At 46.9% G+C, this 70,297-nt stretch overlaps 2 protein-coding genes across 6 annotated transcripts in view; both read left to right on the top strand.

Annotated features, from left to right (window-relative positions):
* SDK1 (sidekick cell adhesion molecule 1) overlaps window positions 1-22,989 on the top strand; it is a 411,416-nt gene extending 388,427 nt beyond the window's left edge. For both annotated transcript variants that reach the window (XM_014946238.1, XM_014946237.1), the window contains 5 exons: window positions 2,227-2,391; window positions 7,203-7,340; window positions 9,314-9,434; window positions 9,649-9,778; window positions 16,726-22,989. In XM_014946238.1, coding sequence (XP_014801724.1) covers window positions 2,227-2,391; window positions 7,203-7,340; window positions 9,314-9,434; window positions 9,649-9,778; window positions 16,726-16,998 — 827 coding nt within the window. In that variant the 3' untranslated portion in view covers window positions 16,999-22,989. The remainder of the gene's footprint in view (window positions 1-2,226; window positions 2,392-7,202; window positions 7,341-9,313; window positions 9,435-9,648; window positions 9,779-16,725) is intronic.
* Window positions 22,990-25,672: 2,683 nt separating this feature from the next.
* LOC106890439 (cytochrome P450 3A12-like) lies at window positions 25,673-46,029 on the top strand. Of its 4 annotated transcripts, none has more exons than XM_014946268.1 (13): window positions 25,673-25,903; window positions 33,685-33,778; window positions 35,416-35,468; window positions 36,772-36,871; window positions 37,285-37,398; window positions 37,968-38,056; window positions 38,638-38,786; window positions 39,256-39,383; window positions 39,724-39,808; window positions 40,539-40,699; window positions 40,908-41,134; window positions 42,593-42,755; window positions 44,862-46,029. In XM_014946268.1, the coding sequence occupies exons 3-13, from the start codon at window positions 35,422-35,424 to the stop codon at window positions 44,955-44,957; spliced, it is 1,359 nt and encodes a 452-aa protein (XP_014801754.1). In that variant the 5' UTR covers window positions 25,673-25,903; window positions 33,685-33,778; window positions 35,416-35,421; the 3' UTR covers window positions 44,958-46,029. The 4 variants fall into 4 exon arrangements, with proteins under 4 accessions (XP_014801754.1, XP_014801752.1, XP_014801753.1 ...); XM_014946266.1 differs by lacking the exon at window positions 25,673-25,903 and adding an exon at window positions 32,344-32,474; XM_014946267.1 differs by lacking the exon at window positions 25,673-25,903 and adding an exon at window positions 33,094-33,143.
* The last annotated feature ends 24,268 nt before the right edge of the window (window positions 46,030-70,297 follow it).

The following is a 70,297-nucleotide window of genomic DNA, read 5'->3' as shown; positions in this document are numbered from 1 at the left end:
GATAACTTCATTATGCTCTGATCATGCTGGTGAATAATGTATTGGTCTGAATTTTAAGCATGACAGAAAAATTACCTATTTTTATTGTTCTTCGGTACTTCTCAAATGTAGCTGAAACGATAACATTTCAGCCTGCTTTTTCCATCCGCTGAGGCTGCCAATCCTCATGATGGGAAGAGATGTAGTTTGGGGGCTGTTAGCCATTGTGTGTGCTGCTGGACGTGCAGCATGGTACAAATCACTGAGCCAATATTTACCCATGCCAAAGTTAAAATGTTCACGTGGCAAGGCACCTGCAGCGTTAATCAATCCATCCTTGCTGCTATTCCCTGTGGCACAGAAGCGGGCTGGGGGCCAGCTTTGGCTCTGTTACACCAGGACAATCCTGGCATCGCTGCGGCGACTCCAATTAGTTTTCACTCAGGTAAAGGCAAAGCAAACGAGAACAGATTCCTGCCTTACATTTTCAGCAGTGGAACAAGTCGCTGAGGGTGGTGCTGCCGGTTCCTGCTTTATTGTTACCTTGATAACACCTCAAGCTACAGAAGTCATGCTGATGGTGGAATCTCACAGCACAGAGGGCTTGCCTTCAAAGCAGGCAGCTCCCGTGCTGGAGTTGTACCCGTGCAGAGGTTCTCACCCTATTCCCATTGCTGTGGGACACGCAGAGAAAAGCAGACATCGCTGGAGAAGCTTTGATAACTAAAAGTAGAAGCCTGATGGGATGCTTGTGAGGTCAGATCTGTAAGAGCTGGGCTGGCTTAGGCTTGCTGAGAGTTTGGCCCCGCACATAGACAGTAACTCTGTTCTGTCAGAGAAAGAGCTGGGCCAGTGGGAAAACTACCCTTGAGAAGTAATACTGCATTTCCACCTCTCTCTGGTGGTGATGATGTGGGGCAGCAAAGGCTGCCATCAGATGTTTCTTCAGAGGGATTCCTGTAGTAATACTGCATTTCCACCTCTCTCTGGTGGTGATGATGTGGGGCAGCAAAGGCTGCCGTCGGATTTTTCTTCAGAGGGACTCAGAGATGCTCCAGCTGGTGGCCATATCTTCTCTGGCCCATTCCCCTTTCATTTATTGAAAGAATCTTTGCTCCATTTTTTTTCTTTCTAGGATAGAAAACAGGGCTCGGCCAAAATGGGACTTGGCATGTGATCCTTGGGATCCCAGAGAGGTGCTCATGGTCAGAAGTCTGCAGGGTGGCAGCCCAGAAGGGGGGAACATCCTTATGTCTGCCCCACTGCTGACTCCAAGCACACGGTGTGTGTGGTGTACCAGTTACTGAAAAGCAGTCCATTTAGATTAATGTTTGATTCCTGCGCTTAAAATTATTGACTGGTGTTTTTAATTATAGTAGGTTTTTGTTCTCGCTGGTAGCAGCATCCATCTTGTTGAAAGCTCTTTCTATTGTAGTCAAGTGAATATAAGATTGTGGGTATGGATCAGGGACCAGAACGGTGCCTGGTCAGGGATCAATGGCAGTGATTTCGGTGAGAACCGAAGTCACCCTGCTGCACCTCTCTCCTCAGAGCGGCGTTATGTTTCTAGAAGGTTTGAGAAGTTTAAAATGCAAAAAAACCCTCATTCCTGCTTAAAAATGCGTGGCACAGACGTGCGGTGCCTGCTGTCTCGCTCTGTGGCTGTGCCACGCTGAGGGCCAGCACCTGCGAAGGACGTATCACCGGTGATACTGTGGGACCAGTAGCACTCCAGTGACACGCGAGGCCACAGCACTTCCCTCCAAACCCTGAATTTTGCATTATTTTGCAAAGCTGAGCCTGCGTGCTTGGACAGCGAAGTCAGTTTTGCGATGGGAAAAATAAAGGCAAAATATGTGCAATTAGGGCTCATTAGTGTGGCGGGTTGCCCTGGGTTTGCTTGCCGTGTCAAATAACAGGCGTGCTGATGCGGTGACCTTACCTGGGCAGGAGGGACCCAGATGGTTGGCGGCTGCTCCAGCCAGCTCAGGTCACCGTGGGTGCTGCAGAGGAGACCTCTTCCATCTGGGCTATTATAAGACCCCCATCATGAATAAATGCCTTTACAGATGGGGTCTTGCAGGGCATTCAGATTTGTGCCTGTCACTGAGCAGCCTTCAGGTAAGCATGTCCACTCTCTGTGCTTGAAACATGTAATTAGTGCCAATTTTTATTTTTTTTTTAATGAGCAGAAGGAAGTGCAAAGTCTCACAGTTCATGCCATTTCTCTCCATGTTCCTTTCCTAGATGAAGGGCTGTGGGATATGTTTGTGAAGGACATCCCTCGCAGCGCTACCTCCTACACGGTTGGCCTGGACAAACTCAAACAGGGTGTGACCTACGAATTTCGGGTGGTGGCTGTCAATGAATTTGGCTACGGAGAACCAAGCGTTCCCTCTGTGGCAGTATCAGGTAATAATGGATTTTTAAAAAAATATCTTTTCCAATGGAATTTCTCGGGGTTGGGAGGGAGGAAGAAGAAAAACAAACCCAACCCAGATTCTCTAGTTGCAAAAAAACATCAAGGGCAATTTGTTTTCACTTGTTTTAAGGTAAAGCCAGAGTCTTATAGCAGTGAATCAAGGCTTGTTATTACCGTATACTTTACTCTCTAGAGGAAAATGGTGTATGTGCCATTTTAAAGTTTGACAAAGAACCTTCTCAGGAATTTCCTGAGTGTTATATGCAAGATCTCTTGCCCTAAAACTAATTTACACAGTCTACAATTCGTTTTCTCCTCTCCTAGTCTGTTGTTTTGTTTACTCTGCTTCCTCCTTTTTATTCCCAGGGTTCTCTGATAAACATTTTCTGTGCTATTTTGTATTTAGCTCTCAAAAATACAGCAGTACAGTTTCATAAAATTATTCCTCGTGTCCTCTGTGCTGGCAGTTCCAGTACAGTGTGATTCCTCCACTCCTCCTCCATCAGAACAGCTCGTTGATGATGCTCTCGGGCTCTTCCCACCCTCCCTGTTTATTCCTGGTGAGCAGGGCTATGGCTTAAACGTGCTCCCCAAATCCCTTTGAGCAGCCTGGCACTCGGGTTTTCTGAAATAACTTCAATGGCCTAAAAAGCCAATTCCACTCAGCTTGCCACGTCTGGGCAGCTCGAGTTCAGCGCCCTGTTGTGAAGATGCTCCAGCTGGTGGCCATATCTTCTCTGGCCCATTCCCCTTTCATTCATTGAAAGAATCTTTGCTCCATTTTTTTTTTTTTTCTGGGGTAGGAAACAGGTCTCGGCCAAGATGGGACTATGTGTGTGATCCTTGGGATCCCAGAGAGGTGCTGCATATCTTCTCTGGCCCATTCCCCTTTCATTTATTGAAAGAATCTTTGCTCCATTTTTTTTCTTTCTAGGATAGAAAACAGGGCTCGGCCAAAATGGGACTTGGCATGTGATCCTTGGGATCCCAGAGAGGTGCTCATGGTCAGAAGTCTGCAGGGTGGCAGCCCAGAAGGGGGGAACATCCTTATGTCTGCCCCACTGCTGACTCCAAGCACACGGTGTGTGTGGTGTACCAGTTACTGAAAAGCAGTCCATTTAGATTAATGTTTGATTCCTGCGCTTAAAATTATTGACTGGTGTTTTTAATTATAGTAGGTTTTTGTTCTCGCTGGTAGCAGCATCCATCTTGTTGAAAGCTCTTTCTATTGTAGTCAAGTGAATATAAGATTGTGGGTATGGATCAGGGACCAGAACGGTGCCTGGTCAGGAATCAATGGCAGTGATTTCGGTGAGAACCGAAGTCACCCTGCTGCACCTCTCTCCTCAGAGCGGCGTTATGTTTCTAGAAGGTTTGAGAAGTTTAAAATGCAAAAAAACCCTCATTCCTGCTTAAAAATGCGTGGCACAGACGTGCGGTGCCTGCTGTCTCGCTCTGTGGCTGTGCCACGCTGAGGGCCAGCACCTGCGAAGGACGTATCACCGGTGATACTGTGGGACCAGTAGCACTCCAGTGACACGCGAGGCCACAGCACTTCCCTCCAAACCCTGAATTTTGCATTATTTTGCAAAGCTGAGCCTGCGTGCTTGGACAGCGAAGTCAGTTTTGCGATGGGAAAAATAAAGGCAAAATATGTGCAATTAGGGCTCATTAGTGTGGCGGGTTGCCCTGGGTTTGCTTGCCGTGTCAAATAACAGGCGTGCTGATGCGGTGACCTTACCTGGGCAGGAGGGACCCAGATGGTTGGCGGCTGCTCCAGCCAGCTCAGGTCACCGTGGGTGCTGCAGAGGAGACCTCTTCCATCTGGGCTATTATAAGACCCCCATCATGAATAAATGCCTTTACAGATGGGGTCTTGCAGGGCATTCAGATTTGTGCCTGTCACTGAGCAGCCTTCAGGTAAGCATGTCCACTCTCTGTGCTTGAAACATGTAATTAGTGCCAATTTTTTTTTTTTTTTAATGAGCAGAAGGAAGTGCAAAGTCTCACAGTTCATGCCATTTCTCTCCATGTTCCTTTCCTAGATGAAGGGCTGTGGGATATGTTTGTGAAGGACATCCCTCGCAGCGCTACCTCCTACACGGTTGGCCTGGACAAACTCAAACAGGGTGTGACCTACGAATTTCGGGTGGTGGCTGTCAATGAATTTGGCTACGGAGAACCAAGCGTTCCCTCTGTGGCAGTATCAGGTAATAATGGATTTTTAAAAAAATATCTTTTCCAATGGAATTTCTCGGGGTTGGGAGGGAGGAAGAAGAAAAACAAACCCAACCCAGATTCTCTAGTTGCAAAAAAACATCAAGGGCAATTTGTTTTCACTTGTTTTAAGGTAAAGCCAGAGTCTTATAGCAGTGAATCAAGGCTTGTTATTACCGTATACTTTACTCTCTAGAGGAAAATGGTGTATGTGCCATTTTAAAGTTTGACAAAGAACCTTCTCAGGAATTTCCTGAGTGTTATATGCAAGATCTCTTGCCCTAAAACTAATTTACACAGTCTACAATTCGTTTTCTCCTCTCCTAGTCTGTTGTTTTGTTTACTCTGCTTCCTCCTTTTTATTCCCAGGGTTCTCTGATAAACATTTTCTGTGCTATTTTGTATTTAGCTCTCAAAAATACAGCAGTACAGTTTCATAAAATTATTCCTCGTGTCCTCTGTGCTGGCAGTTCCAGTACAGTGTGATTCCTCCACTCCTCCTCCATCAGAACAGCTCGTTGATGATGCTCTCGGGCTCTTCCCACCCTCCCTGTTTATTCCTGGTGAGCAGGGCTATGGCTTAAACGTGCTCCCCAAATCCCTTTGAGCAGCCTGGCACTCGGGTTTTCTGAAATAACTTCAATGGCCTAAAAAGCCAATTCCACTCAGCTTGCCACGTCTGGGCAGCTCGAGTTCAGCGCCCTGTTGTGAAGAGGGAGAGCTTGCCCTCCTGAGAGCTTCGTTCAGATCCCCTCTTCCCCTTGCAGAGACAGCCCCGCTCCGGGTTGCTTTGGAGCAATAGGTTTCATCCTTGCTGTGTCAGCAAAAAGAGACAAGAGGAATAAAAGAACCTGATAAAGCCGCTTTGTGATTCAAAATTCTGGAGAGTCCTGAGGACCTGGCAATGCTCCAGCATCTGGAGTGGCTTTTATCTCTTTGCTCCTCCAGTGAAAAGCATAAACACCGTTCAGCGGTTACCCAGCAGGCAGGAGTAGTAAATGCTGCTATCGCCATCTCGGCTGTGTTTGTCCTTACACAATTAACCACTTAGCCTGTGAGAGCTGTCTATGGATTTCAGTGAGTGCTACCCTTGCTTTTCTCCTTCAGGACAAGGGCACAGACATCCCACTTCAAACACCAAGTCAGTGTTTTCACTCTCTGTGGCTTCACAGAGGCTGTAACACAATGCAAAGGGTCAGTAATTGCTTCAGTCTTTCCTTTCCTGGAAGACATTATTCCTCTGAAGCTGGGCATGTAGCTTCTTGTGATGCTTTTTATAAATAAAACGTTTGTTTGTGAGTTCTCCACTTGAACAGAACTATTTAATTCACCTCCTTTTGATGCTTCTGTGTTCATCTCAAATTGCTGCATGAAAGTAAGAGGTTTCCGTTGAGACTTACAGTCATAAAAGTATAAAGCATTTTAGGCTGGCCACTTCAGCTAGCACAGGGAGGTATAAATTGCACTGAATCTGCTCAGCCCAGCATGGCTTGTGCAGTTTGCCTTTAGGACTTTATTGGCCTGGCCTGGCCTCCCAGCAAAGAAAGAGCGTGGCTGCTTTTCACTGCTGCAGAATACCCAGTGGTCTGGAACAAATTTGAGCTCCTACCGTCAGGCTCACAACAGACTTGTGTTTAGATCCAGAGCTCAGGGCAGTCTGGGAAGGAGCCTGGGTTGATGATAGTAAGGGGTTTGGTTGAAGTTGGTCTCCTGGCATCACCCGTTCCTACCAGGTGTTCTTCTACCTTAGGGATTAGATGGAACTGATATACAACTGTTGGCTTGTGCTCCAGTGGCAGTGTTTCTTCACAAAGCTGAGGGATGCTGAACAAAGGGAGTATCACTGCAAGAAAACAACAATACTTATTACTTTAAACCAAGACTGGCAAGGTAGTTCTAGAAAGGGGAAGTTAGTATCATTTTGCATCTCCAGTTGCAGTCAAATGGGGTGAAATGACTTGAAATCACAGAAAATCCAGGGAACAGAATTGATACCCATGTGCTGCACATCATGTTTGGCCAAGCTGATGGGGAAACGGTATAGAGTAGCAGTGAATGTTGGAAGTTGGAGTTACTGGAGGTACTGAAAGACACCAAACCAAGTTTACTTTGTTCCCTGGTAGCAGCTGTATTTATTTAAGAGCCATGGAGCATGATTTTGGTTGGGCACACCTCTTAAAGAATCATCGTGGGTCGTGACAGATATATGAGTGGTTCCTTTGGCCCAAGGAGTAGTAAGCACACAGCAGTAGTCAAGGAATGTAAGCGTGCAGAGCTGTGGGAAGAAACCTGCCTCTCTTCACTTGGTGATAACATCTTCTTAGCTAAGGGACCCTGGAGCACTGCTCTGGGTGTGGGAAAGATGCTTGTGGAGATGTTGGAGCCATGATATGCTCCTGTTCCGTTTGCCAACTTAGAAGTGTCAGTAGGCCCCTTGAAAGCCTCCCTGCAGACTAGACCGTGTTATCTCCTTTGAACACCTCTCTCCTGAACGCTGTTATAGATGCATCATTCCCCGTGGGGAAGAAGAGGAAATTTTGAAGGAGCATGAAGAGGAATTATTATTTGTTTTTTGCTCTCTCAGCACAAACAGAAGCCCCTTTCTACGAGGAGTGGTGGTTTCTACTGGTGATGGCACTCTCAAGCCTGATCCTCATCCTCCTGGTGGTGTTTGCATTGGTCCTGCATGGCCAGAGCAAGAAGTACAGGAACTGCAGCACAGGTAAGACATCAGCTCTGTGCTGTGCACACACTCTCAAGAGCTGTGGGAATTAGAAATGGTCTTCCCTTTGAACCCCTGGTTTCCTCAGCGTGGACTCTGTTTATAGGTATTTTGTTTGACAGAAGACTCAGATCTTTTTACTCTCGGGTTTGATAGAAATAGCCCAGTATGGCTATGAACAAAGAGAGCCTGATCTTACCAGGTTTTGGATGCTAACCAGCCATGGGCTTGGATGGGACAGCATCTGGATAGTCCCAGGGACTGTGGCACAAGCCGAGGAGTCTGGGTCAAATGCCTGGCAGAAGACCACAAAAAAAGAATGAGCTTCATTTAGCTTTGTCATCACACCCTGATAGATGGGAAGAAGGAGAAAGATTCTGCTTTGCCCTGGCTGTACCCGATGCAGATACTCTGGGTCTGTATGTGTGAGGACTCTATGACAACTCCTTTATATTAAATAAAGTGCCTGCATCTCGCATTCGTTCCAGACGCCCAGCTGCAGTTGCTGTGCTGGGGGCCAAGCAGCTAAGGGGTGTCTTGGTTATCTGGACCTGTTAGACTTTAGGGCATAATGAGCATGAAGCTCTGAATTTTCCTTTAGTTATGATTTTTACCAGTCTCCTTTCTGAAAGGAAAGAGGAGCTACCTGCTCTGTAACTATGAATGTTAAAACAGTTCCCTTTCAAAACGCCCAGTTCTTGAGCTCTGAATATTGTTTTTGCCTTTTCTTCTCCTGATATAATAGAGTCCTGGAGGGGTTGTTCACATGTGTATTTCTCTGATATTCTCCTCCACCTCCAGCAAGAAATTGCTCTGATGCCAGGAGGTGCCAAAAAAAGGCACATTAATGAGTAGGATCAGGTGGATAGGTCTTTGCGCTGCCCGTTCTTAGGGATTAATGTAATGAAGGAGTCTTCCAGGCAGTATTTAGTAATTCAGTCCCAAATTGAAGATCTTTTCTTTCTTTATAATTCACTTCTAACAAGTGTTAGAAAATCAGATTTCAGTCCCATGAGATAGAAGATGTATGAATACTGTGGCATTTTACCAAGTTAATACTCTTACGTATTTGTATGCGTAGCGCATAGGAAATCTCTCATCTTCTTAGTTTTGCTCTGTGTTTGGGGGACAGACATGAAAAGACAGGTCTGACCTGTGCTGTCAGATACCAGTGTTCACACTGAGTCTTAATGTAGCACTGAAATTGAAGCCGAGGATAAAGTACCTGTCTGCTGCAAAGTGGCAATATGCAACCAGTCCTTCTCCCTGGGACACGAGCTGAGCTCACACCTTTGGGATTACAAAGAATGAGCACGGGAGAGAATAAGCTCTTGCTATATTTGATCACAAGAAATAATATACTTTGCTGTATTTTCCCTCTTTTTCTAGTCCCCTGTCCTTTTCCCTGCCTTCCATTGTCCAGTGATTTCTCACATCTATATCTTATCCGCATTACAGCTCTGACATCTTTTCCCCATTTGCTATCCACTTACCCTACCTATCTATTGCTTTCTTTCCTGCCCTTTTTTTTTTTCTTCTCTTTTTTTGCCTTTCCTATTTTTACTTTCTGTTACTTTGCTTCAGTCAGCATGAATGGGATTCACAGCACCCAATTTAGAACATCTTCAGTGGCCAGCTGAATTAGTTACCTGCTTTCTATTTATAGTCAAAAGACAAAAATAAGCACTTTTGGAGCACAGTTCATCTGTACTGTTTTGATACTTACTTCTGAATGAAATGCATCCATCCATGACTCCTCCTTTCCCCTCTTTTGGCTCCTTCTGCCCATTCACACTCCTCATAAGCTCCACTCCTCCACTCTGATTGTTCTCATTTGCCAGTAAGAAAAGTAAAGAGATTTTCAAATAATTAATGAAGTCATATAACAGAAAGAAGGAAAAGTTAGGTCTTACAGTTATATTTGGGGGAAAAGTGCCTTTGCTTGAGCTGAATCTGTGATTGCCTGGCTCCAGGTAAAACCATCTCCAATGTGGAAGAGTCGGTCACCCTGGATAATGGAGGCTTCACTGCTCTGGAGCTCAACAGCAGACACCTGAACATCAAGAGCACCTTCTCAAAGAAGAATGGAACCAGGTGAGAACACCACACTCTTGGAAATGGCTTTTAATCTAGCTTCAAGCAATTATTACATAGGCAAAGGGGAGAGACTGTTGTCTGGAGGACCTAGGGAGGACTTCGATGCCCAAGTCACTGCCCCAGGTTGTGGTTCTGGCTTCTAAGTACGATTTAATTGTGTCAGTTCAGAGAAATAACAACATCCCCTGCACTCATCCTTTACATTTTCTAGGTCTCCTCCTCGCCCAAGCCCAGGGGGGCTGCACTACTCTGATGAGGATATCTGCAACAAGTACAACGGGGCCGTGCTGACCGAGGGCTTGGGCCTGAACGAGAAGCCCTTAGAAGTGTCGGAGTCAGAGGTAAGGGTTTCCCTTTGCCTTGCCAGATGTTGTCCAGCCACTGCAGATGTTGATTTCCCTGGCAAACCCTGGCAAGTTCTGAGGTTCTGATCCCATCCCTGCGTTGTACTGTGGTGTCATTGTCTGTCTGTCTTGGGGACTTTGAAATGGCTGGTTCTCCGGGCTATTCGTGTCATTGTCTGTCTGTCTTGGGGACTTTGCACCTGTCTTTCTACATAACACTGGAAAACCATGAATACCTGCCAGGCTATTCGCATGACATCTTAAAATTAAAATGTCAAAGGGAAATATGACAAGCAGGACCCAGGCAGGGCAGATTCCAGACCTGGCCTCGGCAGGTATTCATGGTTTTCCAGTGTTACGTAGAAAGACAAGTGCCTTTGACATTTTAATTTTAAGATGTCATGCAAATAGCCCGGTGAACCAGCCATTTCAATCAGTCAACCAGTGCGTGCTGACCTCTCTGGAAGGGGCTGCACGTCCCCTTCTGCCTGGGGGCTGCAGATTTAAAGCCCTTTTGGGAAAATAACCAGCAAAATAACTATCTGGCTGCAGCTCCCATCTGGATGAGGTGGGACACTCTTTGGATTGTTGCGTGACTGAAATATGGGGTGTGGTTTGAAGTTTTCATGGTGCCTTTTTGAGACAGCTCTGGCAAACACCGAGATTCAGAAGAGTGGTGGGAACTGCTGCCTCTCTTGCAGAGGGAGTAAGGGGGGCACAAGAAACCTGCCAGGGGGCACATGGTAATGGCTGTGAGAGCCCAGCAATTTGGGTTTCTGAACACCCCAGCCCTCAGCCCTTACTCTAGCTCAAGAGGAACCTCCTGCTGGGCTTGTCTCTAGACTCTGTTCTCCAAGGAAGGTGGGTGTTTGCCAGCATTATCCATCCTGTCTCGTATATCCCCTTTAAGAAGAAAGTGCTCGTGGTCTGTAAAAGCCCTGCAGTGGTCAGAGGTGAACAGACAGACATCCAGGCATATCCAGAAAGGTAAATCTGTCTCTAAAACCCTGTGTTGTCAGCTGAGATCCTGACGGATCTGAACTGACAGCGCAAGAAGCGAGCAGTGGGCCAAACCGCTCCAAAGCTGACCCCTTCCAGCAAGAATAAATCAAGAGCAGCAAGTAGGGAAAGAAGATGACAGTTTTCATCTGGAGCTTTTCTGCACCTGCAGCTACAGCTGCTTTTTCCTGGCTACCTAGCTCTCACCTCCTGCTAATTACCAGGGACAGCCTGCTGCTTTGTGCTGCCCCGTGGCCGACCCGCCGTGCCGGCAGTTTGCCGTGGTGTGTAGCCGGAGCTGCTGTCTCTGCCTCGTGCGAGCTTTCCTCTCCAGATTAAACCCATAGTGCTTTGGTCATGTCACTGTAACAACCCAGCATTAAACCTGTCATTAAAACAGTTTGCCGAGCATGATCATGAATTTAGCGCTGGCACCTTTTGACATTAATTTCAATGCCCCGTGTGGTATTTCCTGGTAATGCTCAAAAGTCTACTCGCAGGGTGTCATTACTGCCTTCTGTATGCGCTGTTTGTACAACACAGAAGAAAGCCATTTTTTTGTTTCTTTTTCTCAGGCTATTATTAATATTATTTATTTACCGAGTATTGCAGTCGAGCCTAAAGGTCTCAATTGAGATTCTGGTGTTTTTGTCAATCTGTGCGTGCATGTGAGTATGTGAACAAAATGTGCCTCCTGTTTTTCCTTGGGGCTTAGATATGCAGCCCTTCTGTATAATGTCTTTGATGCTTGTTTTTTTTCTTGTGGTGGGGAGTGCTTTTAGGCATGAAATGTTAATACGCTCCCAGTAGAGGTAGCAATAGGAGATGCTGCCTTTTGATCAGCCTGAAAATGCTGTTTATGTTGACTGGTACAGACAGGAGGGTGAGGGTGGGTTGGGGCAGAGGTGGGTATAGTTGTTTGACCACTCTCTTTTCAAGTGTTCCTTTACCTATTAGCTCTTCCTGTTTATCATTTCTGTTCTTTCCATTTCTATTCTCAAAGGAGATCTTAACAGACAAGATCTGTTTTCTGAGAATTTCCCTCTCTCTTAGCAGGCAGAATGTTTCCCATTACATGAAGAGTTAAATATATCTTTTTATATAAGAGCTTTACACAAGTTTGGTCCGTCTGCAGCAAAGGGAGTCCTGATGCTGTTTTTCTCTAATGCATCTTCACATGGGTCTCAAATTCCACATAATATGATGTACGTAAGAGCAGGCCAGGCCAAAAACTGTATTTTTTGCTTTCAACCCACACGTCATCTTGTTGCTGCTTAGTCTTACCCCTGTTGCCTGAGGTGTCAAGATTTTCTATGGAAAAGAAGGGAAGCTCACTGGCTTCGAGTCTCGTGGGGTTTACCGAGCACGAAGAAGTCTGCAAGAAACTCTCGGGCTGACTGACTGCACTTAGAACACAGCTGCCTGGGAGCCTTCCTCCCAGCTCCCTCCTGATGAGGAGAGCAAGAGAGAAACAAAGAGAGAATCAAGCAGACCGAGCAGTGCTCTTAATATTCATAAATCAAGTGGTTAACTTACTCCATGTCATGAAAGCCAAGCACCAGTCCTGTTAATGAGGTTAAAGTAGTTTAATTGGCAGGTATGGAGCAAGAGAGTGCGAAGAGTGTAATTTCTAAATGATTAATAATAATAGGCTCTTAGATAATGAGTCAAGTGGACGAGGCTCTGGACAGATGATCTGAAGAAATTTGGTGTTCACCATGTGCAGAAATTTGATGTTGTATCTGCGATGTCAGCCAGCCATGAAGGGGTGGTTTTACAGGAGGGGAAAGGAGGGTGATGAGTGTGTGTGTATTTGTTCTCACATGTCCTTGTGATCTCCCAAAAACTGTTTTCAGGAGATAATACTCTCCCAGATTGCCCGCGTTATCAGTCCGTGCTGAACACTGGCCACGCTCTGGTCTCCCCAGCTGCTCTCTGCAGTCTGACTGACTTCTGCTTTCTCAGCTCTGTGGGAAGATATTATAAATTTCCACTTAACACTTCATAGGGAATATGATTTAATTTGTTTCCGATAAAGTTCTTCAACAGTTTTGACAAGTAGGGCACCATGTGGAAACCAGCTGCAGGTAACACATTAAATAAGCAAGGGTTCCCATGTCCGGAGAAATCTGTTTGCTTACAAGGTTACCATGTCTCTCTTACAGCATATTCATTTAATGTCAACCAAAAGAAATTGCTGCCATCTACATTTTTAGAAAAAATCTCATACGGTTGTTTCTTATGCAGTCACTTTAAAGAACAAAAATATAATTGGAACTGTTTTCAAATTCCCCCTTGGCTAAGCCGGCCAACTCTGGTCCCTGAATTTCTTTCTGGGCAGCACCTGTGCATTTCGTGCTACCAATAAAATACTTAAATAGCCTCTCATTTCGTGTATTTGTTGTTTCATAGGCATCCATGCACCTTTGGTTGACAGTCTGTAATGTCACCGCACACCCAATCAGGCTCCAGCCTATGGAGGTTTCCAAGGTAACAAAGCCACAGATGCACGGAAGGGAGAAAACCAAAAACAAAGCAAAAAGCCCTGCAGCATTTCTATTTACTCAATAGTTTAAAAACCACTAAAAAGTAATCCTCTAGTATAAGCTGTCTGTATTGTCATGCAAAACAGGTTTATCTTGCTACTCCTTGATTTTCATCAGGGCAGAGAGGGATGTGGGATGGCAATTCAGAGAATTCCTTGCTGGTAAGGGTGGTTATTAGTACCTTGTTCTGAGCAGACCTTAGAAGGTACTTTAGAAACAAGGACAGGATAGTCAGTTCCTGCCTGTTCTGAAGGAAACACAGAGAAAACACGTTTAATCCACACCGACAAGTAGGTTATCCTTTCCAGCATCAGTGCTAATGATGATGAAAGGCTGAACTTAGGGCAGCTGTATATGTTTCACGTAAGTGACTTCTGAAAGGCACTGGCCCTATTTACACCAAATTAGTGTTCCCTTTCAGTTGGTATAATGGACTAATTAGTGGACAGATGATCAGCAGGTGATAGTGTTTTAAATTCCCTCTTTCTGTTCATGGCAAGTCCAAGTGACACGGCATTTCAGATGGGGGCAGCAGCCCATCTAAAAGCGTTCCCGGTATTTCTCCTCTTTATTATGTTGACTTCTGGCAACCTCAAAAGAACTTGGCTTAGGTACAGAAATTATATTAGGTTTGTGGGTGAGTATTTTTCTGTTAGCGATGGACAGAAATCAAGTGGCTGAATCATTATCATTATTATACCGATCAAGTCATGTGTTGGTCTTTTGGATACAGCTTTTCTCAGCGTTTCTTCTTAGAGTTTCCAGCCTTTTACTTCTCTTTATGTCTCTATATGTCTGCGGGGACATCAGGAAGACCAGTAAGGAGCCACTAGAAGTTTGTGGGGATTTTTCTCGTGATGTTTATGACACCTCAGCTCAGCTGTGATCCGTTTGCTCAGCAGGGGCTTGTTTCTTTGGGGGGTGGCTGAGCGTGTCCAAGTCAGTCAGAGAGACGGTGGATTGGGGAAGGAATCAAAAGACACAGCAAGGGCAGTGGTCACGTTGTGCCTTTGATGGAGGGAGCACATCCGTGAGAGCTGGAGGAGTTCACACCTTCAGGTGCATGATCCATAACCACCAACTGCTCCTCGGGATGCAGAGCCTTTTCTTCTAGATGCCCACATCAGCCTCCAGCTCCCCAGGCACCTTTCAGCCTTAACATTAGATGATGGAGCTGCAGCAGAATGGTTGGAGATGAAGGCTAGTGCAAAGTGTGGTACCTTGATCCTTGATGAGAACAGAGGAAACATGGATTTGGGGATCTTCTGGACTACAGGCGAAGTTGGTTGTGTCTGCAGCTGAGGACCAGCCTGCTGCCACATCTGCAGCCATCGGAGCCACTCTTGTCGGAGCCCCTTACAAAAATAGACAGGGCAGAGCTGGCAGGATGTTCCCTGCAGTGGTGCCAAGGATCAGGAGCTGCTCTCTGCCCCCACGGGCTGTGAAACGGTCCAAATCTGGGGATTTTCCAGATGTACCACAAAACCCACCTGTTTGGGAAGGTCTTTGGCGGGAGTTGGGTTTCGGCTTCCCGAGGCTGGCAGCTGGTGCCAAGGAGAGGTTTTTCCAGGAGAGAGACTTGCTGAGTTCTTTCTGGAATAATTAATTAATGCTGGTAGGGTTTTGTTGTAGTAGTAATTACTTGTCAAGGCACCCGAAGCTCTGCATTCTTAAAATAATCAAACTACAGAATTCCAAAGAGCCAAAGCATGGGTAGTAGCAGAAGGGAGAATTTTGCAAAGTTGAAAAGAGCTGCTTTGCTCAGACTTTTGGAAAACTCTGGGAAAAATTTCTCAGCTCTGTCCATCACCCTCTGTGCTGGAAAATGGGCAGGAAATAGTATCGAAGCAGCTATCTAGGCAAAGAAGTGGGATGATGGATGCGGTGCCCTTTTCGAATGATGGTTTGCAAGGCATTTGAGGATTGTTCTTTAGAGACCATTAAAAAGGAGCTTTAGAGGAGGAGAGACTGGTTGTGTGGCAGACAGGATCAAGAAGGATGTGTGTTTGCTGTGTGGTGTCATAGATCAGAACGGTACCAACCTTTTGAAACTAATTGCAGCAACTTACAGTTACGAGCTGCACTTACCCGTCTCTCTCTTGTATGTCTTAGGCAGCCGCTACTTTGATATTTAATTGCCTTTAGAATTGGCTATGCAGATTATCAGGGGGAAAAAAAAAAATGGAATAAGAGCTTTTGCATGCTAGAATCAGAGATTTAGAGAGAAGGCATGAGATATGGAAATGACTGGGTAAATGTTTGTGTGCTGTATGGGATGCGGCTGTGACTGGTGGGAACATTAGTTGGGAACAGAAGGAAAATGTGCGCTTGGATACCGCGGCCAAGGCTTTGCCGTGGTCTCTGCGCTGGGAGGAGATGTACGAGCCCTCTGTGATTCCTCCAGCTGCATCACAGCAGCCGTGCTTCAGAGGAGGGGCAGATGCACGAAGGCTTATCTGGTTACGTCTCAGTAGAGCTCCCGCTCGATATCTATAGGAGCTTTGAAGCTACCCAGCCACTGTGCATAAACATTTCAAGGGGTAAGATGCGCTTTGAACGCAGGGCTGTCCCTGAGCCATCCCAAGAAAGCAGCCCCTCCTGCCTGGCAGTTCTTCTCTTCCAGATTTTGCATTCTCTATCTTCACTCGCTGCTGGTTGTGTGCCTTGTTGCAGTTCTTCTCTTCCAGATTTTGCATTCTCTCTCTACATTCACCACTGGTTGTGTGCCTTGTTGTATATCACCAATAATTGGCTGGAACACACAGAGAGAGTTGCCTGAAAAAAAAAAAAAAACAACCCAATTTTGCTCAGTTCCCTTTCAGTGATGTAACTCATTTTCAATATCAAGCCAAACTCAGAGTACTGTGCAGGTGGCCTGGTCTGACCACCAGGAAGAGCAGCACACCTGGATAACTTCAGCGCCTTTGCGGGGACGATGTTCCTTCTGTCCTTGCGTCGGAAGAAGAGAGAGTCTCAATTACAAAACTGTAATTGCAGCCTTGTTGATTACGTGATTGAAAGCTGTTGGTTTCCCTGTGCCATCTCTACACTTCCCTGCATCTCGTCTCAGAGCGGTACCTCCTGCCGCAGCGTTCTGCAGTGAATGAGAAGGGATTTCTCTGTATCTCTTATCGCCAGCGTTTGCGGGGGGACTCTCCCTCTAGCAGCAAAGCCTGGCAAAACCAGAGCACGGTGCTTTTCTACATCCAGTGTTTTTCTACTTGTCCAGCATGCATTACGCTTGCAGTACAAACCAGCCTACCCTAAAATTACAGCTTTTGTCAGCTGGTGATATTAAACTTGTCTCTAATTTCTTTTCGAGTGGAACGGGCTAAATCACAGGCGCTAATGGCTGATGTTTTTAAATATATTTTTTTTCTATTTCCCCTGATGCTCCAGGCCACTGACTCAGATTATGAAGACGAGTTGCCAAAGCACTCCTTCGTGAACCATTACATGAGCGACCCCACGTACTACAACTCGTGGAAGCGGCAGCAGAAAGGGGTGAAGCACCCAACATCCTACAGATACGAGGAATGCGCCGCCAGCGAGACAGAACCCTATTTCCAGACTGTCATCACGACACAGAGCTCAGGAGGGGTGTACACCCCAACGGGACAGCCCGCCCCCGGCTCCCGGACTCCAGTGACAGGGTTCTCCTCCTTCGTCTGAGACAGGGCCGGAGGATGGTCCCTCGGAGGGACCCATGGCGGTGACTGTGTGTGTGCGTGACCGGTGCGGTGAACTGTGGGGACCTTCTCTATCATCAGGGTAGAAACGGATGGGAACACCGATGAGGCTGGGGTTGTGGTTTGTTTTTTTTTTTTCCTTTCTGAAGACAATCAACTCTAAAAAAATACGGAGCTGAACTAGCTGAACCTTTGTTTAAAAAAAAAAAAAAAAAAGGAATTCTGAAAAGTGATGATTTTAACCACTTGTGAATAGTAGGGTTTTTTTAACCGCTTTTTGTAACACTGCTTCAGGAAGCAGCTCCCATGCCCTTCTCTTCCCTCTTTCTTTCTCTCCTCTCCTTCTGTCCCCCCTTTCCCAAACAAGGAGGTGAATTCCCTAGATGCAATGAGTGACTTTGTGATGTGATTTGAAGAGAAAAACGTAAAACCTCCCAGGCTCCTTTTTCTTCCTTTTTCTCTATTCTCTCTTTTTTTTCTTTCCCTTCTTAATTTTTCCCTGTCATCAAGGTCAAGTAGGAAAATATAAAAAAGGGACAAATTTTTACATGAAAAGCAGACACCTCCTCTCTCCTCTTCTCATTGCTGCTCCACACATTAGGAGCACTGGCTGATCAACGTAGGCTCAGTTGTGTCACTGTGTCTGCTCTAGGCTCACTACTGGTGTATTTAGACTGAATTACTGACCTGCTTTTCCTTCTTGTTCAAATGGGACTTGCTGCATTCTTTAAATATTCCAACTCCAGGGCCTTTAGAAGAGGAGATGGCCCAAAAGAGCACTGTAAGCAGCGGTGGGTGAAGCAAGTGGGAAGAATTCAGATGCAAGGTCAGTTTATTTTTGGTGTGGCTCTCATCCTCCCTCGTGGACTGCGTGTGCCATTCGAATCGGTCATTTTTTAAAAGTCAAAGGACACAACCCAGCAAGCCAGAGGAATCTTTCAATTAAGGTTGCAGTAACAAGCTAGAGAGTTTACTAATTGATGAGGTTTTTGATCATCAAAGTTATCTCGCCCTGTCAATAGAAGTTGAGCATCCTTTCTCACCCAGACTCTGCGGTGCTGCTTACTGGTCTGTAAAAAAAGTACACGGTAGCTGGGTTTGTTTGATTATTTATTTTTTTAGCACAAAAACACGTCACACGGACTGGGTGAGTTTTGGTGTCCACAGGTGCCTTTTATTGATTCTTCAGCTTCATATCTGGGAGAAGCAACAAAGTGTCTCCAAATAAAGCTAACCAGGTTTTTCAAACATTAGGGTCATGAATTACCTTGTGCACATTTACAGGCTGCTTTGTGTGCTTGAACCTACAGCCTTTGGAAAGAAGAGAGGGGATTTTTAGTTTATTTACCATCTTTCTGTGTAGCTCCCTTTTTGTTTTCTTCTTTTCTGTCCTTTTTCCTGAGTCTGTCATGTTTAGCAGCAAGTTGTTTACTCTCAAGGAAGTTGTCAGGAGTTTAAAGAGTCCAAGTCCAGCCCTTGGACCTAGCAACAGTCCTGGATTACCAGACTTTTTTCCCCCAAAAGTCTGAAAGGTGAATTTGGAAGTAGGCAAGTCCTTGCCACTCCAGTGTCTGGCATTTCCTCCCGGGTGGGTGTAGGTCAGCCCGAAAAATTGGGATCCTGCTGGTTGCTGACATCCCCTCAGGGCACGTGTGGGCACTGTCACTATTACATATTGACCCTGTCCTCTCCGGGGGGATGCGGGACAGCTGTGGCACTGGGTGGTGGTGGGTTCAAGGCAGGTTGTTGAAACCAACCTGGCACTGATTACAGTGGCTGCCTGTTCCTGCCCATGGGGGCTGGTTAGAAGTAGCCTGGTGGCACCTCACCTCAACTGGTGAGGTCCAAGGGCAAGCTCGGCCCTGCTGCCACCTTTCTTCTTGGACAGGGCAAAGGGTCTCAGACCTGCTTTTACTCTCTGGCACTGCCTCTGAGCACTGCTGCTCTTGGTGCATACAGATTCTGGATGGCTTTGGCACTGGATTGCTGTTCCTCTCCAAAGGCTCCAGAAAAAAAAAAAAAAAAAAATTCAAAACCAAAAACTCCAGTGGGTGTGTTTAAGGGCTTCTGAGCTCATTAGATGGCAAGAGATATGCAAAGACACGGGCTTGAGCCAAAACCCTGTGCGCCATCCCCCTCTCTGCACCTGGGGAGGATGTGTGTGGGATGGAGAAGGGGCTCCAAAGAGTATGACGTGGAGCTTACTGCGAAGAGGAATGCAAAGCAAACAAAAACCCCACTGCCTTCTGTGCACTTTGACTGTTCTCTTAAGCCATATGGACTTTGCTTTAATTACTGAACTGACAAAAATTTGTTTTCAGTCTGAGTTTTTTTGTTTCTTAGACAAAATTATCTACGTGACTTTCCTGGTTTGTTTTCTTTCTCCTTTGTTATTTCCTGCATCAGATTACATATTTTTAAACACCTTGTTTTATATTCATGTGTCATAGCAATGCAATCGCTGTTGGAATTTTAATGGCGCTTATCCAACAGGTATGAGAGGTAGTGCTGCAGGAGGAGCCTTTCAAGGACCATGAAGCACTTAGGGATATAGATTAGTAGAAAGTAGGCTGAACACTGAAGACTTTGCTCCAAAGGAAAGCGTAGTGCAAGTAGCTCTGTATCTCCTGAATATTGCCAGACCTGAATTGGTGTAAGGTGCAGTTACTCCCTGGGGCTGATCTGATACCACCTTGAGCAAAAAAAAGCAAGGAACCCATGGGGAATAAAGGAAATGGACCTTATGGCCACTGCTCCACTGAAGGACAACGTGGGGAGCAGCACGATTTATACAAAGGGAGGAGAAGAGACTATTCCTTTTTTCCTCAGAACCATCTGCAACTAGAAAGCCTGACCTTGCTGAGGACCTGCTGAGTTGGCTGTATGGCCCTTTTCTTCTGCCGCCAAAATAACGGGTTAGGTGTGATTCCTTTAGGACCTGTTGATCCAAACAAAGGTATTTCTGTTCCATTCTAGACCACGCTATTGTCCCTCTGGGTTATTAATGTTTTGTTTAGGAGATGGCTTTTCTTACACATGGGTTTATTTTACCTAGGCATTTGCAGAGTGTGGAAGTGGACTGTCCTGCTCATCCCTAAGAGGAGCATAGGGTGTGTGTTCTGCTGCCCAGGACCCTGTATGGCTACGTGCATGATGCCTCTGCCTCCTTGATAGCATGCTGTACTTGTAAAATATGATTAATGGGTAGGTTTTATTTACCTCAGATATCAGGTATAATTGTTCTATCTGGAAGGAAGCACTCCATCAGTTAGCAAGAAAGCTCTATTTCACAGCTGTAATCTTTGGGAATCGCAGCTTTGAAATATGACTTTTAAACATTAGTTGTCATGTTACAATAACTCCACCCATCAAATCCACTTCTGTTTCCATCTTCTTGTTTACAACAGTCTTGAAAAATGAAGGCTTATATTTAAAACACCTTCTTAGGATGTTTCATTTCTATCTATTTATTTATTTCCCCATGTTTCTCAGGTCTCTTGGTGGCTGTTATTAAAAAATAAAAACAGCGTCATGAAATGACCAAGGGAGACATTTCAGGGAACAGTTTAATAGAAGCTCATTTTTCATGCAATAGCCGTGAAAATCCCCAATTTCCTGCAGGAGAAAAGTGCCCAAGCCTTCACCATGGTCCCAGGGCTGAGATGACACCAGCCACCACCATCAACGATGTTCCTGGCCCTCCCAACCACACCGACCCTCAGGCTGTCCCTTCTTAAATCATGTGCAAAAGTGCAGGTGAGTGCAGGGTCTGTAACTGTTCCAACCCCTTCTACGTGGAGCATTTTATCCCCCAAAAAGTCCGTATCACACAAGGTGTGTCCCCCCACCATAACCCACACCCTCGAGTGGAATATTTTCCTTTCTGATGTTTCAATGCTCCGATGTTGGTCCTCAAAACAGTGCTGGGGTGTGAGCAGCTGCGGTGAGAAGGGACAGGAGAGGGCACTCTCTTACTTTGATCAGTGACAGGCTCTTCCCCTCCCCGGGTGTCACCCCTCCCTTGTTGGGGAGCGCAGAGCAAAGGATTTAATCAGCATTTACTAAAGGAATCACACTGCGGCCAGCAGTCCCACTTTTGGAAGCAGTTGGCATTACTGGAGAGAAGAAGAAAAAAAGCTATACAGAAAAAGAAACTAATCCATTACCCAAAAGGATTTTTTATTTTCCTTTTCATTTTGAGTGTTAAAGCCAGTGATGCTTTGCCGATGGGCCAAGATCTCATTTTTCCTGCTTATACCCAGGTCTCTGCCAGAAGCTGCTGTAGCAATTGTTTAGAATAAATATCCGAGTCTGTCTTGACGTGGGATACATTTATTATCCTTGTCATTGCTTTCCCTCAAGAAATCCATTGGGTCATCCAAAGATTATCCAATCTGCTCTCCAAAAAGGGAGGAGAGATAGCTGTTTATACATACAGAGCCCTGGTGTCTTCTCCCACTTGCTGCTTTCAGATAAGCAGGGCAACTTGTTTCAGAAAAATACTTTTAGAAAAGGAATTTATCAGGAAAATTTAAAACAAAACACACCAAAAAAAAAAACAACAAACCCACAAGAAAGATAACCTTTGCTTAGGGCCATTAGAAATCTTGAGGTCCTGGAAATCTGTGGTATGTAAGACTGAACGTGATGCCAAGACCTCCTATCTTTAGTGACCTCCTTTGTCAATAGCAGCCAGAAGGGCACGAGCAACAAAGGGGTTCTATTTGGAGATGAAAAGCCACCACAGAAGAGTTGCTGGATGGGCAGGTTTTACTGCAAACAGCTTCATTCAGCCTGGAGCTCCTGCTCCAGGTTCAATCTCTTTTCTTAGGTTGTTTTTATAGGTTTTTGCCAGCATGTGTGGAGTCCATACATCATCACGGCGTTCCTAGAGGTCACGTGGGGAGAGGTATGTTGTTGTGGTGGTCACACAAAGCCACATGCATGGCGATGTGGTTGTACAGTATCCATTGGAACCCCCTTACGGAAAGCCACCCTTGAATTAGGAGCACATTGACCCCAAGACTGATCATGTTGGGCTGGGCATGGGCCTTACATGGCTCCACCTAACAAGTCCCTTCAGTTCTTTGTATTTCTATATTCCTTTTCTTCTCCCCCACGTTTCCACCCCCAGCCCTCCCAGACAAATACAGTTGGCTTGCACTTTGTGTAAAGGTGTAAAGTTTGCCGCTCCCAGTAGTAGAGAGCCACAACCAATAAGCACACACGTGACACACGGGACAGGTGAGATATGTTTGAACAAGGAGTGAAATTCCATTAAGACTTGAGATTCAGGCTCTGACTCAGAATTTTATCTTCTCAAGGCTGCCACCTCCCCACTTTATATGATCCTGGAACCACAAGACTTGGCAGGAAATTCATTATTTTGATGCTGTTTGATCACTGTGCACTTTCTTGGGGCTTGACTCGCTGGATATAGAGACTGGAATGGGGTTACAGAGCTTTATATCGAGGTGTTTTCCCATTTATGTCCGATTCTCTAGATCTGGGAATGAAACCTTTCTGTTAACGCGTTGCGGTGGTGTTCTGCAGGTGGGGCACCTGGGAAGTGCCACCAGAGCTCCCCCCTTGATGTCCTTAAGCTCCTGGGCAGTGCCAGGATCTGTCACGGTGCAGTGGGAGCTCTCGGGTAGCAGAAAGGTGCGAGAACACCGTGTTATGGTGAGTTTGTAGCTGGTCACTTTGCCACTCTCGGGATAGAGTCCGTCCTCTGGTGTGGTATCTGCCACCAGTTTAGGGGTAGGACCACCTTCCACAGCTGTGTTTGAGTTACCCTTCGGTGTACTACGGTTGTCAGATCCTTGCTTTTACTTCAGTGTCTCCTTGGGGATTTGCCCTGGATTTTTGTTCCACACCTCTTGTTAGCCTCACTTTCACCACTCCACTATTTTATATGAGAAAGTTACTTCTTCTTTTGCAAACTTGCTTCTAATTAAAAGAACCCTTTTTGAAACGTGTGTGTCCTTGGTACATTTATTTGGCGAGATTTGGGGGGGGAAATATTTTCCACTCTCTTCCGTTATTTTTGGCTTGAAGATGTTTCTGGGTGCCTTGCCAGCCTGCTCACGAGTTAACAGCTCAGGATGCTGCAAATGGGCTGAAATTCCTCGCTGTTAGTTCTGGACTGTAAAATCTTATAATCCCCTGCTGCTTCTCAGCTAAAATGACATTCTCAAATAGTTTCCACCCAAAATTTGATCAGCCTTAAATATTTTGTTATTTTGCGACTATGAAATTCCTCCAGATCCTTAATACGAGTGAATCAAAACCCATTCAGAAGTGGAAAACCCATGGAACCACCATTTTGTACGCCGTCGTCCCCTTGTGAATAATATTTGTCCTCCCCTGCAGCGTTGTAGCAGCCGTTACTGGGTTCCCACAAACATACTGGTGTTGGGGAGGCTGGACCAGATCCCAGGGATGGTGGAAACCCAGGCAGTTCTGGTATTCCAGGGTGGTTGTTGGTGGTTTTCACCAGCCTGAGCATCTGGCCCAGAGAAGTAAACTAACCATGGTCAGGTCGGCTACAGCTCTGGTGGGAGAAACGAGGGCGAGAAATCAATGTTTTCCAAGTGGTGATGGGGAATCAAACTGCTAACTTGTATTTTCCTGCTCCTGAAAGGGATATTATAAATAATGCAGTGTTGTATAAATACAGGCAGCCCTCTGCGGCTGGTAGCTCGTAATAACCCAGAGGTATCAATGTACCCATTTTGAAGATGAAAATCCTCACGCCGTAGCGTTTCGTGAATGAGACGTTATTCTGTGAAATTGCCGTAAGATGCAGAATTGCTTTTTTTTGAGGTCATTCAGCTCTGAAGTGTATCGTCCTCCCCCTTGCAGCCCTTGCTCTTCTCGGGACACATTTCCTCCGCGCATGTTTTTGTGGTTAGGAGTGGAGCAGGGACATAAACATGGGAGTGGATGGGAAATCTGCCACGGCATTTGTAGCCTAAACAATACCAGTGAAAACAGATTGGCCTCCCGCCCTGCCCTGAACAGCACAAGCAGTGGCTTGACTGAATCGACTAATCTGGGCTTTCATTACTGACCCTTTTCCTGCTATTTGTCTCATTTGTTTCCTCTTCTTCCCCCTGCATTTTTGCTCCAGGGTTATTTATTTTTCTCCTCGCTCCTTTTCGGGTTTTTTTTGGTTTCTGGTTGTGATTTTTCTCTCCTCCTCTTGCCTGGCCAATTATTTTCATTTCAAACCCACATTTCCCACAAAATCAAAAGGAACTTTATCTGAGCATATATTTTTGTTGGGGTTTTGTTCATTTTCACTGTGCCCCAAGAACAGGAGTCCTTTTACTTTGCTGTCTTGTTCCCTTGGAAATGCAGGGCACGTTCCTCTAAGGGAAGGCAACGTGGCCGCTGGCTTCCCAGGCTGGTAGAGACCTTCATTGGGTAGTCAATTGGCACGTTCATCACAGCTCGTTAATGAGTTAGGATAATCCCAAGTCGGATGAGTCTGCTGTGTGAAGTCATTCCGCAAAGTTTTACAAGGCAAATTTCTCAGCAGCGCCAAAACCAGGGAACTCGATTGCCCAAGCGGAGCATCTGCGCCTAGATACGGAGAAACGGGCAAACTGAGAGCCCTCGGTGCGTGACACTGACAGCGACGTGTCAGAGGAGGAAGCGACCCACACCCAGGATGTCATCCCAAGGTACTTTCCCACATTGTGCAACTTCTAGGGGGTTTAGTTCACCCTTCGTGCTGACCTGGTTCTGACAAGTGCCCCGGCAAAGCCATGGGGTGGTGGTTCTTCACCCCGAGCCTTGATTATCTGAGTTCATCCAATTGCTTGCACTTTGTGCACTAAACAGACGGTGTAGATAAGGCTGAAAGGCAGGTCTAAAAAAAAACCAAAAACCCTTGTGTTATATAGCTTGGGGCCTCACGTCAAGAGTGATAAAATGCCTTACAAACGCAGGTGACCTCACCACAGCCCTGTCAAATTGGGAGGGATTAATATCCCTCCGTTGGTAGGAGGAAATTGAGGCACAGGCTTCGCCTGTGAGACCAAGCTGCCGGTTGTGTCACTGGTATCAAGTGTGCCCGAGTGGCCTTGATTGTAAACGTCCTCAGTGCAGGGCAAAGAAAACACATCTTTCTTACAAAACAGCAGGATGAGTTATTTTTGGGTCTCTATAAATTGTCTGTTTTCCAGCACTATCATTCATACCCTACCAGGGGAACATGACTGACCTAATTAAAGTCTAATTCCAACAGTAGAAGACTAAACTTGTAAACACAAACTTTTTTTTTTTGGGGGGGGGGGGGGGGGGGAAGAATCAACCAAACTATATTCAAATAAAAGCCCTATTTGTATTTAATTAGATCTTCACAAGCACAAAAAGTGTGGGTAAAGAGAGTGCTAATGATATATAATAAACCAGAAATTTATCTCTGGTCTATATTAAAAAACCCCAAAAAATATATCAAGCTCTAAGTACTAAATCATGTTTTCACACAAGAGAAAGGGAGGGGGGGGGGGTGTTAGTTTTTTATATATGTACAAGCCCATCTGATTGGTATAAACACCCCAGAGGTGGGAGGCAGGGGAGGAGCAATTAGAAGTCATCAGAAAAACTGAGCTATGGAAATTTTGGGGTGAAGCAGGGCAAATTTCCAGATTGATTTATGAGACTGTGACTTAATCTACTAGGAGACCATACCTTCTGGGATAAAACCTCATGTAACCTGCTGGAAATTAGGAAACATTTTACCCCTCATCATGGAAAGGACGGGCCGAGGAAGGATTCAGCATTTCAATCTTCCATCCAGCAAAAACCATCCGGAGTGATCGATGAAGACACTTTCATTGATCCATAGCTGTCTCCGTACCACTGAAGAAATTAAAGAGGTGAGAAAAAAAGATTCCTGTTTTTCACAGAGCCCACTTTATGAAGCAAGCAAGGGTTAAATCAACCAGCCAAACGCCTGGCTTTAGTTGCTATAGAAAATCCTCCTGTTGAGGTTGAGTGAGAAGCCTCCAGCCGTACCTGCTGGGTTTCTCAGGAGGGATTGTGCCCGGGCATGTTGGGGATGGCTCTTGTCCAGCACCCGCTGATGGGGAGTTCACGATGCTGAATGAATCACCAGCCAAACAGCTTCACTCTTGCCCTTAGTCCACGAGCAAGATGTGCCCTGGAAAAAGCAACCACAGCCCAGGCAGCTGGGACAGAAGTGATGGGCCAAACTCTGCCCTCGGGCAGCGATGCCACTCTCAGATCCTGGGTCTGGAATCCTTTATGCCCACTGGGCTGTTTTTAACATGTGTCCTCGTGAGATAGAGAGGGTTTGGAGGGAAGGGGATTATGGTAGAAAGGGCTGTATGTTGCATGTGTAGAGCTGATGTCTTCATTTTTTGATTTTTGGTTTGTTTGGGGTTTTTTTCTGGCTCAACTTCTGCTTTGGAAGTGGCTCAGCAGAAATTGAGGTCATTGCAAACGTGGCAATGCCACTCCACTTTTGGGAAAGCCCTGGCTGCTTCATCAAGTGAGTCCCAGCTACCAGCTGGGAGGTCTGAAAAGGCAGAGAAGTTCTTCTCCTGGTAGGATGTGAGAGAGGCAGAGGAGAGGCTGTCCTTGGAGGAGCTGGTGTCCGAGTGCTCACAGCGCTGCCCCCTCCCTGCTTTCTGTAATTGGTTTTATCCTGTAACACCGGCTGTGGCTTATAATTTTCTGTCCTCGCTCAGAAATTATAGAGGAGCGAAAGGGAGATGGGTTTCAGCTGTCGATGCTTCAGGAGCATTCAGCGGCGCTACTGGATGAAAGGGAGCAAGGTGGTGGTTTTGCTCTGCAGAGGTCATGGAAATACCCAGGCTTGAAGCACCGTGGGGTTTTGGGCTGGGCGAGGAGGCAGGCAGAACCCGTGCCAGCCCTCGGTCATTCCCCCGCTGCTGGAGCTCTTCTAGGAAGTCGTACATCTGGTGCTTTCCCATTTCGTCCTTTCAAGAGGCTCATTTGAGAGCAAGGTTTGTGAGGAAGAGCCAGAAATAAACAGCTCGTGATCCCATTCGTGGGACAAGAGGAACATAAGATGAGAATTGTTAAAGATGGGACAATCAGTCCTGTTTTTTAACAAGGCTCATATTTTGCTCTATTTGAAGAGTGTTCCATGCTACAACATGACTTTTTCCACAGCGTGTGGAGGAAAGGAAAACCTTTGGGTCCACAATACAGCAGATAAAGAAAAAGCCCGAGAGACAGCAGAGCATGTGTCTCCTGGGAGTGGTCTTCTACTCAGTGGTCTGTGTCCACACAAGACTGCTCTCTCCTTGACCACTTTCAGTCCCACCAACCAGGCAGTGGTAAAATCACCTCTCCTCTGGGGAGGGCTCGGTAGTTTATTAATAGTTTTTGTACCTTTGTTTCTCTGGGAGTTTTTACAAACAGAAGGGGTTTTAGTTTGTCAGCTCAGCTCCTCTGAAGTTCTGTGTAAGGTTTAATATCATCTTCTATGCCCCATCCGTTCAGTCATCATTTTTTCCTGGTTGCTCTAAGATGTATTGACCCGTTTTTACAGCTGTGACACTACCAGCGACCATGGCCAGACAGCACAGCTCAGATCACCTTCTGTTTGTGTTAACCATAGTGACCATCAGCTTTTGAATCCCCACGTTATCTGCTTTGCTTGGTTACCTCTCCCCTCCCGGTGAGGAGGAGTGGAGGGTGCTGGCCGCTGCAGAAGGGAGCTTGGGCTCCAGGCTGATGGTAACACAAACACAGGGAAAGTATCTGAAGCACAGAAGCCAAGCACTGCTGTGATAAGGAGTGGTAGATAGTGTGTGAGTTAATATTGAACCAGGATTGTTACTGGGGTGGGGTGGCAGGAAAAAACAAGCCAGGAGCCACCACAGTGCCATGGACCATGTGGTGGCCACTGGACAAGCGTGAGAGGCATGTGAGGCCGTGGCTTTGGTGGACCACAACAGGAGATCCTGCCATGGGGGAAGCAGGGCTCATACTGAGTCACTTCTGCTCTCCCCAGGGTATAAAAATATATAGTCTTTTTATAGCACTGTGCTTATCACCAGGGCTCCCACTGTCCTTGGCTTGTCTTATTAATGGGGAGAGCAACTGCCCTGTGCTGGTGTCAGTAAGAAGGGGATGTCAGAAGGGCCATGTCTGCTCATGACCCAGAGGAGGGGGTTCCTTTTGGACCACTCTGGGTCCTCCACAGGTACAGAGGATTAACCCTGGAAACAGAGGATCATAAAATCATAGAATCATTTAGGTTGGAAAAGACCTTTAAGATCATAAAGTCCAGCTGTAAATTAGGGCTGTAAACCATCTGTGTCTTCTAATATATAATGGTGCCCATAGCCTGGTGCACCAAAGGGGTCGTGACTCACACTGATGGGATTTAACAGCCCTCTTGGAAACATTTCCTATTAAATAAGTTATTATTTGAAATGGGAGAGGGGGGGGGGAAAAGTGATAATTTTGTGAAATAGATGAAATTAGAAGGGGCATTGATGTCAACTCGGCCCAGTCTGCTGCTGCTGTTATTTTTTCATTTGGTTTAGCACATCTGCGCTAGCATGATGGTGGGGAGCACCCATTGCTCCCCCTTTCAGTACCACAGGATGTTTTTCCTGGGTCACCAGCCTTGAACAGATGACAGCTGTGTGAGGATCCCAGCCCAAACTTAGGCAACTTTCTTCCTTTCTCTGAGACAAGGTGCTGGGATGCTGTGGCAGCCTCACCTGCATCTCTGCTGCATGATTTGCTTGCCCACGATGCTAAAACCCTATAAATGTTGCCAGGAAACTTGACCTGGAGAGCCTTTCCCTCTACTTTATCCCTCCTGGGTACCATTTCAGTGATATTCACATTAAAACACATAGCCTCAGTAATGCCACACTCTACCATCGCATTTGGTCCGAAGGGCTGTGGAAGTATAAAAGCATCACTTTAATGACTTCATTTTGTATAAAATTATGCGATGATGATTGTTCAGGATCACCCCACCTGCAGCTCTCACCTGTGGCAGCAGTTTTGGTGAGGAGGTGGAATTATTATCAACTATTATTTTCTCAAATCTGTGTAGCCAGGAAGACAACGGCGCTCCATGAGACATGCGAAAAGAAAACAAACCAAAAGTGAGGTAAATAAGGAGTTTGCAGAAGTTCACTGGCATTGCACATACCCCGTGGATGTGGTTCCCAATGTGGCAGAACCCTGAGCGTGGTCGGTTCATCCCCAGAGGGTCACAGTGATGTTTGCAGAGCATGTCGCCACCGGGAAGAGGAGTGCTCCTGATGTGACATGGGCCAGGGGGATGGTGTCACTGTCCCCACCTTGGCTACATGATGGAGCACCATGGTTTGATCAGGCTCTGCATCCCGTCTTCTCCTTAGAATGTCAGCTCTAGATCAGCAGATTGCTCCCACTCAAGCCTATTTTTGACAAACGAGTTATTTCCTTGCGTGTGAGGTTGCTGCATAGTTTATTTACTTTTTGGGGAGGGTTAGCTAATGTCCTTGTTCTCTTCTGAAGTCTGGCTTTGCCACAGTTTCTGTCTGAGAGGAAAGAAAATACTGATCCACAAACCTGCTTCCCACTGAGAAATCACAGCAGCTGTCAGCAGGGGGTATTGGAAAATCAAAGGGTTTGTGCCAGGGAAGAAATGCAGATAATCCTGGATGGGGAGCTGCTGCCCTGGCACCTGGCTTCTCCTCCCACCTCTCCTCATGGTTCTTGATGTACTTCTGGTATGGGACCCCGTGAGGGGGAGAACCAGCCTTTGGATGCAACGATAAAGGATAACTCCCAGGGAATGGTTGCTTCAAGGTGTCTTATAAGGGGGAGACCCCATAAAATGGAGAATAAGGTTCCTGCTGCAGCACGCTGCCAGGGCTCAGCTCTTCAGCGCAGCCTGGGGAAGCAGGAATCAGGCATGTTGCTGCACAAAGCAGCTAATTGATTACTGTCAGCCCCTGATTACGTGAATCATCAACCCCAGCTTTGCGCAGCCACGATATGCTTATCTGCGGTGTCATCCTACTAAAAATGGCAGCGCTGCTGCTTGGCTCTCCTGCATGGGTGTGGAGGTGACCCTTGGACCAGCCCGCAGCTCAGCATCCGCTTGATTGTGTTTTATGAGGCAAAATAAATGTTTGAGAAGAGGTAAAAAATGCTGCTGGCCTCTGGGCACAGCCACACGCGATCTGCCTGCGCTGACGGGCAGATAATTGCAGAAGAACTTGGGTTTCTTCAAGGCTGAGTGTGCCCAAGGCAGAAAAGTGATGCCTGATGTCAGGGAGTGTGATGTTCACATGGAGTCCTCAGCTGGGGCTTGTCTCCTCTTGGCCATGTGGGTCTGCCGGTGGGCTCAGGGGACACAGGGAAGGGGACCACACTGGACCACACAGAAGAGGAGACTCGTGGTCCTTCCTGGTGTGATGGGGGCAAAGGAGACCATGTCCTGTCCCATCCCCACAGCCACCCACCAGCACGGGGAGTTTGCATACCTATAGCTACACTGGCCAAAGGTTCCACTGCACAGTCTGCCCATACGTGTAATTTTTCCTGGTTCTCAGTAGAAAGGGCAGATAATTGCAGAAGAACTTGGGTTTCTTCAAAGCTGAGTGTGCCCAAGGCAGAAAAGCGATGCCTGATGCCAGGGAGTGTGATGTTCACATGGGGTTCTCAGCTGGGGCTTGTCTCCTCTTGGCCATGTGGGTCTGCCGGTGGGCTCAGGGGACACAGGGAAGGGGACCGCACTGGACCACACAGAAGAGGAGACTCGTGGTCCTTTCTGGTGTGATGGGGGCAAAGGAGACCATATCCTGTCCTGTCCCCACAGCCATCCACCAGCATGGGGAGTTTGCATACCTATAGCTACACTGGCCAGAGGTTCCACTGTACAGTCTGCCCATACGTGTAATTTTCCCTGGTTCTCAGTAGAAAGCAGCTGGTTCCATGTGTGTGGTTGGGGGGGACACTGAGCTGCCTAAAGCCAAGCAACAAAAGCCACTTTGTGCCACTTCTCAGCTGGGGCTTGTCTCCTCTTGGCCATGTGGGTCTGCCGGTGGGCTCAGGGGACACAGGGAAGGGGACCGCACTGGAACCCCATACCTGAGAGCAAACAGAAAGCCAGAGGTGGAAGGGAAATGGGAACCCATACTGGACCACACAGAAGAGGAGACTCGTGGTCCTTTCTGGTGTGATGGGGGCAAAGGAGACCATATCCTGTCCTGTCCCCACAGCCATCCACCAGCATGGGGAGTTTGCATACCTATAGCTACACTGGCCAGAGGTTCCACTGTACAGTCTGCCCATACGTGTAATTTTCCCTGGTTCTCAGTAGAAAGCAGCTGGTTCCATGTGTGTGGTTGGGGGGGACACTGAGCTGCCTAAAGCCAAGCAACAAAAGCCACTTTGTGCCACCCCATACCTGAGAGCAAACAGAAAGCCAGGGGTGGAAGGGAAAGGGAACCCATACCAGAATGCCATGGCTAGGGGGGTGTTGGTTCCATCTGACCTCCTCGTGAGCGTGGTGCTCACGGTGCCAGGGCACCACTCGGTCCTCAGCACCTCCTGCCCATGCTCCGGTGGCTTCCTGGGGCTCGAGCCACAGGTGGGCAACTCAGCAAAGCCATGGATCTGTGCAGTGGGATGCCAGGGAGAGCTTCCATCAGCACAGATTGTGCCTCCACAGGACCATGTCCTTCTCTCCACCGAGCATCAGAGGGCACTGCCTGAGGATGAAGGACCCCTTTCAGCCCTGGGCAAGTGTTTCCCAGCAGGTCTGTCTCCTCCAGCCCCTTCCCTCCCAAACCCTAAATAGGATGCGCAGGAGGATGAGATGAATGAGGGTGGGAGAGGGGGCGCAGGGCAGGTACCTCTGCAGCCAGAACCCTCTGAGAGCTGGGGGGGACACACAGTACCAGCTCCTTGACCCTCCTAATTATACCCCTCACTAAAAGCCGGCAAAAGCAAGACTGGGCAGGGTGAGGGGGGGCAAGTCTGGTCCAGCATCGCTGCTGGTGGGGGAGCAGCTGGGGGCTCCCCTCGGCCCCACGGGAACCCGGCAAATCTCGAGCAAGAGGCAGGAGGGATGGGTTTGGGACACTGGTGCCCTTTCCTATCGCTATTTGCTCTTCATCTTGTGGAAACTGTCCTTTCAGCAGTTTGAAATCTCGAGGGGTGTGGAGCTGGGCACGCTATTGCCATCCCAATTCAGGGAGAGAAACCTGCCCAAGGGTTACAGTTTGAGCAACCCAGCAAACAGGGCGACTCCTCCTCCTGCATCATGTGAGCTGTCAGAAGGTCAAGGGAAAAAAAAAAAAAAATCATAAAGCAAGGCTGCTGCTTCGCAGGAGACGGGTGCTCTGAGAGCAGGCTTGGAGGCATGATGCATCTCCTGCCAAACTTTTCTGTTGTCACTTGGCTGCTCCTCATCGCCTTCCTTAGCCTCCTGGTCCTGTAAGTAGAGGCTGGTCCCCCAGGGTGGCCAGGGAGGAGGAGAAGCCTGTGCCTGCAGCTGGGGAGGGGATGGGGCCATCACTCCTCTGGTCCTGTAAGTAGAGGCTGGTCCCCCAGGGTGGCCAGGGAGGAGGAGAAGCCTGTGCCTGAAGCTGGGGAGGGGATGGGGCATGAAGTGCCCCAGGACAAAACTCATCCTCCCTCATCCTGTGCCACCTTCAAGGCAGAGGCAAAGGCTGATAGAGGGGGGGTTCCCCTGTCCCATTCCCACTCCAGAAGGGAAGGAGGAAGAAGGAGGGAAATATAAAGGAACTACTTAATTATTTTTTGAAGTGCCCCAGGACAAAACTCATCCTCCCTCATCCTGTGCCACCTTCAAGGCAGAGGCAAAGGCTGATAGAGGGGGGGTTCCCCTGTCCCATTCCCACTCCAGAAGGGAAGGAGGAAGAAGGAGGGAAATATAAAGGAACTACTTTTTTTTGTTTTGTTTTGCTTTTCTCAGCAGATCCAAAAGGAGAAGTAACTTCCCTGTTTTTAACCGCAGAGGGATCTGTTTGGCTGCAAAGGGATGAGGTGTCCCTGGCTGGGCTGGGAGAGCTGGGAGCAGGGCAGTGGGTGATGTCTATGTTTGCCCATGTGCTTGTGCCAGCAGAACCCCCCGTTTAAATAGTTATGTTGGGAAAATTGCCCTTTTGCTTATGTCGCTCAGGGGAGCCGTAGAGAGCTATACAGGCAAAAACTTAATTTTGCTGTTATAATTTATGTCCCTGCTCAGCTGCTGTGCTGCTGTGGCTCTACCACCTGAGCATCGCAGGAGGGCTTTGCAAAGACAAACACAAGGGCAGGGCTCAGCTTGAGGACTTAATCCCTCTGAGATCTTTCTTCAGTCACCTGAGTCACGGATCTCTGATCTGGAGAAATGAATGAGGTCCCTGGATAAAGACCTGAGGTGCCCAGGTACACCCAGGCTGGGCTGCACCTCCTTCTAGCCTTTGTCTTTCAGAATGTATCCCAAATTATCTTGTACCCTAAGAGATCTGGGATTTATTGCAGGAAGAGTGTATCCTCAGCAGGTCTGCTCCTGGTGGTCTATAATTTCAGCTTTCTCTGGGAGACAGGCACCAGCTATTTACTCTCTTTGCTGTGCTCAGGATGAAGAACCTTCTCTTTTCATTGCGTAAATGTATCTAACATGCTCTTTCCCTGACAGCTATGGGATATGGCCATATCGGGCCTTCAAGAAGCTGGGCATTCCCGGGCCACAGCCTCTGCCATTTTTGGGAACTTTCCTGGAGTACCGGCAGGTGAGTACCAGCAGCTGCTGCTCCCTGGCTGCCTTGGATTCTCACTTGTATCTGGGGCTCTTTTTCCCATCCTTTGGGCATCTCTTTCCTCTGCCCTTGATTCAGTCAGATGGAAATGATTCTTTCAGGTAGGGAAGCTCTTTGGACACACAGAGAACACAACAATTACTTTTAGGGTCTGTTTGACCCGAATGAGGTGTGCTGTGTTTTTCAACTACTTTGTAATTTAAGTTATTAGTTTCTCCCTGGATTCCTACCTGCTTCCCAGCAGCTGAAGTTCTGTTGGAAGTTTAGAAAAAAAAAATATTGGAGAGATGCCTAGGAGTGCTAATTTTTGAGAACTGTATGCTTCTTTGTGCTTTGTGTCATCCACACAAAGAGGCTGAATTAGCTCCAGCGATGCCCCATCCAGCCACTTGCTGTTGGGCCAGCCTGAGACTAAGCCAGGAGAATAGATTTCTAAATAAAAATCAAATATTATCTAGTCACCAAACCTTAAGAAATAGAATCATAGAATAGAATCATAGAATTTCCCAGGCCGGAAGGGACCTCCAAGGGTCATCTAGTCCGACCTCCCCGCAGTCAGCAGGGACACCCCCAACTAGACCAGGTTGCCCAGGGCCTCGTCGAGCCTCTCCTTGAATATCTCCAGGGATGGGGCCTCAACCACCTCCCTGGGCAACCTGTTCCAGTGCTCCACTACCCTCACAGTAAAGAACCCCCTTCTAATCTCCAATCTAAATCTGTTCCCCTCCAGCTTGAAGCCATTTCCCCTCGTCCTGTCACTACAGGCCTTTCTAAACAGGTTCTCCCCAGCCTTCCTGTAGGCTCCCTTCAGGTACTGGAAGGCTGCTATTAGGTCTCCCCGGAGCCTCCTCTTCTCCAGGCTGAACAACCCCAGTTCCTTCAGCCTGTCCTCGTAGCAGAGGTGCTCCATCCCCTTGATCATCCTTGTGGCCCTCCTCTGGACCCTCTCCATCAGGTCCATGTTCTAGGTAGTAGCAGGTAACTGACTGCAAATGCAGAACAAGATGTATTCTCTTCAATGAATGAGGTGTTTTAGCGTGTGTTTGCTGGGCTTACAGCATTCCTGTGGTCTCTTACTAATGGTTTAGTTGATGCATGGTGAGTGTTATGCGTCCCATAAGTTTCATCCTTAGATGTTACATCAGTTAAAACCTTAATGGAAACAAAGCAAAACAAAAAAGCCATCATCACTCCGGTTCAGCAACTGCAGCAGAGGATCTCCTGAGGACAAGGCGGTAGCAGCTCTAACGTGTTGGGCTGAAGATGAAAGGACACCCTGGGATCTGGTCCTGCCTGCTAACTCTGCTCACGCTGAAGCTGTGTACCCTCTCGTCCCTTGTCTTCATTACATTTTTTAGCTCAGGTTGGCTGGTGCAAGTTGAAAGTGCTTCTTTTTTCCTTTTTTTTTTTTTTTCTCCTCTCTGCTCTCTTTTTTCCCTCCAGTACAAATGTCTCCTAAGTGTCTGTGTGACTCTTAAGAGCTACCACACACCCCCCCCAACCCCTGCCACTCTCAGTGGGTCTGTGGGATGTGTGGTGCTGCCGGCTGTGACCTGCTTTGATCACTCCTCTCTGGCAAACTCTTCATTTCTCCTTTTCTTCTTTTGCAGGGATTCATGCGTTTCGATCAGAAGTGCTTTGAAAAATATGGCAAAATCTGGGGGTGAGTTTCTCGCTGCAGAACAAAACTGCCTGTTCGGGGTGCTCGGCCACCCCAAAATAGAACAGAAAAAGGTATGTTGCCACCATGTCTCAGCACTGCAATTCCAGCAGTGACAGCTTGGGAAAATCCCAATTCACCACTGGGAAAGTCTCCAGCCATCTCTCTAAGGTTTCTTTCCTGCGGGGCTGGGATGGTGGTGCCCAGTTTGAGGGTCATTTGAAAATGACATTTTTATATTTTTTTTTTTTTCTTTTCCCCTTTGGGAGCATTAAAAACTAAACAGCAGTGTTAGTGACCTCGGGGCCGGGGAAACTTGTTCCAGAGAGAGCCCGGGGAGCTCCCCTCACCCTCCACCACCCGCCAAATCAGCGTGGCCATCCCTTTATCTCCCAGCTCCAGATGCATTAGCCAGGGAAGGCACTGATGGTTTCCCAGCCGGAAAACTCCACCACTCGGTGTCAAACTGAGCCTCCTGCCTTTGAAGCCTCTCCTCGTCTGTCTGGAGCGGAGAACAAGCTGCAGGCTGTCGCTGTGTTTTTCATCTTGTTCCCTTGCTTCTCCCCGAGCCGGGGCACGAGCTGCCTTTCAACCCCTCTCCCCGCTCCTGGTTTTGTGCCGGGGCCTCTTATCGCCCTCCTCTTGAGAACCTCTCAAACCGAAGCAAAATTGTTGTGCAGAATAAATCCTAGGAGGCTTCATGAAACCCAGTGCGGGGTTGTCGGTTTGCTTTTTTGGTTGTTATTTTTTTTCCCCCAAAAGACTAAATGTTCTCAAGCTTCTTGAAGATGGCAGCTTCCCCCAGCTATGGCCCAAGGCTCCCTGCCCCTCAGCCCACACCATGGCTTTTATGTTTTTCTGTCTCTGCTGATTGGAAAATGGAGGAGACAGATGAGTTTTCCCCTCTCATTGCCTCGTAGGCCAGGCAGGGAAATCTCTTTACCCCACAGGTAGGCTATTTGGTGTAGATTTAGTGACTCCCATCTACCAGCTGCAGAAACAGGGCTCAGATGACCCAAGGGCAGGGGATCAGCATCGTGGCAAAAGCTGCCTTTTATCTAAACCCACGCTGCTTTGGCAACTCTTTAGTACTGCCGCCCATCGCTAGAAATGTTCGTGCTGTCTGTGTTTGGCACTTTCTTTCCCTTTCTCCTGTTTTACTACGTAATAAAACAGTTTCAGCCTCATCCCTTCGGCTGTTTTGTCAGCGGGGACTCAGCTGGCCCAAACCTTCTGGGCTCGAGCTGGTGATGTGCTGCAGCTGACCATGAGTGATGGACTGACAGTGGGTTTCTCTTGGCTTTAGGATTTTTGATGGCAGGCAGCCTGTTCTGGCCGTTCTGGACCCCATCGTCATCAAAAACGTCCTGGTGAAAGAGTGCTATTCCATTTTTACCAATCGCCGGGTAGGTACCTCGTCCCGTGCTCTGCTCTCCAGCAAGAAGGAGTTTCTTCTTGGTTCCTGTTCTCCTCCTCTCAGCCCTTCAGCAAGTAGCTGCTCTCTGTTGTGCCCCAGTTTATTGATGGTACCAACAACAAAACTCTGCTAGGGAGGTGTAGAAGCCACTCTGGCTGGGACATCGGGACATCAGCCCAGATGTACCCTCGGGCTGATGTCATTTATGACTCTTACATTTTTATTTCCATTTCTGTTGTTTACTGGTTGAGGTAGAACTGACTTCAGGGGGCAAGTTAGCACTCCATGGTCCATTTTTATTTTATTTTTTTTGCATTTCTGTTGTGTCAAAGGGGGCTGGAAACCTTCACCCATCTCCATGTCTAACCCTGTCCCTTTTGCTGTAACCTTCTCCCTGTGCAGAACTTTGGTCTGAATGGGATCCTGGAGTCGGCCGTCAGCATAGCTGAAGATGAGAAGTGGAAAAGGATTCGCACTGTGCTGTCTCCAACCTTCACCAGTGGGAAGCTGAAGGAGGTAAAGCAGAGGCCACCAGAACTTTGCATCAATAGCCAGAGGAGGATTGGGATTGGGCTATTTCTGAGTACAAGCCTTCCCCTCAAATGGGGAAGTTGCCCTGTTTGTCAAGACCACATCCATCAGCGCCTGCTCTGTTGGGTGCAGTTCAGCAACATGGTAGCTGTCTACCTTCGTGGGGAGGGAGTCAGGAGAAAGTTATGGGGGATGAAATGGCCCTGTGATCTGTATTTCCTTCTTGCTAAGTGTATCTCAGACCACGGGTGCCCATTTTCCATGTGCTCTGGAGCCATGCTCCTTTCCAGCTGGAGTGCTTAGCTGGAAGGGGAGCTGCATGTGGATTTGGGGAGGAGAACCTTGCTCAGTCTTAGTCAAGTGAACTCTGTGGACTGGTTATTAAGATGAGAGAAAGTAATGCCTGAGGCCTGGAAATGTTACCTTCCCCTTGCCTGCCCTTCTTCTGCAAGCCAAAGGGTTGGCAAGGCAGAGATGGCAGAGTGGAATTGCCCAACCTTGTTTGGTGGAGGTGAAAGAGTCAACAGTGTCTTCTGCTTTGGTTTGCATTTCAGATGTTCCCTGTCATTATTCAAAATGGTGAAAAACTAGTGAAAAACATTGAGAAGAAGGTGGCTAATGATGACTTTGTGAACACAAAGGAGTGAGTAACTGTGTGGGGCTGACAGGAAAGAGCTTGTGTTCAGTGTGGGGAAGGGGCCTCACAGAGGGAGGGTTTGGAGACCCTTTTCCACGCTGCAGCATAGATCCCTTGTCAGCTACGGTCACGGACGTGGTGTGTTCCTCAGCAGTGGGCTTTGCTGTGCTCTGCTCAAACAGGGTAGCTGTGCTCTGTTTCCCATTTCATTTCACCAGGGGATGCACTTTGAGGAACAGGCAGGGGCCCTTCTAGAGCCCCACAAGATGTGGTATTTTTGGATGTCATTTTTACAGATGGAAAACAGAACAGAGTCTTTGTTAACCCAGGCTGCAGTTCAGTGCTTTTCAGCTGCAGCCTAGGTTTTTGACACTGAGAAAAATAGGGGGTTGAACGCAACTGGGGAAACTCGGGAAAATATAATAATAGTTGCTGCCAAATCAGCACAGTACCTACTACGTTAGGACTCTGAACTGAGTCCTTATTAAAAAATTAGATTCCCTCTCTCAAGGATTGTTCCTAGATGGGCTCTTATTCACTACACTGGTTGGGTTCATCTCATTCAGTCTCTCTTCTTCTCTACCTAGCATTTTTGGAGCCTACAGCATGGATGTGGTGACCAGCACTTCTTTCAGTGTGAATGTTGACTCCATGGGCAACCCCAGTGACCCCTTTGTCACCAACATTAAGAAATTTCTCAAATTCAGTCTCCTGAACCCCGTGTTCGTATTCTTAGGTATGACACACCTCATCTCATCCAGCCCTGAATCCATGTCAGAGGTGGTGACCACCTGCATTTCCTGGTGGCTCCCTTGGCTTTGAGTCCACTTTGCCATATGGGAGATGTTCAGAACTTTGCAGGATTAGATTCACCCTAGCAGATCTGCCAAAATACTTCCCCAGGGAAACCACAGTCAAGATTTGTAAACCTGTGTGGGTCTTTGCAGCGTCCTCCTACAGGCAGAGACATTCTCTGTCACAGAGGGCTGCACTGTGTGTGGCATTGTGGCCATATAGTGACACAAGGAGGAGATTCTCCTGTTGTGTGCCAGCCATGTTTAGATAAAAAGAGAGCTGAAGGCAACAAACAGCAATTTTTGGGGTCAGGGTCTAGACTTACCTCTCTCCTTTCTATGTTTTGTGCTAGTTTTGAGTTTCTTGGGCCCCTTTGAGCTAAAATATGTTGTTCTTTCCTCTTCTTTTAGTGTTGTTCCCCTTTGTTGTACCAGTGCTGGAAAAGATGAAAGTTACTCTATTACCGTCAAAAGTCATGGACTTCTTCAATGGAGTCTTCCTAAAAATGAAGAAGGAACGGGAAAAGGGTGGCAGCACGGTGAGTCCAGCCCAGGTGGCCTCTTTTCTTCACTGTGGTCTCCTTCTGAGGGCAGGAGGGACCTGGTGACGTCTTCAGAAGCTGTGGTGAACCACCTGCTCTCCATAACAGCTCCCTGCTCATCAGCTATGGGCCAGAAACATGCCCTGCCCAGGCTTCCACATGGAGAAAGTATCTGTGTTCATAGAGGGTTTCCAGTCTGAACCTCAATGTGCAATGAAGCTGAGAACCTGCTGGTGGGGCTGCAAATGGAGCAGGTGTCTCAACAAGGAGCTTGTACTGGATGAGGTTTGCCTCCTCCCCACCCACATCTTCTCTGACTTTCTCTGTTTCTCCCCAGAACCGGGTTGACTTCCTGCAACTTATGGTTGACTCGCAGAGCTCACATGACAGCTCCAAGTCTGCTGAGACCGACTCGTACAAATGTATGTCTTGAGATCTGTCCTCCTCTCAGCAGAAAGTATGGTAGTTCCTCATTGGGTTGAAGGAAGGAAGTAGGAGAGGATTTCAGTTATTAATCCTATGAGAGATTCAAGGTCTCAGTAGTGGGGCCGTAATGATACTTGTCACATATCAGGCATATTTTATTATATCCCATTCCCTGGGATAAATCCTGAGGTCTGTTTGTGCAACAGAAAGCAAACAGAGTCAATATCTCCTTACTCCCATTTCTTATTTTATCTTATCTGAAGGCCAGCAATGTTGGCTGCATTTGATAAAGCCCACAAAGCACATACGCTGCACATACCTTGCTCACCTGTGAGCTCGTCTCTGTTCCTCATCCTAGGTGAACTGTTAGATTTAGAAAAGAATGGCTCAGCCAAGGCACAGTCCCAGTCCATCAACCTCAGTCAAGGCAGGATGCTCAAATTGCAGAAATTGCTGTTTTCTGGCTGTACAGCAGTGCCAGATCCATCCCTGAAGGTTAGCTGACCCATACCAGAAGGTTAGCTGGTTTCCTTTACCAACTGTCAAGCAGTTATGACTAGTGTTACCTATATTGAAGAGTGGGATCTTGAATTCCCAAGGGTTAATTACTTAAGGGTAGTTTTCAGCTTCTTGTGTTACCTATATTGAAGAGTGGGATCTTGAGTTCCCAAGGGTTAATCACTGTAGTTTTCAGCTTCTAACATGTGCTTTTATGCCTCTTTTCAGCACTAAGTGATGATGAAATTCTGGCCCAGGCTCTTATCTTTGTCTTTGCTGGTTATGAGACCACCAGCTCCACCCTCAGCTACATATCGTATAACCTGGCCACCCACCCTGACGTGCAGCAGCGACTCCAGGATGAGATTGATGCATACCTGCCCAACAAGGTAAAGGGAGGGTGAGGAGATGCTGGGGTTGTTCCCTCTTTGTAGACCCTGAACAAAAAGCCAGGATGGAAAAAATACTGAGTGGAGGAAATGCTGACACTGGGATTTCACCTCCTCTGGTCTCTCATATCTGAAGGGGAAGTGTTGCGGGGATGTTGGATGGGGGTTGAAGTCCCACGTTTGTTATCATCCTGATTCCTCTCCCCAGGCTACTCCCACGTACAACGCCATCACACAGATGGAGTACCTCGATATGGTGGTGAACGAGACCCTCCGGCTCTACCCCGTTGGGGGCCGGATTGAGAGGGTCTGCAAGAAGACGGTGGAGCTCAACGGTGTGACTATTCCAAAGGGCATGGTGGTCATGATCCCAGTCTACGTGTTGCATCGTGACCCGGAGTGCTGGCCAGAGCCAGAGGAGTTCAGGCCTGAGAGGTGAGGGCCAGGCAGGGGGCAATAGCTGCACGCTCAACCTCAGCCCTGGGAGTGAAAATGGCAGCAAAAGTGGGGAATGCATGATTATAACATTTAAATTAGGCATTTATCATTGTCTGACATCTAGTCCCAGCATTACCGTGAGGGGAGTTTTATGATCTACATCCATAAACTGTGCATGGAATTTAATTAACTGTATTGAAGGGAGCGACAGTGAGAGCAGCTCCCAGCAGCTCTAACACTGAGGGGTTTATGGCCAGATATTAAAACAAGAGCCATTGGGTGACTGGCACGATGCCGTGCAAATCAGTAGTGGAAGGGCAAAGACGGGTAGGAAATAAAACTTAATTTTTCAACTCAAGTTATGGAACAATCCTTGCTTAGGGGTCTCTGTCAGACCTTGTGAAGGGAGGTAATAGCCCAAGGGAGACCTGGGAGAGTCTTCAGGTGGCCAAGAAGATGTTGAGGGCTGGTCCAGAGAGAACCAGACCAGACCTGTGCCCTTGTACCAGGAGTTGAAATATCCCTGGAAGCTAACCCTAGTGGGGAGATGTGGTGACCATTGAGACAAAACGTGACAGCAGTATCAGGAAGAAGTTAGGGAGGGAGATGGGTGCTGCTGAAATCACCTATGGACCCCTGTGGTCACCTTGAGTTGAATGCAGAAGGAACCACCCAAATGGGAGTACTCTGGCAATGGGCAGGTTTTACCAGTTGCTCCAGTAGCTGCATTCTGATTCCAGTTGGCAAACTGGGCATGGGTGGCTGGACCAGAGCTCTTCAGGGATCGCTTGCCTTGCTGGGAGTTCATCAGAGGGATGTGCTGGTGTCTCAGTAGTGAGATACTTCACTGCTGACTTAGCATGGCTGAGGTTTGTACCTGGACCTCATGCACCGGGAATGAAAAGCTTTCTGACATGAAAACCAACTGATCACTAAGAAGTATTACAGAAAATGCTCGGTGGCAAATTTCTCTGTGAAGCTGATTGTTCTTCCCTGTTTTTCATGATGAGGAGAGGAATGGCTGGCGTGTCTCAAAAGCAACCCTCCCTTTAGTCACGCAGGGGGAGAACGTCTTTGTGTTCGCTCAGTCCTTTGATCTAAAGGGAAGACGTGAAGCTCTAGACCTGTGTGTTTTAGGGTTTGAAATCTGGGTTCAGTTTAAGCTGAGAGGGAGTTCTGAGAAAAGAGTAGTTAGGAAATCCATTAGCATATTTCAGGTGTTCCCAATTCACCTGATGCACCTGGAGATGCACAGCCAACTCCAAGCAGCAGGATAAAAGCAGAGGCATAAGGCATCTATTGAGACAGAAATAGGGGACTTAGCTGGATTCTTCTAATGTGCACAGGAACACAAAAAGCTTTTGCCTTCCCAGACCCCTCATCACTTCAGATCTGAGAGCTGACACATCCTGGAAGAGTAGCTCTTTCTAACTTTACTTTTTTTTGTGTGATCAGGTTCAGTAAAGAGAACAAAGAGTCTATTGACCCCTACACCTTCCTGCCGTTCGGGGCTGGCCCCAGGAACTGCATAGGAATGAGGTTTGCTCTGCTCACCCTGAAAGTGGCTATGGTCGTCCTGTTGCAAAACTTCTCCTTCAGAACCTGCAAGGACACTCCGGTGAGGATATGGGGGGATGTGGTTCATTGTCCATCCTTTAGTTCCACCCAGATGGTCCTGCCCTCTCTCTTTTGCCTACATCTCCAGACAAACAGGGAACTGTCTCACGTGCGTGTTAAACACCTCTCTCCCCAAGGAGTTGAGAGACCACTGAACCTTGTCTGCAGATTTGGGTTTTACTACTTCACACAGAGATCAGGGAGGAAGATTTCAGTGTGGATTAGAGAGGCATATGGGAATAGCTGTATTTAAATCTTCTCAGCTAATTTAAATAGTTCACCACAAGTTACTGATACATTTTTTTTAAGCCTCTGCAGAAGCAAATTTAATGCTGGTGGAATGTGTCAGGCTGAGATCCCTGAAGTCCTCTGCAGCTCTTTGGGTGCACCTAAATTGTGGGGTGCTGGCTCCCCCATGGTGCCCTGCCTTTCTGCCTTGACCCAGTGTAGGAAAACCCCGCTCCAGGGAGCAGCAAGGGAAGATCCCCCCAGCCCACTCCGAGACCGCGCTTTGCAACCCAAATGTGGCTATTCCCTGTGAGAGACACCAAAATTCACCTCTTATGGGCCACAAGGCAGTCTCGAAAGGGTAACAGTTTTCAAGCAAGAGCAATCTGAGCTAAATTCGAATTGGGGACCCTTTCCCCCTTTGAGGCTCTGCAGGATCCCACCAGATTTGGGGTTTGCCCAGGACCTCAGTGAATGCCCTATGCGGTACTGCTGGGACAGGGCCTGCAAGACGGGGCTGTTTGACATAAAGCAAATGCAATGGTTGTTGGAAATTATACATCAAGCAAGACCTCCTGAAATTTGATGTTAATTTTGAGCTCCAACCTGGTTTTCTGCATCCAGTGCTGCAAAAGGCTGTGCCGTTAATTCATTTCATTCACGAGGCGAGCTTAGGAAATCAGAGCGGAGGGGGCAGCAAGTGTATTCAGAGGACATTTGTTGTAAGAAACAGAAAAATCCGTATTAAATTATGACTTGGCACTGGAACTCAGCTGGAATCTCTGCAGATTCAGATTGCAACTCAACTAGTAACCTGGAGGTGAAAGACTGTAATAGTCCATTAACAATGCAGTGACCTATCCACCCTCCCCCAACTCTAATGACATTTTTCTAGTCCTCTGCAATCCATAAAATTGATTCTTTTTATAACTGCCTTTAATTAAAAGGAGACAAGTTAAATATGTATTGTATTATTGGTGCCCATAGGTTTATGGGGCTCTTTCGGCCCTTTTTTCTACAGAAGATGTCATGTACATCAGAGCAGGGGGGAAAAATTCATGGTGGAACATCCCTTTGGAATATGTATATGGAACCTGCAGCCTCTTCTTGCTCCTCCACTGATGGCACATTGGGCTCTGAGCCACGTTGCTTAAATTGCCTGAAACAAAGCTTACTGGGATATGGGGCTTTTAATGTAGCTTGTCGGGCTGGGGGTGCATTACCCTTGTCCTGATGGGGAGAAGGAGAGCTGGGACACGAGCAGCATCAAATTGATGGAGGAGACTTAGTAAAACACCTTTCCCTCCCCTGCAACTTGACTCCCTCCAACAGCAGTTTTAAATGTTCTTTTATTGAGATTTCCAGCCCGCCCCAAAGGAGCCCGTGGCTTTTCTGCGTGAGGATGCTTTTTCTTCGGCACTCAGCCTGAGCAGCAATCTTAGTTCTGTTATTTCCCGGGGAGCTTATTGCTCCTCCAGCTCCCATTTCCACCGAGCTCCCCTTAGCACTGACACACTTCAGCATTAAGCAGAAGGGCACTGCATGCCCCTCCTCAGCTGCTGCTCCCCCCGTGGATTTTGGCTGGTTTTCCTTCCCCGTGCAGCCTGTTGATCAGGGCACTGAGCTCTTCCTATGGGAAAAGTTAGAATTCTCCAACCAGTTTATTCAAGAGCTGAGGGCTATTAAACCCCAGCTCGTGGCTGTTTGCATGAGCAATAGGGATAGTCCTGCTATAAGTACATCTCTAAGTTAGGAAATGCGCTGAAAACAAGGGATGGCTGAGATGCATGTGGGCTGCAGGCATTCGCTTGGTGTCCTGACTCTCCTTTTTCCCAGCTTACAAGGCTGTTTTGTGTTTTTTTATTCCCTCCTGCTCAAGATCCCGCTGGTTCTGGACACAAAAGGTTTCGTGCAACCCAAGGACCCCATCATCCTGAAGATGGTCCCCAGAGACCACGCTGACCTGAAGAAGTGAAGGAAACGGGAACAGATCAGAGACTCTTGTTTGGTGGCACCTCCTCTAACTCTCGAGAGGAGACCCAGATTGATGTGTGCGCTGTAGGAATGTCCGTGGTGCCAACCCCCATTTCACAACGGGGTGTTAGGGGGTTTGGCCCAGGATAATTACCACGACCATTATCCTAATGAAAATTAGACCCAGATCCCGCTGTCCCCCGATCACAATAGGCATTTTGCAAGACCATTTGCACTCAAGTTATTTGGGCACTTTTTTTCCTCTCCCTCTGAAGAAGCACTTTTCTAAGCAATTTGATTCCAGACACTGTCAGTCTCTTCTGGCAGTGTAATTTAAATCAAGATAGGGAGAGCAAATTGCACATAGTTAAGTAATGCTACCATTGCTCCTGTTCCTGCTGCCTGCTGGGTGACTCTGTACGTCTTCTGGTTTTTATTCTCCTGAGAATGCAGAGTTGTCCAGGGCTATTTCCTCAGCTGTGTGCTATGACTCTGACAAGTGTTAAAGTGGTCACATCCTTGCAGGAATGAATGCCTGGGGCAAATTTTCTGATGCTGATTTATTAAGATTTTCTTATGATTTTAGATGGCTTTTGCATGGTGTGGGTCCCTGATGAGTTAACTGGAGGAGCCCAGAGACAAGCAGTTACCCCTAATGCCTGGAGATGGGCAGAGTGGGAGAAAAGTGTGTTCCCTGATTGTTTGCTTATTTTACCTTGGGCGTGCAGCCATCTCCCATAGCATGGATTGCCAACATGGGCACCATCTATGCTGCTGTCATGACACCTTTTAGTCTCTGATTTCTATTAGTCCCCCGTAAGACCGACTTAACTGAATTAATAATGATGCAGAGTACAGCACTGAGAGCCTTCAGATGTCCTGGAGATCCCTAGTCTGGAAGAAAGGTGTTGCCTTTGGCTATTGTGAGCTGGAAAGTCTTGCTTAACTTTGTCATTTTTGCAGATTCTGGAAGACCTGTATGCTCACATTTCATATAATTCCTGCAGAAACTGCTGCTGGAGGGCTAACTGCAATAAAAAGCTCCCTTACCTCTTCTGTAACCATCCAACTGATGCCAGTCTCTGAGTTTGCTCTTTCTTTGGTACACGAGGCAATCCACCTGTAGGTCTCATAAGCCATTGGGTAGACAACGATGTGGTCTCATCACCTTTCCCAGCTGGGCTGGGCTTCTTTGGTGGGATCCTCAAAGGAAGTCCCTCTGCCTCAAAAATCAGTACCATGGAGTGGACATAGAAGTTCTCTTTTGCGATTCATTCTTCCACTGGCCTTGTGGCACCACAAGTTATTGAGGGCTTCATCTTGCCAGTCTCAGCCAAGCATTTGTCTTTCTGTGAAAGGAGAGGGGATTGATTCCAGCAGCTGCTCCATGCTGCAAACCAGCCGATCTCATCTCGGGTTCAAAGTGCTCTCCATGCTCTCTCCTAAACATCTTGTGCACTTTCTTCAGTGCACCCTTCCACAGGAGCGAAGTCCCTCTGCCTCAAAAATCAGTACCATGGAGTGGACATAGAAGTTCTCTTTTACTATTCATTCTTCCACTGGCCTTGTGGCACCACAAGTTATTGAGGGCTTCATCTTGCCAGTCTCAGCCAAGCATTTGTCTTTCTGTGAAAGGAGAGGGGATTGATTCCAGCAGCTGCTCCATGCTGCAAACCAGCCGATCTCATCTCGGGTTCAAAGTGCTCTCCATGCTCTCTCCTAAACATCTTGTGCACTTTCTTCAGTGCACCCTTCCACAGGAGGCTGTCTTCTGCTTCCAAGCTGTCAAATGTCAGCACTGGGTCACATACTCGCCATGTGCCTATACATCTAAGCCAGTCACTACCACATATAGTGCTGCTTGCATTCCTGAAGGATGAAAATTCACTGTATCTTTAATGAATCCAAGCCACTACCTGATGTGTATCATCAGTAGTAAGAGCTGCACCTGGAGATGTGGAGTTTGAGGTATCCCCACCCAAAATAAATGGCTGAGCAGAGCCAGGGGTGGTGTGAAGTGGTTAACATTGCAAAATTGGGCTTAGCAGCTTTAGTCACTATACAGCAGTTTTTTTATTTCTTTTATACTCTTATAGATAGATAGATTATTCTATATTATTTTTATATTTTCTTTCTATATCTTTTAGGATTTGAGTAGAAAACCCCCAAGGAGGTGTAATAACCTTTCTGCAGCATGTTAAATTCCCCAGTGAAAGACACCCTTGACTGGAAGTGCAGGGGAAGAAAGAGGCTGCTTCTCTAGAGAGTCACCCGTGAGCTGGGTGAGAGGGTTAGAAAATTCCCAGCAGCTCGGGCAGCCACGGCTTCCCCTCCTGCCTCGGTGACCCGCAGCAGCGCAGCTCCCTCCTGCCACCCCTGTACAAAAGCCACAATTCGTCTTCGTTTTCAGCTGTTACTGTCCCCCTTTTTTTTAAAGCCGTGGCACCGTGTTTGACTGTGATGGCACGTCTCAGGGGAGAATGACAAAATATAGAAGCAGTCAGAGCCCCGGAGAGCAAACAGCCAAAAAGTGCCTGCACCCTCCCAGCGGTTCACAAAAAAAGGGGCAGGGAGAATCCTCAGGTCTCAGCCTTGAGAGGTGACCGAGAAGAGGAGGGTGAGGAAGTCACACGCAGTGTCAGGGGTCAGGGATGAATTAATGACCTTGGTGGAGTGAAGGCCACAGCTTGCCCGGTGGCAGCGAGGGAAGGGTTTTGCCTCCTCGCTCCACGCCTGTGTTGGAATTAATCACTCACATACAAATGTCAACGCTACGGAAAACATCCTTCAGGATAATCTCTCTCACAAAGCCGCTTAGCATTTTGGTAATATACAGTTCACTTGCAGGTGTCAAAGGATTTCAGCCTCTCTCATCTCTCTTCAAAGGCATCTTCAGCCACCGGCACCCTGTGCCGATGAAGGGGGCGAGAAGGGGCCTGCGACCGGCACCACCGATGATCCACGGGGAGAGCTCCATCTCCCGGCACCCGCATGGGATCCTGGAGAGAGACGAAGCAATGTTGACCCGTGGCACATCTTATCTTCATTTTGCTGAATTGCACACCTTCACCGGCTCCCACTCATCTTAGAGGGAGGTTTTCCATCAGATTCTGGCTTCCTGGAGTGGCTTTGGGGGCATCTTACGGTGGGGTGTTGCTCAGAGGCTGGGAGTTTTCCAGCAAGCCCACTACGTGGGACACTGCTTCTTGGCTTTATTCCCCAGCAGCTATTTGGGGGAGGTTCTGTGTCAACCCCTCCTGGGCTGCTGGCTTCCTGGAGTGGCTTTGGGGGCATCTTACGGTGGGGTGTTGCTCAGAGGCTGGGAGTTTTCCAGCAAGCCCACTACGTGGGACACTGCTTCTTGGCTTTATTCCCCAGCAGCTATTTGGGGCACGTTCTGTGTCAGCCCCCCCGGGCTCATTTCCAGAGGTAATAAGCAGGCTACTGCTCCCTTCCAGTAGCCACAGGGAGATAAAGCTGTGCTCTTTCACAGCCACGTGCCTCAGTTTACCTACATGTAAAGCTTTTTAAAAAATTATTTATGGTCAGGCAATCATGAACTTGGGTGTGCGTTCACCTTATGCTGTGCTTTGATTCTGATCACAGTAAGGTCACAGAGGGATCAAATGGGTTTCCCTTTGGGTGACACTAAAGCAGAAGTGCTTCAGGAGCTCGTCTAACGCCTCAGTTTACCTACATGTAAAGCTTTTTACAAAATTATTTACGGTCAGGCAATCATGAACTTGGGCGTGCGTTCACCTTATGCCGTGCTTTGATTCCGATCACAGCAAGGTCACAGAGGGATCAAATGTGTTTCCCTTTGGATGACACTAAAGCAGAAGTGTTTCAGGAGCTTGTCTAACGCTGGAATGGGCTGCTCAGGGAAGCGGTTGAATCACCATCCCTGGAGGTATCTAAAAGATGGGTAGATGTGCTGCTGAGGGACATGGTTTAGGGCTTTTGTCACTGTTAGGTTAATGGTTGGACTCGATGATCTTAAAGTTCCCTTCCAACCTGGATGATTCTATGATTCTGTAACATGCTGACAGCTGGAAGCAAGTCATCCACTCCCCCTAAAAAACATATAGGATGACTATAGGGCCCTCAACACTAACTCCTTAGCTCTCCATCCTCTCCCATGGCTGCAGGAGGTCCCTGAGCAGGTCCCAGTTCGGGTGGTCGTGCCCACCACAATTTGCAAGACACTTGGAGCTTTCCTGACCCTGACCCAGGCTTGCATAGAGGTTGTCCCTATTATTGCTGCTGGTGCTGTACTGGGACCCGCTGCCGAAGAGAGACAGGACCCCAGACACTCCTATTGAATGCTTGATTCGGTTAAAATCGATGGAATAATCAGCTCACAGAGTCTGCCCAAAGGTCAGGAACCAGCAATTTTTTTTTCCACAGCAGCTTTGGTCCTGAGCTCTTCCTTAGCTCTCCATCCTCTCCCATGGCTGCAGGAGGTCCCTGAGCAGGTCCCAGTTCGGGTGGTCGTGCCCACCACAATTTGCAAGACACTTGGAGCTTTCCTGACCCTGACCCAGGCTTGCATAGAGGTTGTCCCTATTATTGCTGCTGGTGCTGTACTGGGACCCGCTGCCGAAGAGAGACAGGACCCCAGACACTCCTATTGAATGCTTGATTCGGTTAAAATCGATGGAATAATCAGCTCACAGAGTCTGCCCAAAGGTTAGGAACCAGCAATTTTTTTTTCCACAGCAGCTTTGGTCCTGAGCTCCTGTTTTAGCGTGAGGATTGCAAGAGAAAGCACTTCAGCAGGCAGGTTATAAAAGTGTTACGACTGCTGGTATGAAGCTGACAGGCTAATGTAACAAGTGCATAACAAGGTCTCCTAAAATAGAGAGGTAAATTCTGGGGGTGGACAAGCTGGGGATGGACACGGCGTGGGCTGGGCTGGTGTCCTGCAAGGCAAAATGCAGAAGAGCCTCAAAGAGGAGCCCACCAGCATGGAGAAGTTAGAGGATGCCAGGAGAAGGTAGAGGATGCCAGGAGAAGGGGTGCTGGACCATGGGGCGGGACTAGGTGGGATGACCCCCACTTCCTCATTCCATCCCATCCCACGGCCCCAAATTTTGTCCCTCCCAGCCTCTCCCCACCCATCTGTCACCCAGAGATCCCTCTGTGGCTCCCCAGCTCCTTGTGTGCCAGCAGCAGCCATCTGCAGTGTCAGAGGAGACGGTTGCTTCACCCCTCTAATAGCTCAGGCACACGTTTGCTGTCGGCTGGGCACACACATACCCTGGACTGAATTTGCAGAAGCACTTTTGATCTTTCATTTTTAAGCCCAGCAATTCAATCCCCCGCAGAGCTAAGGTAAACGGCGGCAAAGCTGCTTTGGTGGATTCAAGGTTTCAAGTCAAACAGCAGTCATTTAACCACTCTTTTAAATTTCATATCATTTGAATGTCATGTGTCAGACTGATGCTGCTTCCACTGAAGGCAAATAGATGTTTATTCCCCTCGCAGCTGGCCAGCAGTCTGACATTCATTACTGAAGCCCTGCAGCTGCCAGGGATTGAAGCTACCTGTAGGAGTGCGTCTATCAAAGCCTTCCACCTCTTAAGGGTTATTCCCTGTAATATCAGCTCATACCTTTTAGTTCAGGCTCATTTTACAGCCGTTGTAGGTTTGCAGTTGGGTTTTTTTTTCCCTATGTCTGGGCAAGGTCAGGCATTGTTTTTCACCCGTTCCCTCCAAAATTATGTTGTTACCTCATTTTTCATGGCTTCTCCTGGGTTCAGACTCGCCGTCGCTGTGCTCCAGCCTCTGAGGTTTTTATGATGTGAATGTTCCTCTGCTTGGTCTCATGGCTGTGGGCAGTGGCCAACGCACAGGACCAAGGTGTTGGTGGCCCAGCCATGGCCCCTTGATGCAGCTCCAGCCCTCCTTGGGTCACTGCATATTCTGTTGCTGGGGAAATAGGTTTATGGATGAAATACCTGATATTGTGCAGCTTATGGGGCATTAAAATGTTTGATTGGCTGCAGAGGATTTTACAGAGGGGAAAAAAAAAAAAAAAGGACAACAGAGATGATCAAACAGAGATGATCAGATTAGCTTGCATTTAGACATTGCCCTGAATGTCACAGAGCAATTTACACCTGTACAAAGAGTCTGCCGAGTTCTATTGAATCAGACCTGGAGCATTTACAGCCACTTTGCACGAGCATAAATGATAACATAAGGTGCAAAGGAAACAGCCAGCCGGACAATTAGAGAGCGTCTTCACACGCCTTATTAATCCTCATTACAGCCCTCTGTGCTGAGACTCAGCATCTTCCCTTCCCCGACGAGGGCCGGTGAGGCTGTGGAGCCAATTTAGCCACCTGCCAAAACCGTGGTGTCTGACTGCAGGTACCAACGTGTCCTTGGTCCTGGAGAACTTGATGCTCCTTGCCTGAGTGTCTGAGACTCATCCTGCTAAATTACAGCGATGGAGATCACAGCTGCCTCCTGTCCTACCAGGCTTCTGAGCAACGTGAGATGTTACACTCAACTATACATATGTCTTTTTGTCTATTTTTTTTTTTCCCCTAAGTTTACCTCCACAGGTGTCTCAGGAAGCGGGGTTGAAAGACCACACCAGCCCAGTTCCTCGCCTGTGCTGATACACAGGTCTGGCTGCTCTGTGTGTGTGTGCAGGCAGGGCTGTGAGCCTCGGGACACAAGGGAACAGTCTAAAAAAAGGAATTATTCAGCCACTCTCGGAGCAAGAGGCTGGAAGCATCGCCGGCACGTGTCTGAGCCGTGCCTGTGCTCTCAGGTTAACGACCCAATATCCAGCTGCCAGCATCACTCTGTATCTACAGTAACGTTTCATGAGGGCTATGATTGTTTGCTGTAGCTCTCACGTTTATGTCTGATACTGAAACTCCTTCAAAGAGAGCAGCTACCCAGCATTTCTCAGCCTCTTTCCCATTCGCAGCCTCCTGCTCAAAAGCTGGTGGACCTCAGCTTATCCCACTGAAGATGACAAGAAAAACCTGGCAAGTGTTGAGCTACGCAGGCAGGAGACAGCCTGAATAGTTAGATGGGTTGTACACATTTGGGAGCTCGGCTGTCTAATGGTCTTTCTGGGATTCTTATTAATGTTATCTTATTATTTCATAATAGATATAACCCGTGCGCTAGCGCTGGCAGGCTGTAATTGGGCCTTGCCAGGGAATTACTCATATTTTTCATTCTTGAAGGAATGAAGAGCGTATTCGGTTATGCTAACGACCTCATTTGTGTGGATTCCATTCACTTGATATGTCTTGCTCGTGAAGTATTGCAGCTCGAGCGACGATTCCTCGCTCAAAGTAAGCGTCGGGGTGTCTCGAAGCAGATGCTCTCCTCTCCAGATGCTGAACGGGTGCCTCCGCCGCGTTTGCTGCTCTTTCAGCAGCTGCAGACTCGCCCAAAGGTGGTTTTTTTTTTTTTAGCAGAACAGGTTTTGCTGACGGTGATGCACATCTTTCCCTCTCGCTGTCTCAGGGTGCTGGGGAGACGTGGAGCTCTTTGAAACCAGGGGAAAAAAATATTTGTCATCTATCCCTGCATTGTAAATCCTTTCTGCCTATTTAGTAACCCTTGTTTGGGGGCTTGGGCCTTTTGGGGTGGCTTGTAAAACACTAAAAGAGGTAGAGTGTCTACCCAAGGAGACAGCTGAGGAGTTTTTTAACTCTCCACAGGGTATAAATGATAGTTTCAGCCACGGAGAACCTTCCTCCTCATGCTTACAATTACTCTCCTTTGTGTGTGTATCAAAGCACAAGCAACATATCCTCGTCAATAAAAGCCCTTTCTAATTCTTTTTTATCCTCCCCGGGGGAGTCCTTAGAGCCCTGTGGAACCTTCAGCAGCCCTTTAATTCCTCCCTCTTTGGTCCCGGCCGCTGCTTGGGGCCTGTTGTTGTAGCAGCCGCGCCGGCTGTGAAAAATGCTGCTCCTTAATCGAGGCGAGCGGTGGCTGGTGAATGACACAAAGCATTTACCTGCCCACGGGGACCCGCCGCGCCGCCTGCTTTCTGCAGCGTTATCAAAAATGTTTCCATGCATTTGTTTGTAAAATGTCTTTATCCAGCCAGGAAGAAATGTCCCTTGAAGTCAACTAACCAAATAAATAAATAAGAGTCAAAGACAATACGGCGGGGAAGAAGGGGAAGGAAAAAAAAAGAAAAAAAGAAAGAAAAAAAAAAAGTTTCCAGAGGGAAATAAGTGATGGATTGAAAAAGAGATTTTGAGGCTGTTGTCTTGTACCACTCGGCGCACGATGTGACAGAAGAGAGTACTCACCGCGCTGCTTCCTGGGCTTCCATTTTAAATGAAGTCCTAAAAAATGCTGATTTAAAAAGGCTGAAGAAACAAAAATAAAACAGCCTGTGTACACTGTGAACGTTTTTTAGACCTTCTGAATTTTTTTTGTAATACGTCTGCTGGTAGCCATGTCAAAATAAGGCTCTTCCACCAAGGTGCAGGAGGGATGCTGGAGCTGCAAGAAGCTTTTCTGCACGTTCATGCACAAATCTGAGCAAAAGGAAGAATGATGCCACTTTTCACACATAATAACAGCAAGCAACAGGAATCCTGACCTGGAATTTGCCTTTGTTTTCCAAGAGCATCCCTGAATGGTCTGCGGAGACTGGAGGAAAACGTTGATTAATACCACCATTAATGAAAGTAAACACAGGCTAAAATTCCAAGCAGGGTGATTGCTTCTCAAAGCCATCCAGGGATAGCAACAGTTGCAATAAAGCAGAAATCCACTTTGGCTGCCAAGGGATAATGTTTCCTACTCCAGGCCCAAGCTTTGGGTGGGGGAGAACATACCACCCACAGCAGAGCAGCCCGTGACCTTGAAGAGCTCTTGTGTTCCAAAAACCATCTCAGAGATGCAACAGACCCAAATACTCCTGAGGGCAGCTTCCCAGCCCCTTTAAAGGGTCTAATATTACCTTCTGAGCTGCATGGGGTCTGGACACCGTTCACGTGCACGTTCATTGGCTTTTTTCCATCTGCGTATTTTTCTCATTGATTTGACCAAAGGAATTACAGGATTGAAAGAAGATTAATAGTTCTTTGCTCAGCCAGCTTCTTATTTTGATTCATTCCATTCTTGTCACTTTGAGTGAACTAAATAATTAATCCTGTTACAGAAAATAATTAGGGCTAATATCACACAGATTACACTAGCCGGTCCTAACAATAATGTTGGTCAGAACATCTAAATAACCTGATATTTCATTATAATCTGGCTTGTTTAGTGACGTGCAGGTTTGGGCCTTTCTCTGACTCCAAATTTTGGCCAGCTACATTGATTAAAGGAGAACTTTTTATAGCTAGTGTTCAAATTATCAAATACTTGCCTAAAGCAATCCCATTGATCAAGTGTATCATTTGTAATACAAATGTTTTTATTAGGAGGCTTTGTTCAAGATAAATGAAGGATCAAATTAACTGGAGATTGGATTGAGTAGAAAATGCTGCAGCTGGATAATTTCAAGCACTGAAGCTGAACGTTTCTTTCAAATGACGAGAAGTCATCAACTAAGTCTTAATATAAAACATACACACACAGAGGCATCTCTGCCTTGACTCCTCTCGTTGCTACAGCAAGCTTTATACAAAGCACATTTGGGTTTTGTAGGGGTAGGCTACAAACCCATCACCTGGCTGCAACTAAAGCAGTCTGAGTTTTTATTCCAGCCCAAACGAGGTGTGCTATCAAAATGCCAAAATGCACCAAAACTCTCTTCCCTCTCCCTCATTTCTCGTCCGTGTTCTGCTGCCTCTGTTACCACCCAGTAAAACTCCACGTGCAGCTCCGCTCTTAACCCAACCGCCTCCTTTGCATCCAGAACAGGACAATAATTTTCCTTTTTTTTTTAGGAAGGAAAACCCCTCTTCTAGGGTCAGCAGGAATATTTAGCTCCTTAACTATTCCAGCGTTCACGGTAGCGCAGCAGGATCTGGATGTGATTGAGAGTTTATCCATGACCAGCCAGTGGAAAACGACCGTGTGAGCAAAATGCTCTTACTTTATATATATAAGCATTTTAATACAGTCTGAATTAGGAAAGCTATTTGGGATTACAATTTTTTGGCTGTCATGTAGAGCTGCAGATACTAAGTAGTTGCTTTCTGAAATAACTCTCCCTTCTCTACATCCCTCTCCCAGAGCAACGTGTAAACTGTTTGCTGATACAGGAATTACAGATGTTGGAGGAGCTGTTATAAAACCTCCCAAGATTTACATCTCCTCCGTGAGGTTTCTCCACGGGCTGGCTTCACAGGGAGAGGTTTTACAGGCATCCAGGATCCTTTTGAATGTATCTCCAGAGGCATCTGCAATAATCGGAGGAAATCCCTTGAAGCCCATCAGATAAAATACACAGTTAGAAAGGGAGCACGGAGGTCAGTTAGTCCCCGTGGGCAAACTATTTTTGGCTGATTCAGGGAGGCAAAGCCAAGTTTCCAACTCGTGCTGAGCGCTGGCTTCACGAAGACCTCCAGATGCTTGCAGCCTCACCCCAGCTCCAGCTGGGTCTGGCTTACAGCAAGAAAATAAATGTAAATCTCCTGAAACTGCTGGGTTTCTTCTTCGTTTGGAGTAGAGAGGGAAGTTCAGCTCTTCTATGTGGATGTAACCACTCCTGCTGCCTGACCCAGCGCTCTGTTGATGCACCAGGCTGGTGTTCCAGCTTTGTATTTATTTTTGTATTTATATTATTGCTTTATTCGTTACTTCTGCAAAAGAAGTAAAGAGCCCAGGTGGAATTACAGGTGGTAATGAAAAATAGAGGCTTGTTTTTCTCAGATATCATTTGTGGTCACTTCAGCTCTATGTATATGTACCTATGTGTACATATTTATATCTATGCAAGTACCATAGGTATGTAACATACATGTCTATGGCAGAAATAAAAAGGGTTATGTACATATATTTTTTTATCATGTTACATCCATATTTTTGAGCTGCAGGCTCAGGGTTGTGAGGGCTTGTATTTTGCTTTTATGCTGTGGCCAATAATAGCTTATTGCCCTCATCGTAAGGTTTAAAACCTGTGACCGTTACATTTGCTGAAGGGGGCTTAAACTTCACTTTGGAAAACTGCTGTGTACTGGTGCGAGGTGTGTTTTCTCCAGCAGAGCTACAGCTCTTGCAATAAAAACAAGCAAACAACCAAATTTATGACTTATATTTAAAGAGATGGGGAGTGAGAGCAAATTAACCCCTTTACGCTGTAGCCAAGGAGGTGGCTGCCGTCTGCCCAGGAAAATGAGGGATGAAACAAGGGCACGTATTGATAGTGGGGAACTGGGTACGAGTCAAGCCATTTAATTTCTATAGGGAACCCAGTGATTGAAAGCAGCACTAATGCTGATTAATCCCCCTCCCTCTTTTCTGTCTCCTAATTTCTCACCGCTGGGAGCTCTTTCTTCCTTTCAGCTGATTCCCACTCTACGTGTATGTCAAGACACCCCATGCTACACCCACTGAATACCTGTAACATCCTGCAGATTGCACTGTTGCCTTTTTTAGCCTGTATTACAGGTAATACCACTGTGTTAATCTCTGCTAACTCTGAAACAATTCATATAGTTAATTTAATCTCTCGTTTAGTACTTTACCATCAAGTTCTTATCAGACTTTCGGGGTTTTCCAGGTGGAATCTGCAGCATTGCCTCCTCTTTGGTTCCCAGTCCCATGGGGACTGATGGGATGTACACTCTCTCCAGCCTCTTTTCTCAGTCTGGTCCCAGGTACAAGGACAGATAAACTCCAAGGGGAGATAAATTCACATTCCTCATAACTGTCTTCATTTCAGGAGGCTGACCCAGCTGGATTGCATCAGGAATACTTGTTTTGGTTTGGTTTAGCAGGCAAACTGATTTCAGGGGGGGGAGAAAAGCATGATCTAAGTTTAGAAATGACTCATGTTTGGCCAACCAAACAGTACAACAGCTCTCCCACTCTCTTCTGTGTTGGGAAATCTCAGTTAAGTTCAATGTCCTGCCTCTGTCTCCAGCACCTCCTGGAAAAGCCGGGGAAGTGAGTCATGGGTTGCTTCATCCACCAAGACCTTTACTGACTGCTGCTGTTGCAAAAAAAAGAGAGATTTTCCCCGTCTGGGGCACCAGCTGGGCTGCTGTGTGTGGCTGAAACTGCCTGTGACAGCAGAGGATGTCAGGGAGAGCGGCTGATACAACCCAGTTCCAGGCGGGAATGTGGCGGAGGATGGGGCTTGGCAGGGAAAGCTGGAAAGGGCAAAGGGAGCAGAAGTTGAAGAAGAAAAAAAATCCTGCTTTTTCTAGCATTGTTTTCAGGAGGGGGGTGACGTTTCTGGGGGAAGTGCCAGGGATTTCAGTCCGTGGGGTTTTTTTTTCCGAGTGTCAGATGGACCTGCCCAGCAGGGATAGCGGTGAGGTTTGATTGATGGGGTTTGAGTAAAAGTGGTCCCAGTTGCCAAGGAGGCTGTATATGCTCGTTAAGAGCAGGCACTACTCAGCTGATGATCTGTGTTCACATGTAGTAGTGGTAATAATAATAATAATAATAATAATAATAATAATAATAATAATAATAATAATAATAATAATAATAATAATAATAATAATAATAATAATAATAATAATAATAATAATAATAATAATAATAATAATAATAATAATAATAATAGGAGAGCTAACAGAGGTTCTCCATAGAATGGAACAATAAAAAAAATATATGGTTTGGGGCAAAATAGTTCCGCTTCTACCTGAGGTTATGGACATGAGGTCTCTCTGGCTAAAAAACATGGTAAAACCATGGTCAACTGGTGTCAAAAAGATGGATGGGAAGGGGGAGAGCCCTTGGGTGGCCAAGAGACTGTAAACTCTTGCACAGAGGAGCAGTGTCTGGAGGACTGAGTATCAGGCAGGTTGCGTTGGAGGCCAATGGACCTCAGACTTGGTCCTTGCTCTCACAAGAAGCATAATCTCAGCGCTGTTGATTTCACATCTGACTTCAGCTGGTGCAGGCTTGAGGATTTCGTTGTTCAGCATCCACCCCATCTGCTTTACCGAAAATGCTTGCGAAGATTAAAGATGACAAGGAATTTGTTTCCAAGAGACTGATATTTTGGGATGGATTAAGAAGTACCCTCCTTTCCCTGGAGAGGGAGGGAAGCTGGCTGTGCCTCTCGGCTGCGGTCTCCTCCAGGCTGGTCAGTGCCACTGAGCAGAACAGAAAATGGTGTCACCGGCTTTTAGGATTTATTATTAGGATTTATTTCTCTGCTTTTCCTACAGACCCTTCAGTTCAAGCTCCAAAAGAAAACAAGTTCATCAAATGTCATCTCACGAATATCCATCTGCATCCAGGGTTTGTGAATGTGAGAAATGGCTTGTCGGGCAGCACCACAGCCAGTTTTCTCCTGTTCCCCTCCATCTCCTGTCAGCGTTCACACGCCTGTTGACAAACTGAATTTCACCTTGATTTCATCTTTCTAGATAACACAGATTAACTGGGACCTGTGTCATTTTTTTTTGTTTGCTTTGAAAGCGTGCAGAAGGAGATATGAATGTTGTCTGAGAAAATCCTGCCCTCCTGGTAAATGATTGGGACCAACATATTGCTGGGAACAGAGACACCAGAGGTCCCAGTGACTTCCATAAGACTTTGGGCACAGTAAATGTAAATGCTTGTGTTATTTTGCTGGTTTAATACTTTTTTTGTGTCTCCCAACCAGCCCCTCCTCCAGGCTTACAGTCTCCATCTTCTTGTGCTTCTTGGCACAGTTGGCTGAGATACTTCTTGAAGTGACTCTGGGACGTTCTTGAGCATCTGATGTGGCCTCGTGTGCAAGGTGAGGACAGTCAGCCCACGGCTCGGGCAGGCAAGGACAGAGCTGGTGGCTTCATATCCTGAAAGAAAAGAGTATGTATTATGCTGTACTCAGTAGGTATTGCTGCATACACATACCACCAGTGAGAAGAGCTCACCCCCTCTCACTCTACCCAGAGAAAAATATGTAGCGAATGGAGGGCTGTGATGAGATAAATGGTTATTATGAGGTATAGGCATTTTTAATTAGCTCCTGCAGACTGCACCACACTGCTAATGAGCTCTTGCCAAGTTTCCTGTGATTCCTCTTTACTTTTTGTAACTCTGTAATAGTAACAATATAATAATTTTCTATAATAACCATGATAAAACCCAGATAATCCTTCTGTAACTCCTGCATAAGCTTCATGTAATTAAATCAGTTGGTGAAACATTCTTGGTCTAAGGGGTGGATGAACGCAGCACAGCTCTGCCACCCGATGAAGAGGAGGGTGCAGAGAGCATATTCCCCATATCCTCCTACCCCCAAAGCAGTATAAGTCCAGTGTGAGATTGGAATGGGGTTAAAAAGGCAAACAGTTGTGTTTGGATCTCGAATTAGCCCATCCTTGCCAAAGCAGAGGCCAGAATATTACTAAACCACTAAACTTGATCCCGAGGCTTTGTGCCAGGTGGGTTGGTGAAGAGGCAGCTGCTGGGCTCCTGAAGCAGAGAGTTGTTCCCAGGTGGGTGGGGAGGTGTGGGAAGGGAAGGACATCACAGGAGTCCAGCTTTCATCTGGCCTTTAAAAGAAGAGGGAGTGTTTCTTGACGGTACTGAGAAATGCAATTTAGATAAATAGCTGGCGGCTCCTATGAAGGGTTTACCCAGGCTGTTATCTTTCACTGGTCTGCTCTGATTGATGTACCCCAGGTGGTCTCATATGTGCTTATTCTTCTCTTTCCTTTTCTTTTAGTTAGGAGATGGGTTTTTCTATAATTACTCCTTTTATAAGAATTTTTCATGCAAAAGTATGTACACATTGCAAAGGAACAGCCTCTCTGCACTTAAGTCGGGAGAACAATTGCAGATCTGCTGCCCTCCCTCCAGGAACCTGGTGGTGATGAAGCCTTTTGTGATGCTGCCTTTAGATGAGAACCCAGCTTCTTACTTTCCTGACTCATTTATGAGCCCAGAGAGTTTATTGTCAACTGCAAGAAGCTTCCTCCTGGGCAGAGAAAGGCAGCAGCCACCCACAGCAGCACCACAGACTGATTTCCTGCAAGGATTTCTGAGCGTAGCTGTTGGAGAGCAAAGCCACCCTGAAGAATCCTACCACACATCCCCAACCCACGATCTCCCAGTCAACACAGATGAGTGACTTTCCAAAATCCCCATCCTATGTTTCCTGGGTAGCAATTCACACTGCAGCGTGGCCCAGGTGATGCAGTAAACCTCAGTTCAGGACAGTGCAGTGGAGGAAGGTAAATTTGTAAAACAAACCAGCTTTTGCTCGTTGCCAGCCCCACGCACTCCTACCACACATCCCCAACCCACGATCTCCCAGTCAACACAGATGAGTGACTTTCCAAAATCCCCATCATATGTTTCCTGGGTAGCAATTCACTCTGCAGCGTGGCCCAGGTGATGCAGTAAACCTCAGTTCAGGACAGTGCAGTGGAGGAAGGTAAATTTGTAAAACAAACCAGCTTTCACTCGTTGCCAGCCCCATGTGCTTACAAGCCCCAAGATGTGGTGGTTCAGGGTTAGTTGTGGTGATGCAGAGGACAAGGGGTGCTGGCTGCCGGCTCCTCCTTGCCCTCTTCTGTGGCCAGCGACCTCCTGGTGGGTTTTGGATGAACATTCTGTACCCATTAGGAGCTGACAGGGATTGAGATCTTTTGTCTCTCCATCTTCTTCACGTCCACATGAGTCATTAAACAACACTTCAACTCCTTTGCTTTGTGTCTCTGTCCCTCTTCACCTATAATGGTTTCCTTCATCAGTCTGCCCTTTGTTTTGCCTGTATTTTACTGTGTACTGTGTTTTTGTTAGTCTGGGTGGCCCTGCATGTGATGTGCTGTGATCTCCATGACCTCCTAGACCATCAACACAAGGCAGCCTTCACCCCTTCTTCTTCCAGCTCCTCTCTGCTGGATGCTTCTACACGTGGAGTTTCCCTGGTGGCCCTGCATGTGATGTGCTGTGATCTCCGTGACCTCCTAGTATGGGGACCATCAACACAAGGCAGTCTTTCACCCTTTCTTCTTCCAGCTCCTCTTTACTGGATGCTTCTACACCTGGAATTTCCCTACTCCACTGTGATCTCCTCACCTCTGAGCATCTTTCCTGTGTCTTCGCTTTAATAAGTGACTATGGAAAGAGCTTCAGAGATTTCGGGGGGGACGTTCACATTCACCCTTTTGAGGGAAGGACTAAGGAAGGGTCTAAAAGACAGTGAAATGGATACAATGCCCTGGGAACAAAAGTCTCCATTTCATTAAGAGACAGGAAAATTCTAACCTCGACAGTAAACTCTGACAGCGTTTGGACATGTTCTGGTTGGTAGAGCATCCAGATTTTACTGTTTGCAAATTGGGCTCTTAACCCAACCAGGTGCTGAACAAGTGCTTTTCCACAGGTCACCGCATCCAACTTTATTCTAAATAGCACCAGCCTGGGGCCAAATTCACTCCTGAAATAAATGGACTCATCTCTCACTTACAAAACCACATGCCCTGGCATGGTGCATCTCCTGCAGTAGCCTGCGGCACTGGGAACCTCACAGCAGGCTGAGTTCTTCTTCAGCTCTCCTGCGGGCGATGCGGCCACGCACCGAGCCTCGGACGGGCTGCTGCCTTTCTGCTCCAGTTATTGCTGCAGTTTATGAAAGCCTGCAGTGAAAACGTTGTACTCCTGTTGAGGGGAGGCAAAAGGAGGGAGGAAGCCCAGCGTGAAGGTACTCAGCGTTGGACGGTCTCCTTCCCTTTGTTTGACCAACTTGAATTTTCCTACGTCTCTCACATTCCATGCTGTAGAAGCTGCCACCAAACCGCTGCTCTGTTAGAGTCTTTACTACCTGCTGTCTATTACATGGACCTGGTTTGGATCTGACATGCACTGATTTCACTCTGCTGACTACTGAAGCTGATCTCTTCCCCAGCTAAATGCCCGGGTATAGATGATCACAGAATTTGATCATCAAAAGTCCCTCCCAGTCAGCTGAAAGATGAAGTATTGCTTTAATATTTTTTTTTTCCTTTTCCTGCTAGGAGAAAAAAAGGAAAAAATGACTTCAAAATTAACTAGTTACTCGCTCCTTACCCTGACAAAGGGATTGCTCGTTTTCTCGGTGCCCACTCTGAAGTACTAATGCCACATCCAGGCTGTCAGATCCAAACACACTGGGGGAAAAAGGGTAGAAAAGATAACAAAGATTTAGTGTTTAAGGCCTGAAATGGGATTTTATAATCTTCTGCTTTCTACCCATGACACCAAGCTTGGGGACACTCAAACCTCAACTAGACAGGCCCTAAATTGTCAGGCAGAGCTTTCCTCCTGCCAAGGGTGGAAAAAGATCTGCATCCTCAGCATGGACCATGAGTTTCCGAGCCTGGTGCAGAACATGCACCTGCCCAGGCACTCACAGGTCTTAACGACCCTGACCAGCCTCACCTGGGCTCTCCACCCCCAACAATGGGCCCAGAGACTATTTAAGCTCAGCCTGGCACCACCTGTCCTTTCCCTCAGCTTGATTGAAGGAGTGCAGGTCTCCAGCTCAGGCACAGCCATGACCATGGACTATCATCCATACAAAGAAGGTGGTTTTTCCACCTAACACCAGCACGGTAAGGTCTTGTTTTGCTTAAGGATTGAAACTGGTGGTTGTGTGACTTGTGCTCTGTTGGTGTGAGCTTGCTGCAAGGGCTGCAGAGGGGCAGCAGGGTGCTCATGTTGGTGGTCTCCAGGCAAGGATGGGGACAACCCTGCCCCATCCATCTGTGTCCCCTTCTCAGCCATAGCCCCTGTGCCTGAGCATTGTATCTGCTGGTCTGTGGTGTAGATAATCTTTCCTCAGGCTGCTGCTCTGGCTTTGCACAGAGCTGTGAATACATCAAAAAACAGATTCCTTTAGGGTCTGATGGTTTTAGATGTGAACAAGTGTGAGACCCTGGTGCCCATGGGCAGGGGCACGGGCAGCAGCGTAATTCCCTTCTTACACACAGAGGTTCATCTTTTCCTATTTACTTCTGACCATTTTTCACTGCAATGTTCTTATGGTGCTTTAGGGCTGGAAACACCAGGAATATAAATCAGAGCTTGTCGTTCACAGGCATCTTATCATTATACATTAATATATGCTTTCTGTTAAAATATCACACATTTAGCTGTGAATCTTGGCTATTATCAGAAGCTTATTGCAGTCATTTCCTTCCTTTTTTATTTACACACATGAAATACTGTGTTTAATGATGAATGGGTTTGTGACTGAAGGGATCAGGCTGTTTGCAAAGTTGCAGCCTGCATGGCTGCTGTGCTCTGACTTAGCAATTTAGTTGCCTCCGTTCCCCTGGGTTTTACCTCTTTTGCCGCTGGTGAAGGTAGGGAGGGAGCACAGAAAGCCTCTACTTCTTTTTCATGGCTAATATGACAGCAGAGTCTAGTATCCCCCTTAGACTTAAAAATCTGGGGAGAAAAAAAAAAAAAAACCAACAACATAAAAGGAATCTGTAATTCTAGAAGGATTTGAGGCTTTCTCTGGGGAGGCTGAGAGGGGGGAGTCCCCCCCTTGCTGTCCTCCCCATCACTGTCAACGTTGGTCAGCTGTGAAATGCTTCTTGAGAAAGGAAGGCACAGAAAAGGGGCAGGTCTCGTTATCCCGGGCTGTCTGGTGGGAAGCAGAAGGGAGGTATGTAACCAAATGATATTTTTCGTCTGCGAGCCTCCAGCTGCATGACATTTCCAATTATCCAAGCACATACATATGGATGTGCAGACCCCTGTGGCGCCGGCGTGTTCCGTGCTTCCCCATGGCCCAGCTGAGACAGAGCCTGGGTCTGCCACTGTCCCTCTCCCCGTGTGGGCAGCTCCAGAAGCCTGAGTTAAAGGAGAGCAAAAACTTTGTCCTTGAGCTCTCTGTAAGCCCTCGGGCTGCGTGATGTTCAGGGGCTTTTTGAAGGGCGGTCCAAAGCCTCAACGAAAGCAAAGATCTGAACCCTACAGTGCTTTTTTCCCCCACTGATGCTTTAGCTCAGGTACGATGCTATGCCCAGGTAAATTTGGGCATAGAATAGAATCATAGAATGGTTAGAGTTGGAAGAGACCTTAAAGATCACCCAGTGCCACCCCCTGCCCTGGGCAGGGACACCTCCCACCAGACCAGGTTGCTCCAAGCCCCATCCAGCCTGGCCTTGAACCCCTCCAGGGATGGGGCAGCCACAGCTTCTCTGGGCAACCTGTTCCAGGGTCTCACCACCCTCACAGCAAAGAATTTCTTCCTAATATCTAATCTAATCTCCCTTCTAGGAGGTCTCCCCTCCTGTAGGAGCGGGCACGGGTTTCCTGTGGGGACTAGCAAGGATGCTATTGTTACTTCAGAAGGGTTATTAATGGTTGGGGACTTATCCATCTGCTGGGGTAAAAGCTGTTGCACCCACACAGCTTCAGTGGGTCAGAGCCCAGAGAGCACAGCTGGGCAGGGGAGAGTAACCCATTATACTGATCAACCCTCCTTGGTAATAGAAAAGTGTGCGTGTGGGGAGATTTAAAGGATGTTCTTCTCCCAAATTTTCAGGAATAGCTGCAGGATCTGGACTTCATAAACTTTACAGTAAGGTCTGATGATCAGATATGAAAAATAGATTAGATTTTTTTTTTCTATAAGCTTCATTTATACTCATCAGAGTGCTACAAGTTATAATACCAGGAAATAGATTTGCAGGCAGAAGTATGATTTTTAAGTTAACGATGTTCATTTAATTTCAGCTCTTGTCTCCTAGATGTGCCTCCTCCTAATGCTCTAAATAGCTCCTCTGCCTCTTTGATGTTTACACCCTTCAAATGCATAAAGACAGTTCTCTACAATTCCTCATTTTGCCAAGCAATACATACTTAGTGCTTTTCATCTCTCTCCATAAATCAATCCCTTTCCTCCAACAGGAGCTAGAATAGGATTTTTTTTTTTTCCTTATTAGATTTGTACTGAGAATTTCTTTTCAGAAACAGATAAATGATACAAGGTTTTTTCATGACAAAGCATCCTATCATACATTATTAGCAAACACTTCCACAGTAGAACAGGAATAAAAATAGAAAGTGGGCTATAAAAAAGAATGTATAGCAGGATGGCATCTAATCTCGCAGCGTGGTACTAAAACCAGAGCAGTTCCTTCACATTTCTTTGCAGATCTTCAAGGAAAGATCCAGGAGGCCTAAGAAACGCTTAGCATCTTTTACTTAAGGATTTCGTTAAATTCTGTGCGATCTTTGACATCGAGTTAATGAATTTTCTCCTTACTCAAAAAGCCCACCTACTGCTTGCGATGTGTTTGAAGCTGCAGGTCCTTTCTAGCCAGCTTAGCTGCCTTGCTGTCCCTCTCCCCCGTGTCTCAGTGGCTGTGAACACCCTCTTCCACGAAACATTAACCGAGAAACCACCTGAGTTATAAATACTTTTGGATCTCACTTATCTCAAAACCAGGATGTTGAGTTTTTTTCTTTTTTATTGCTGATTTTTAAGTGGAAGGCATCAAAAATGAAGTAGTTGAGGTTCTCACCTGGTGGGCCAGGTTAACAAGTACATAATGTGCTTTTAAGATTGCTTCTTCTGGCAGGTCCTTCCCAGGGCTCGCACCCTCTGACTTAGATGGTTGGCGCCGCTTTAGAGGCTGCGGTGAGATAAGGCTTGCCGGGGGGAAAAATAGTCACCCTTGGATTTCCCATATTTCTGAAAGCAATTTTGGTTGAAGTCCAGCGAACCCTGCAAAAATGGATTTAAAATGAAATTACAAATGAAAGATGAATACTCAAATGGACAACAATTTCAGCAGCTATTTGTCAGGAATAGCTTAGGACTTTGGAGATTAGTCTGCCCGGGCAATTACTGCCCTGGGACAGGGGCACGTGTGGGCTGCGCTCAGATGCGTGTTCAGACTGATGTTCTTTCCTGCATCGCTCTTGTTGCTATGAATATGAGGGGTGAGGAAAGGAGAGGCTGATCGATGGGCTTCTTTTCCTCATTTTGTGGCCGCAGGGGTGAATTAGAGAATGGGAATGTTCCCCCAGGGACAAAGAGCCCAGCAGGGCTGGCTGCTGGGTCTCAAAGTCTACCTGGGAGCCAATGCAGAGATGGGCAGAGGCAGCAAGGTCTCAACCCCAAGCATTTTGGAGATTAAGTAAATGTAGTGAATAATAAGCAGTGCAGCTGGGGCATATATTCAGGGAGGGAGCCTGGAAGTAGCTTCTACAGTCCCACAAGGGAGCAGGTGCTCCAAAGGAAACCAATATCTGAAACTTTTAGCAAAATGCCAAAGATCTTCTCCAGAGCTGCTGCCAGCAAGCAGAGAGAAAGCAGAAAACCCAACACAAAGCCGACGGGGCTTTATAATAAACAAACCAAACCTGTGCCAGAAGTTGTTGTGTTGCTGGGCTTTGTGATCGTGCATTTTAATTTCTTATTGTTCTTGCTGTCCTTAGTGCCGGGTTAGCACAGCAGTGGGTCCAACCACTTCCCTGGGATGGCTTCTTGTTGGACACCATTGGTACCGTTGCAGAATTCTGTCTTTTGAAGCACTGTGTGAACTTCAGTGCTTCCACCTCAGGGCTTGCTGGGTCCCTCTGAAGATTTATGCTCTGTTTTTTTGAAGTTTGCCTTTTGCTAGCTTAAAACAGCTTTTGAAAAATGCTTGACTTTGGGTGGCGATTACTAACTTCCAGGGCTGGATCTCTGTCCCCTCTCATATTGCTTCAGACCAAGACCTTTGTAAGAGAAATGGTAGCAAAGAACTTCTTGCACTGGACACTAAAGAGGACAGTGGACTTCTGTCAGAGATAACTTCTTGATGATGCTCTCCACATAAACTGAAGTGCTGGTAAAAGCTGAAACCTGAAGCTGTGAAAGCCTTTAAGAATATCTGTGTGGTGTTCACCCATCTGACACCCTGAGGTCTGTGGCAGGTCCTGGGACAGGAGCAGAGGACAATGCTGGCATCCAGCTTCTGCCTGGATGTGTCAAGAGCCATCTCTTCAGAGTGAGCAACACTGCTCAGGGACATGTGTGTGTAAGGGTGGGATTTCCAATAGCCCAGATCCAAGGACTGAGTGTACTTGGGTATTACCTCACCTGGAGGTGAGACTTTGAAGTTCTAGGATTTTCAGTCCTCAGTGTTCTTGACAGTATAAATCCATGCTTTCCATCTTAGTATTCTTTTATTTTTAAGTTGGTATAAAACAATTTTTTCCTGTCTTAAACATCAATAACCGAATGTGGTCCCCCTCGGCCAACCAAAACTTGAAAGGTAGACTTCATAAGCTCAAAGGTCAATGTTTCAAAAATGTATAATACTTTTTTGATCCATTTTAGTAATCTTTCCAGGTATGTGCTTGAATGTCTCTGCTGCTCTGTGGGGAGGCTGGGAACTGCTTGGTTTTGCTATTCTTCCAGAAAACAGATTTTGGTATCTGTTTGTGCTGGTGTTGCACAGAGGGTTTTGCACAGCAAAAAAAATAACAGCTCAGGAGAGGTGGTAAAGTTTCTTCTATCAAGGTTGAGGTTTAGTGAAAAGCCCAAACTGACCAATTCTATTTAAATCACACAAAAGCCTCTAAGACAGCAATGGGTTTGGTATTTAAATCTTGCTGGTAAAGAGCAGGTGTATACCTTGGTGGTGCAGAGGAGGTAAATGCACTATGGCATGGTCAGTGCACTGGGCTCTTCATCCTAGACACTCCCCAGGTGGAATTAGACCCGATCTGGAGGATTTGGAGAATCTCTCTGAAGACAAAAACGGATACTTTCTGCCCTTTGTGTATATATGCACACACATATGTGTGTGTATCTGTATCTACACACGCTTGCTAAGTCTGTAATAGCACAAGCTGTCTGTGTTTGCTGCACGTTCTGTTTCTCAGGGCAACATTTAGACTGTGAATTCCCTGAAGAAAAGACTATCTTGCTGAGTTTCCAACACGCCTAACCCTCCTGGGCTTTCATTTCCTGACTGGCTTTTAATGTAATGTAAAGAACAGAAATAATACCTTCCATTAAAACTTTATTAGGTAGCTCTTCCACTTAAGAGAGCTGCTTTGCTTACTCCCAGCCAAACGTACCCCAGTCACTGGGAGCTAAACATGAAGATTTAGGAGGGGGAAGCAGAAAACCACCTGCAGTCTTGAAAGGATGAGGAAAAACAAGAGTGATGGGTTCGGTGACCTGTCTGAGAAGATGCACATAGCTTAGTATAGAGTTGTGGGCCAGAGCTACATGTGAGAGGACATAAGAGCACAACAGCCAGCATGGGAAATGCTTCCTTTCATGCATCCCCCTTCGTTTCAAGGGGAACTTGCAAATGCCTGTCCCTCACTTTTACATCCTGCTGATTTCTACTGGAGTCTGCTAGAATTACTGGGAGCATCAGGCATCTCCTCGCTCCCATGGATGTTGCTAGGGCTACTGGTGGGCTGATTGATGTGTGGTTACCACCGGAGAGCAGCCTGAGTGGCAGCAGCTGACCTTCTTAGTAGCATCTCTATTGCTCCTCACCTTCCCTCTGGCTTTTGCCGTGACCTTTGGATACAGATCAATCCCAGATTAGTGTTTGTTAACAATAAATACCCTAAAATTAGGACACAAGTAGACAAGTTCTGAAAAGGTTAGATGAGCTTGGGGCAAGCTAGTGCAAGACCCTGCTCACCACGCTGACCGTTGGGCTGTGTGGTCTGGTTTCCAAAAGAATTTTCCAGTCCTATTACCTGTGATTCCAGAGCAAAACCAGCTGGCAAGCCCTGGGATGGAGGAACTGGGGTGGCTTCTGTGTCTTCTCAGCTGGGCTGCACAGACCCCTGATCTAACCCAGGGGATGGACTATGACTTATTTTTTCTGGACACTCTGTGGTGTGTAGATGGAACCAGTATTTTGCCAAGCAAAGATGGGTAAATGCATCCAGCTGGACTGGACGGGCTTCAGTTCATAAGTGGCAGGCAAGGTTTTTCATTTTCCCTTGAACAGTTACATTGTCCTCCCCACTCCGTTTGCAAACTTCTGGCTGCACAGATATATCAAAGTATGCTTATACATTATATATATATATGATATGGAAGCTGTAGACAGTGTAATAAAATAAATTTGTACCTAGACATTGTACCCAGCCATGTAGGAAAGCCCATAGAGAATATCACCAATTGTCAACTATGAACTGGTTAAATAAAAACTTTGATCTGTATCATCAGAGGTATTTTGTGCTTCTTTGCAACATTTTCAAGGGTTCACTAACAAAAAAAAAGCAGCTCTGAGGGGAAAATTAACTGTGTCATGGGTGATATAAAGCTGCATCAGTACCTTTAAAGTGCCCTCGCAATGCAAGAGAATTGGAGTAATGAACAGAAATGCTCAGTTAGAGCTTTTTCCATATTTTATGTTAATCATTAGGGTAGAGCTGAAATTAGCTTTAATTGATATTAAGCATTGAAAAAATGAATCCTCTGGAGAATGAGTCTCTTTAACCTTTAATGATGCAGTAAATAAAATACCCTGTCAACATTTGTGCAATAGTAAGGGTTTTCAAAATTCCATATCTGTATGGTGAGCGATTCAATATGCCTAATTCTCCCCATTACAGCAGATAAAGGTGATGTCAGTGCATAAATTCAGCTACAGGTTTCCCAGTTTCCAAGCTATCTGTCACACTCTGGTAATTCCCCATGCCGGCTTGTTACTTCTAATAGGGAGATGGAGAGAGGAAGGAGGGACTGAGAAGTAAACAAATTCTGTATGCTGGCTTTTTTGTTTCTGCACCTTCTAACTGGTGGGCATCTGATGCCAGAGTGTCAATAGAGACACTGTGCCTCAGTAGAGGGTAAAGCAGAAGGAGCAACGCTGCCTAGTCCTCCTTTCATGTGAAATATGCTTGAAAATGTTTCATTTTTCACTTTAAAGGCGAGGTGCGATTCAAAAGACTTCAATACTTTAGGGACACTTAGTTTGGTAATAGTCAGGCCATTCTTCTATCTGTCAGGGCTCAGCCTGGTATTGAAACACCTAATAACTGACTTGGTGAAGCACATGAAATATTCCTCTGCTGTAAGCAGCAAACCTGTCTTTGATAAAATCCATTTGATCATTGCAATCAACTGGAAGTATTACATCATTTAGGCACGTTACTGTAACACTGATGGTTAGTCTGTTAGAGTTAACTGAGAAGCAGAAAACAAATCTCCCCACTTAGAACCGCTTCTGTCTTTTGTCGGGACTGATACAATAACAGTTCTCATATCATGGGTTATATGTCTCTTTTGAGAAGTTCCCGACAAGCCTTTCC

The sequence above is a fragment of the Calidris pugnax genome, unplaced genomic scaffold, assembly GCF_001431845.1.
Source record: "Calidris pugnax isolate Ruff unplaced genomic scaffold, ASM143184v1 scaffold123, whole genome shotgun sequence".
Taxonomy (NCBI): domain Eukaryota; kingdom Metazoa; phylum Chordata; class Aves; order Charadriiformes; family Scolopacidae; genus Calidris; species Calidris pugnax.
Note: the sequence above shows the minus strand (reverse complement) of the source record. Positions and strands in the feature narration are given on the sequence as shown.

Coding starts and splice junctions, on each gene's coding strand:
- LOC106890439 (XM_014946266.1), top strand. CDS start 32,401: ATGATGCATCTCCTGCCAAACTTTTCTGTTGTCACTTGGCTGCTCCTC. Junction 39,384..39,723: donor GGGAAAAGGGTGGCAGCACG/GTGAGTCCAGCC, acceptor GTTTCTCCCCAG/AACCGGGTTGACTTCCTGCA. Junction 41,135..42,592: donor GAGGAGTTCAGGCCTGAGAG/GTGAGGGCCAGG, acceptor TTGTGTGATCAG/GTTCAGTAAAGAGAACAAAG.